The sequence below is a fragment of the Podarcis cretensis genome, assembly GCF_951804945.1.
Source record: "Podarcis cretensis genome assembly, chromosome: 10".
Classification (NCBI taxonomy): Eukaryota; Metazoa; Chordata; class Lepidosauria; order Squamata; family Lacertidae; genus Podarcis; species Podarcis cretensis.
In genome coordinates this window covers 27,713,217-27,785,305 of record NC_137179.1, presented here as the reverse complement: position 1 = coordinate 27,785,305, position 72,089 = coordinate 27,713,217, and the positions used below count along the sequence as shown (strand labels likewise).

The following is a 72,089-nucleotide window of genomic DNA, read 5'->3' as shown; positions in this document are numbered from 1 at the left end:
CCCTGTGTAGATTCTGTTCTTGTCCTCGCTTGCTGGAGCAGTGAAAAACCATTTAACTTAGTGATCCAGAAAAGTTTGATTTCAAAGTGTCAAGGAGATGCCTGTTGTCCTCCCACTACAAAACACTCTCATTCTATAGTGCAGAAACAGGAAACAACCCCCCCCCCCCAGTCTAAGGGCCTATTCCCTCATGGGCAACTTTCTACTTGGAGTGCACTGTCAAGACCACATCATCCACAAACAACATCTCGCAGATAAGAACCTGCCATACTTTTGTTTTGGTGTGAACAGACCCTCATCACTCTTTGAATGGAAGTACATACTTGTCTCCAGTCGAGCTGAATGCATAGAAGAGCACCAGGGAAAGACATTTGGAGCAAGAACACAACCCTGTTTCACACCTACTTCCATATATCCACAGTGTCAAGAATACTTTGTGTATTCTCTTATCAATAATAAGACAGTCCCTGCCCTTAAGCTTACAATCTACAAGACACGACACAAAAGGAAAATGAATTGGGAGGCAGAAGGGGGAAAAACATTGATTTCAGGCACTAGTTCTTAGATACAGAATTCTTCTAAGAACTCAGTCTGCTGTCTAGGTGTTAACTGTTGATGGGCAACTTCAAAACCCTTGTCCCCCCTTCCTATGGCTATTCTTTTTTTTTGTAATATCTTTTTATTAGATTTCAGATAAGACATCACAAAACAGAACAAAAAAGAGTAGATTCAAAAAAAAAAGTAACAATACATATAATACAAAAAGAGGGGAAAAAAAGAGGTAGAAAAAGATAAAAAAGTAAATATGAGACAAAACAAAACTAAAATACACATAGACTGACTTCCTTCCCTGCTGACTTCGGGTTTCTTAATTTATGAACTTCATTTTCCACAACTGGTGTTGGTAACTGGTTAATACATCGTAAGATATTAAATCAGACCTGCTATAGTTGGTAGGTTTTTACAATTTCCTTCAATATAGACCATAAATTTATTCCATTCAGAAATTAACTTTGTATTTTTTTGATTTCTCATTTTTGATTTCTCATTTTTTGCGTCATTTTGGCCATTTCGACGAATTCAAATAATTTTGTTTGCCAATCCCTCACCGTTGGTATTTTTGTACTTTTCCAATTTTGTGCGATTAGCATTCTGGCCGCTGCAGTTGAGTATTGAAATAAAGTTTTATCTTCTTTCCTAATTTCATCTCCGATAATACCTAGTAAGAAGGCCTCTGGTTTTTTAGGGAATGTGTATTTAAATATTTTTTTTAACTCATTATAAATCAGATTCCAGAAGTTCTTCACCTCCTCACATGCCCACCACATATGTATGAAGTTACCTTCTTTTAATTTACATTTCCAGCAGGCCTTGTTACTAGTCTTATACATCTTGTTTAGTTTTACTGGTGTTATATACCACCTGTATATCATCTTCTCTAAGTTTTCTCTAATTGCAACACATGCCGTAAATTTCATTCCTTCATTCCATAATTTTGACCATTTTTCGTATTCTATGTTATGCCCCAGGTCTATTGCCCATTTCACCATAACCTCCTTAATTTCTTCGTCTTTTGTATCCCATTCTAGTAAGATGTCATACATTTTGGATAGTAACTTAGTTTTACTTTCAATTATTTCAATCTGGAATTTGGATTTCTTTTCATTCATTCCTACTTTTTTGTCTTCTGTCCAAATAAACGCTATTCTTCTTTTTAAACTGGACTTGGACCAAGCAGTCCTTCAAATAGGACTGCATAGTAGGATAACTCGGTAGATCCAACTTTCCTTGCTCTTCAGCTGTTATGGCCCAGCTGCCTGCCTATCCTTCTCTATCATCTCTACTGTAGAAACTAGGTTTGGGCTCCATATGGTTGGGCAATGGTACAGCTCAGAAGCGCCAAGCTTAGTTCCTCTTCACCCCACCATGCGTGAAATATCAGTGTGTCAATTAGCACACAGATCTTTCAATACGGTAGGCAGCACTAGGCTTCCATTGCCATGAAGTTGGTGTGGAATGCTTCCAGCACCCACCAACAGTCTGTCGAGGGAAATTTGGCTGACAGTTGTCAGTAGTGGCTCATCTTCCTTGTGTAGCTATGACTTGGACTAAAGTCCACCGCGCATTACCCTTATCCGCATCGCCTTGTGTAGTTCTAGTTAATTTGCTCTCCTTTGCCACCATCCAAAGCCACTTCCAGCAATAATTGCAGCCTGGGTTCCTTTCCTGCATCGACTTTCTCTGCTTCCAAATTGCTTCTCAGATGAATTTCACTTCATTATTTTCTCACTGTCCCCTTTTGAGCGTTACATCTCTATCTTTACCGGTGTTTGCAATGCCTATTGCTTCCCTGCCATCTGTGGAAACAATTCATGTGAAGCTTGTTGTTTTAAGGGTTTCCCAGGTGTAGCTATGGCACAATGCTGTTTAGAAATGCTTGGCTTTGTAAAAGAGATATCATCTGCCAAGGGCTTGCAGCCTGTACATTGAAGTCTGGCATAGCTGAGACATCTGCAAAACACTGGCTTTTGCTGGGGTGGGGGACCTCAGGCCTGAGGGGCAAATGCGGCCTCTCTGTCCACTTTGAAACTCTTCCAAGGCTGCACTTCATCCAATGTCACATACCCCTTACTAGCCCTGATCCATCCCATCCTTGAACCTCATTCCTGGCTGCAGCATGTCCATCCGTAATAATACACTTGCTTGCCTGGGTGGAGAGATTCAGATGTAGAAACCCCTGAACTGTGCATGGGTTGTTGGAAGCCTACCACACAGAGGGAAGAGTCATGTCCACCTGTGCTTCTCTATCCACTGATATGTGGCCCCTGGAAGGTTTGCCATGAGGAAATGTGGCCCCCAGGCTGAAAAAGGTTCCCCACCTTGGCACTGGATACAGCAGTGTGACTGGAGTGTGACATGTCAGGGTTGTGACATGTCAAGGTGACTGGAGTGTGACATGTCAGAGTGTGACATGTCAGGGTTCATCTAGGTGAGGCATCTGCTGATCGCCATCCCAGTAAGGAGGCAAGACTTTGGTGGGTTGTGAGGAAAAAGCCTGTGTTTGACTTCATCTCACTGGTTAGGAAAACAGGTTTTGCATATGTAAGAGAGTGATGCCATCAGGGTGGGGTATGGGGGCATAATGAGCAAAATCAGCAGAATGGTTGAGGGCAGGCCTGATTTACCCCATTCTGAAGTGAAATTATTTGCATTAGCATCTAAAGAAAATGGCTCTCAGAAGACTATTAGGTCCGGTCTAAAATTACCTAACTGTACCACTAGTATATAATCCCATTTACAATCCCTGGCATCTCTTAATAAAATATCTCAGGCAGCTGTTTTGGATAAGACCCTGAGGCCCTGGCAAGCTGCAGCCACCCTAAGTATATAACCGATCAGTTCTGACTTGGTATAAGGACCCTTGCATTTCCTGAAAACAGAATCTTAACAAGGAACAGAGGAAACCTCCTCTCAACATGCCCTAGTTAGGGATGGAGGAGAATTTAATTTGCTTTATTGTTTAAAAAGTAAATGAATCCAATTTGCACCTTTTAGACCAACACACAGATTGGAACACAATTCTTTTTCAGATTTTTCACTTCTCTGAATTTTGCAATATAGTTCTCTCCTAAAACGAACAGAAACCAAAACGAGTAAAATGTATATTTTAATATAAAACACATCCCTGAAATGTGCACACAGGAAAAATACACGTTTGAATGCTATTTTGTGATAAAATATGCATGTTAGTGCATACTGCATATGGGAATGGGGATGGAATTGATTTATGAATCACCTGCAAAGATGGCATGGATCAGACAGAGAGCAAAGTAACTAATTATTTCCCGGCCTCTATCATCTTTGGGATCTTGATTTTAACACTTGGGGATCAATGAGCTCTTTCCTCTTTAAGACCCAGGCTTAACTTCTGTGGCTGGAAGCATCAAAAAAAAGTTTGTGGGCCTGTTTCCTGGCTGCCAGAAATTGTGCAGACATTTTGGCATCTCTGAACATGTGGCTTCATAATCCAAAGAGCTTTGCATATGGAGAGATCTCTTGGAAATATTTCCTATTGCTTGTGCTTGCTAATGACTTTTAAAAAAATAAAAATTAAAAAGCTCAAAGAACAGGTGGGGGAGAGAGTCAGTTTGGTTCCATTTAAATTCTTTCCTCATACAATTTTAAAGCTATTTATTCTCCAGCCCCAAAATGTGATGTTCTTTCCTACGAGGCTACCTAAGCTGCAAATCTCAGCTGCCAGCTGCACTTCTTCTAATGTAGATATAAACAACATTACAGCAACTCCTGGTCCCAAGGTCTCTTGGCAAACTGTACAAATAAAGCATTGTCTGAATATAGTTTGGCTTCAGTCTATGGTAGGTGGAGGAAGGAAAAGAAGGAAAGGGTAGCAATGCAGGGAAGGCAATTTCTACAGTCTGCGTCTCCAGGTGACAGTCATATTAAGAAAGCAAAATGCAAAACTGGAGCATGCAGGCAGAGTGCTCCTGTTCAGGATATTCCATTCCGTTCCCCTTCACACCAGGCTTTCCATTCCCTGCCCAGGCATTCCACAGCCACTGAGCATGCTCAGTAGGCTGTTTGGGAGGGGGTTGTTACCTCAAGCTTCTTTGTACTTCTGTAAACCTTTGGATTCCTTGAAGTCTGCCAATACCACCATGTTTTGCATGAATAGCGGGCTGTGATTCCCAGAGAGCTGAGGGTGAGAGAAAGGGGAAGTCTCACTGCATGAGTGGAAGTTTTAATATAGTGATGGGTGAGCCCTTCCCACCTCACTGCAGATTTGCTTGAGTAGTAGCCATGCCATGTTCACACCTACATTGTTTTGTAATGCTTCCAACATCCAGAAATGACTATTGTGTGAAATAAGATATGAGGGCTGAATGGACTCACTGATCTGCCTCAGGAGGGCTACAGTCTGCCCAGTTACAGTACAGATCCACAGCAACAGTCATTTCTGAATTTACTGCAGATAAAGCCCCCCCCCCCCAAAATGTGTGGGGGTGTTAATGTCATTCCAACAAATCCTCCCTGACGGTAAACAGATTGTGTGGAAGTTAATTCACCTGATACAGAATGAAACCTTGTTCCACAAAATCTTATTTAGGACTAGAATTTAAAAGGGGAAAGGTAGAGCAGCCTGTACTCTGGCTGGAGGCAAACATTTCAGAAGTACAACTGACTCCTACTAACGGTGCCATTGGGAAAGATGATTGCCTGCAGTTTCATTAGTTGTATGCGTAAAGCAGGGCCGTCTTTAGCATATGCAGCGCTAGGGTTTAAAAAAACTACCCAGTGCCCCCAATTTTTTTTTTTGGGGGGGGGAGGCCAAAGTTGTTCAGCATTTTTAGGGGGTCATCTCAGAGTTGTTGAGATTTTTTTGGGTGGCACACAACTCTCTCCCATGCCACTGTGGGTGGAGGGAGGAGAGCAATCCCCGCAGAGGCTTGGGAGGGAAGCTGCATGCCTTGTGTGAGCGGTATGCGTGTGCTGGGTGGGCCTCTCAATGGCCTGCCAATCCCAGGCATGCAGGAGGGCAGAGCTGGCCGGCTGCATCTGCACCCACAGCAGAAAAGCCTGCAGAGCTCAGACAGGCTCTGCTCCACGACAGCCAGCGGCTGTCGGCTGGCCTGGCTCTTCAATCCCCGGACTCCAAATCTCAGCCCCAGACTCTCGGCCCCGCACCCCTAGCACCTATGGGTAAGCCGGCCCTGGCGTAAAGCTTGCATATTGTATTGCAAAAGCCAAGAAAGACTGCTGGAGCCAGACACCCACAACTCTCACCATCCCCCATGATTGGCCATGCCAGCTGAGGCTGATGGGAGTTGGAGTCCGATGACATCTGGGGGGCCAGTTTCCCCACAGCTGTGCTAGAAGGTGTTGTGCAAGCTTTCTCTTCCCTCACAGTCAAACCCTCCAGGCTTAGATTCTTCCAGTGCAATTCAGTTCTTCCTCCTGTTCTTGGGTGCCAGTTGGCTAATACCCTTCTTGATCTTTGCCATGCGACACTCACAGCTATTAAAATCCTAGCACTCCACAAATGTAGAGAATGGTTGAGACTTATATGACGCTTCAGGACCCCGTACTTCCAAGCAATTGAAAGCCAATTCCCTACTGTAAATGTAGTCACACACAGGTATGTTTAATGGACCGATGTCAGAGACCTATTGCTTTTCCAGGTAAGTTGTGGCAAGAACTAACAAAAAAAGGTTGCATGCTATCAGCCCTAAATTTAGCTGTTTAATTTCTTTTAATCTTAATCTTCTATTTCCCTAGGTAAATACTCAATTTCCTCTTTAAATACATCCCTCATCCACATTCATCTTTGCTTACCCTATCCAATATTCACCATTGCTTTCTCAGCTTCCGTATAGTTAGCCTTTTCACCTTCATCTGTAAATCAGCTTAAACTTATCTATATTATTACACATGGTTCTCCTCTTTTGACCCTTAATATGTCAAGAAAGGAACATGCTGTTACAGGTGGGGTTGCAAAAACCACATAAAGATAAATTACAATTTCTCAGCAACATGATATACATGGCAATTCTCTGAAAACTGCTCGGTGCTGTACTGCAAATAAATGGTTTGGCATTAACTGCATTGCAATTCCCCTTATTTCACTTTCTTTCAGCCAATCATCTTCTTTTTCCCAAGCTTAAGGTCTACCAGGTGCTCTGTCTCAGTTCACTCTGCCTGCCTCCCCACCACATATATCGAAGGTTAGAACTGTATGCACAGAGAAGCCCCTTTCATGTTTCTGCTGATGGTCACAGGATCTCAACTCCACGTCCCCCTCTATGTGCTCAGTATATGTGCTGTGGGGAGAACGAGTGAAAAGGGGATCTTGTAGGCAAGATTTAAACAGTTAGGATCAAAAAAGTTTAAGTTCAGTGGGTGATACGTTTCACGTGGTGGGTTCTGCAATGCAAGGACTTCCATGGTTATATGTGCAAATCTAATGGCAGCTGGTGCCCTCTTTGTTGCGCATGCTCTTTTTTGACAATGCATTACCAGTAACCCTTAAGGGCAGGCCATGCATGACACATAGGACACTGCCCTCCCAACTCCTCATGGCTGTTTCCACACCCCCATCACTTTCTGCCATATCCTTTGACATTTTCATCCCCCAAATCAGGCCGTCAGGAGGGGCGTTCCTTCTGATCCAGTGCTCTGGTGCTCATCAGCAGGGTTGTGCCAGAGTGCTGGAATTTCAATGCAACCCTGTGATGAGCACCAGAGCATCAGACTGGAAGGTGTTCTGGTGCTCAACAGCAGGGTCATGGCAGAGCTTTGTTGAGACCCTGCTGACTCATGGCGGAGTGAGCATCTTTCGGTCCAGCACTCTGGTGTGAGTGATGGACCAAAAAATGGGACATTCCAGGATGCAAACAAAAGCTGGGATTGGCTTTTGTGATTCTGGGATGTCCCGCTCAAAATGGGACAGTTGCAGGGTATGCTTTCTGCCTAAGGTGACTGCTTCATTTGTCTAACAGTTGGGCTGGCCCTCCACAAGAATGCAAAATAAAGACCCCCCCCCGAATAATTGGCAACAGCTCTGTAAAGGAACCAGGGTAATTTTAGGTCTCACTGTTGATCCTCTCATAAGTTAACGATCCACGGTCTCCATTTTGTATTATTTCCCAGCCATTTAAGTGGCTGTTTAGGGACCTCTTTTTCTTTCTTTTTTTTTCTTAGCAAGGCAGTTGACAAATGTGCCTTGCACAACATATGTAAATGGCAACAATTTTTCTACTCTTTCTCCCCCCGCCCCCTCCCTCTGAGTGCAAAAGGGCCATAAAACAATTAGAGCTTAAAATTGGACTCCTAGCAGAGAGGGAGAAAGGGAGTTTATGCCTTGTTAAGTGTAATCAGCTCAGTGATAAGGGGGGCTATTTCAGCTGTGTCTGATATAATTACACCATAAACTCCACATTATAACCAGAGCAGGCAGAGGTGAAAAGGTAAAGAGAGAGTAAGTAATCGGTTGCCCTTCAAGAGATGTGGCAAAGATAAGTTACCAAAGAAAGTTTTGTTAACTGGGGAAAAAAGGAAAGAAACTCCACACACACACCACCTTTCCAAAAACGTAATACCATTGGAGGTTACATTTGTGTAAAGTGTGGATCAATATTGGGTTATTAAAAGGCTAGATTGACATTTTGCTCTTAAACTGAGTATGCCAGAATAAAGAACAGTACAAATGAAAACGTAATTATAAGTGGGACCTCTGAAAAATGGTTGCAGTGTATTCTCATCACCGAACAGGAGTTTGGGGCACTTGCCATCCAATATACTCCATTCTATCCCTCCCTTTTCTTTTCCAACTGACAGTCCTGTGACCACTGATCAGGCTCAATCTTCTCTGAGCTGGCTGTTGGTTTATTTCGCTTCCTTGGATTGTTCCCTTTCCCTGTCAATCTCAGGATCCTTCAGTTAAGTCGATTTCTTCAACTTGCAGTCTCATTTTGGTTTCAGTCCTGTTGGCACGCACCACTAGGGTTTGATATTAAACAGAAGGATTTGAGGGTTCCTCTGTGAAAAGTGAGAGCTTATCTGCCAGGCTTCTTTAAAACTTGCCCTTTTATTTATATCTCTTTATATGTGGCAGGTGTTTCCTTATTATATGACCGGTGCTCTATGGCCATGTTACCAGATGCATAGAAATATACATATCAATAGCCTACATAAAACAAGTATCATGATATAGGTGGAATATAAGCTTCATTAACATGAGACCCCAAAATTCCAGATCCTCCCAAAGTTTAGTGCTAGTTTGTTGCTGTGAACCCCACATTTCATGCCTGTCCCCAAAACTGAGTAATTGACACAGCAATTCACGGTCACAAGTTAATACCAAGAAAACATCCAGCCTTGTCCAACTGACTCCAAACAAGTGCCAATGTTTGGTGCTAGCTTTGTGCCATTTTGTACTGCAAACCCCCGTTTTGTGCTGCCTCACAAACTGGGTAATTGAAGCGCAAATCTAGTGGTTAGTGGCTGCTGTTCTGATTGCTGGGTGATTTAAGAAGGTGTGTAGCTGGTGTTGGTCAGCCTGTCCATCTGTCCTCTGTAGCTAGCTAGCTAGCTAGGTACCTCTGCAATGGGGTATATTGAGCTCCACTCTACAGTGAAAAAAGAAATGCATTTCAGCATCCTGACTGCCTTCTGTCTCTCTTCCCTTGGACTAGGACAGTAGCCCTCAAATTGCTTTTTCTGTTGCCCTTGAAAACTGCTTTGGGGGTCCCAGCGGACATGCTTAATAATATTAGTACATTGTTCTACAAATCAAATCACATACATGGATCACCTTTAATAACTGCACCTGTCTGTTTTAACACACACTTTTTTGTTACTTACCTGAATGTCATGGTGATAACAAGAAAAGAGAGAGAGAGAGAGAGAGAGAGAGAGAGAGTTATTGCAAAACATTCTTTCCAGGAAATAATTAAAGTATAACTTTGAAATGTATTGGCATATGGAGAAAACTAAACTAAACTAAGGGACGCAGGTGGCGCTGTGGGTTAAAGCCTCAGTGCCTGGGACTTGCCGATCGAAAGGTCGGCGGTTCGAATCCCTGCGGTGGGGTGCGCTCCCGCTGCTCGGTCCCAGCGCCTGCCAACCTAGCAGTTCGAAAGCACCTCCGGGTGCAAGTAGATAAATAGGGACCGCTTACCAGCGGGAAGGTAAACGGCGTTTCCGTGTGCGGCTCTGGCTCGCCAGAGCAGCGATGTCACGCTGGCCACGTGACCCGGAAGTGTCTCCGGACAGCGCTGGCCCCTGGGCTCTTAAGTGAGATGGGCGCACAACCCCAGAGTCTGTCAAGACTGGCCCGTACGGGCAGGGGTACCTTTACCTTTACCTTTAAACTAAACTAAACTAAACTAAACTAAACTAAACTAAACTAAACTAAACTCCCTCTCTCTGTTTCACTGCAGGACTTGCAGGAGATAGGAATTTTAACAACACTGCCTGGTAGTTACATACATTCCAGCTTTCCTCTAAAACAACCTGTAAAATGGCCGGAAGATGACCGCCAGGAGTGCACTACCTCTAAGCACCATCTGTGTATCTGTTGAAGGCTGAAATTTTTACACTGTGTTTCTGTTTGCCTGCTGGATGCCTGCTCTGGTAGGTCACGGGTGAAAAAGCAGTCTTATAGAAAAGGCCATTAGAGCTGTTGTCTTATGCAGAGGCATAAGACAACAGCTCTAATGGCCTTTTCTATAAGACTGCTCCATCTGTACTGCTATGCATTTATGGATCAAGCAGACTAGGGGAGAAGAATCTAACAGTTGTTGGGGGAGAAAAGCATCCGCAAAAAACAGAGTTTAAATCCTCCCCTAGTGTAAGAAAGGACCAACAACAGCAACGAAAGAGGCATGATGGCACACATTCAGAATCAATCTGCGTGCTCCCAAACACTTGGCAGAAGACCTGTGTCTGGGCACTTCAGATAACTTCCCAGCAAGCATGAAGCGCTATCACAATCGGAGCAATGTGGTGCAGGTGATGAGGAGAGCAAGCAGCCAAACACACATCAGAGGACAATCACCAAACACGCCTTGCAGCAGCTAAAAATTAGAAGGCAATTTGTGCAGTGGAGACATAGTTTTAAGCTCCCATCACAGACCACAAGCTGTGAGTAAATGAGCGTTTGTTGCTCCACCCACCACTGAAAGTTTTGCCTAGAAGGGAAAATGGCCCTTGGACAGGAAAAAAAAATGTTTCCTGCCCCTGATATATCTGATATGTTACTTTATATTGTGTTTCCTTCCCTTCTAGAAGCTTTCCACATGTTAACAGGGAAGCCCTCCTATGTGATTTCCTATATCTAATCTCTCTGGCCCCTAGCTGAGTCTAAATTCAAGCAGCATTTAATCGCAGGGCTTCCCATTCCATCAAGGCTTCCCATTCCATCAAGGAGAAATGGTTACACACATACGCATTGCTCCAGACTGGCGAAATGCACGGACCTCCTGCCAAGATAAGGAGTGTCTTCTACCTCTGGAAAGAATTCTGTGCAGCTTTCAATTCAGTAGGGAAGTCTCTGATGTTGTCAGCGAAGTACTGATTGACAGCTGGTGTCACAGTCTGCAGGGAGCCAGAAGTTGGTGCTTCCTTAAGTAGCAGAGCTGGGTTGACAATTTTTCACCCGAATGTCGAGACAGAAATTTCCATATGGCATGTTGTTTGTACTTTCGCCAGGTTTGGGAGGATCCAAGCACACTAAATATTTTTGGGAAATGATAGGCAGTATGATTCCTGTGTTTTGTAATGTGGTCATATCATGTATCATTTTGGCATGAATTGCTCTTTTTGAAACAGAAATTCCTTACTCACCTTAATTCTACCTGCATGAAATATCACATTTGCCTCACAGTCAGCCCTGCAAAATTTTAGTTCTGTGAAAATTAAATGGAGGAAGTAATGACGGTGCAAAATGAGGGCAGAATGGCTATTCCAATCAAATAATGGGGATTAATTAATTAACAGCGCTTTAATGACAATGACATTTCCCCCATGGCAGACTAACTGAGACATCAGCTTCCTAAAGACCTTAAGACTGGTGTATGCCAGCAGTCAAGCAGAGGAGAAATTATGTTGTTAATAGTCTGAAAAGATATTTTACTGGAATGATAATGACACTTATTTTTAAACATGACACGTATCAATTTGTATCTTTCCTGATACATTGCAGCCATCTGAACAAAGTCTATGGTAATTTTAATCATCGCATGTGTGCCATGGAAAATCATCGTTATCTAATGTTTTATAATCCAAATGTCCTGAGATTTTGGATGTGCAATGTTTTCCCCAGTGAGTGTACATAGGGATAAACATTAAACATACAGTTGGGGTGTGGGGAGAAGGAGACATGGGGTTATAAGTCCCCCTAAGCTCTAGAAATTAATAAATGGTTGGATTTTTTTTTATTTTGGTTACTGAAGGGAAGACTGCAGGCCAGTGGAAAAATACAGGCTAAGCTTCCTTTCCAAGCTAGTGGGTCACCTGGGATAGAGGCATTAACATGATAAAAGGGGGTGATGGTTCATTTGAGAGTAATATTGGGCTTGGGCAGATAGAGGATGCCAAGGTGATAATGATGATGATGATGTGTTTGTGAGGTGACAGGAAAAGAGTGCTTTTAGCAAGGTGTGCTGGGAAGAAGGGAGAAAAAAGAGAGAGATCCATCTTGGCCAGGTTGGGGAAAATGCATTAGACTCCAGTGCTCTAGAGGAGGGGTCAGCAAACTTTTTCAGCAGGGGGCTGGTCCACTGCCCCTCAGACCTTGTGGGGGGCCAGACTATATTTTAGAAAAAAACAATGAACGAATTCCCATGCCCTACAAATATTCCAGAGGTGCATTTTAAATAAAAGGACACATTCTACTCATATAAAAACACACTGATTCCTGGACCGTCAGCAGGCCAGATTGAGAAGGCTATTGGGTCGGATCCGGCCCCCGGGCCTTAGTTTGCCTACCCATGCTCTAGAGGACCAAGCCCCTCTTGAGATGACCATGCTGTAAGATCTGGACTCCCTCCATAGAAATATGACTAAGTCATATTTCTTAAAGCTACGACAGCCTCTGCCATGTCTTGATTCTCACCAGAACACAAACCCTGGGTGAGTGCCTGGGACCCTCTGGAATCTTGCTACAGCTCAGCAGAGAGTGGGGGGGGGGCGCCCAAATTTTGAAACAATATGCAAGTTGCTCAGTTGCATTGCCTTCTTCCTCCTTCTCTCCTTGCCCCCTATTTTGAGAACCTCCGGGTGGACACAGTTTTACCTGAGGGGATCAGACTGCTGTGACCAAATCTCAGGTCAGACCTCCATCAACCCAGTGCAGTTTGGGATCCAGGATTCATACAGAGCTGGTGCACAGCTCTCAAATGTACCAATCTGACACTTGGCGAAGCTGTTACTATAAACAACCAAATGGACCTGTGCGGTTGCTATGCACACCGAAGACACAAAAGGGTTGAAAAACAAAGCATCAACACAAAAAAGGACAATTGTTTAGCTTGTGCTGAGAACACTGCTGTGGTTGTTACGAGGTGTTGAAAAAATAGCGCAACTTGCCTTGCTGTTACAAGGTATGAAAGAACAAGAACCCTGAAGACGCCACTAATATTCTTTGTTTGCTTGTCTGAGATTTAATATGGACAATATCCAAGACCGGGTCTCTGAACCTCACTGTAAAAGCCCCCCGCCATGATTTTCCTCCAGCCACCAATACCTGCAATTTATTTTTATAGTTATTATTTCAATTTCTAGCTCAGCCTACAGTGATTCACAGTCCCAGGGTAGGTTAGGACATTAAAGGTAAGCAACAATCCAATCAAACCAAGCAGATACAAATATAAAAGATATGAAGCATCAAATAAACATGTAAAATAATCAGGAGTCAATAGTGTATCAGGCAGGCAATCCAAAGGTTTACAGCCTGGAGTTCATCGTATCAGTCTCCTCCTGGGAGAGCCTAAGCAAAGAGGTGTCCCTTGAACTGGTGCCGAAAAGTAGAGGAAATGGCATCCCTTGCCTTTGAAAAGTGTGACTGGCAGCACAATGACCATATAAATGCCTTTTAAGTCCATGAGCACAGCAGTGAATGCTACCAGTGACCCCCTCTATCACCCAGGGCCAAACTTCCAAGTTTCGATAATGCACTTTGTAACAATTGTACTTCAGCTGGCCATTTTTATTTGGAAGGGGGAGAATATGCTCCTGATCCTCTGCTAGTTTTCTGCTGAAGATCTCCTTCCTCCTGGCTGCTCTTTCCTCCTGAAGAGGCTGTTTGCAGTCACTGGGTCTTCAGGGATAAACCTTTTTTGGTTGGGTGGGTGGGAGAGCTGTTCTGAACAGGGTCCTCAGCCTGGATCAGGAGCTTGCTCCTGGTTTTTGAAGTAGCTTTTTCTTCAAAGTTAAAAAAGTAGCCAGTTTCTAGGAATGCTTATTTATTTTATTTTATTTTACAAAATCATGTTTATTGTGATGCATAAGGTTGGCTATCAGGACGTCAGTAAAGGAAGATTTTCAATTAAATCAGTGGAACCTTAACTTTGCAGCATTTTAACAGTACAGTGGTACCTCGGGTTACATACGCTTCAGGTTACATACGCTTCAGGTTACAGACTCCGCTAACCTAGAAATAGTTGTTCAGGTTAAGAACTTTGCTTCAGGATAAGAACAGAAATTATGCTCCGGCGGCACAGCAACAGCAGGAGGCCCCATTAGCTAAAGTGGTGCTTCAGGTTAAGAACAGTTTCAGGTTAAGAACGGACCTCCAGAAATTAAGTACTTAACTCAAGGTACCACTGTATGCATGGTGCATGAATAATAGAATCTTAGAACTGTAGAGTTGGAAGGGATTCTGGGGGTCATCTAGTCCAACCCCTACAATGCAGGAATCCTGCCCACAGCAGTTCCTGGGTAGGCTTGAACCACCCACCTTCTGGTTAACATTCAGACACACTGAACCTTAGTCATTGATAGCCCTCTCCTCCATGAATTTGACTGCTATTATTTTCATAGAATCATAGAATCATAGAATCATAGAGTTGGAAGAGACCACAAGGGCCATCGAGTCCAACCCCCTGCCAAGCAGGAAACACCACCAGAGCACTCCTGACATATGGTTGTCAAGCCTCTGCTTAAAGACCTCCAAAGAAGGAGACTCCACCACACTCCTTGGCAGCAAATTCCACTGTCGGACAGCTCTTACTGTCAGGAAGTTCTTCCTAATGTTTAGGTGGAATCTTTTTTCTTGTAGTTTGGAACCATTGCTCCGTGTCCGCTTCTCTGGAGCAGGAGAAAACAACCTTTCTCCCTCCTCTATGTGACATCCTTTTATATATTTGAACATGGCTATCATATCACCCCTTAAGCTCCTTAAAGCCATCCAAGTTGGTGCCCACAACTGCCTCCTGTGGAAATGAGTTCCACAGTTTGTGGAAAGAGCATTTAAAATTTACGGCATGTATAACACTGAGGGAGAATGTGATGAAAATGTTTTATAGATGGTATATGACACCTGTAAAATTAGCAAAGATGTATAAGGTTGACAACAAATGTTGGAAGTGTAAAGACAAGGAAGGGACATTCTTTCATCAGTGGTGGGAATGTAAGAAAGTGAAAAGTTTTTGGGAAATGATATATAATGAGCTGAAAAAAATGTTAAGGTATATTTTTGTGAAAAAACCCGAAGCTTTTCTCTTAGGTATGGTAGGAAAGGACATCAGAAGAAAAGACTGTAAGCTTTTCCAGTATGTGGTAACGGCAGCCAGAATCCTGTTGGCCCAGAAGTGGAAACAAGAAGAAATACTGACGATAGAAGAATGGAGACTAAAAATGACAGACTATGCAGAACTGGACAAATTAACTGGGAAAATCAGATATACTAAAGACCAAAAGTTCATCGAAGACTGGGGGAAATTTGTGTATTACCTGAAAAATATATGTGATGTGAATACAACGCTAGTGGGATTTAAAGAGGCACTGTAAAAAAAGAAAATAAGTATTGTTTATTAGAAATAATGGGAGTAAGGAGGAAAAATGGCAATACGAAAGAAGGGAATGTGTATTAAAGGTACAACCACGGATAATTGTCAGAGACGCTGAAGGAAGTCAAAAAATAACTATGATTTGTTGTATGCGGGATTAAATGAAAAATTGGATGGAAATTTATAAAATGTATAACAATAAAAATTATTATATATATATATAAAAGAACAGTTTCAGGTTAAGAATGGACCTCCGGAACGAATTAAGTACTTAACCCGAGGTACCACTGTATAAGATAAAAAAGAACTAAAATAAAACCTACATATGGCAAAAAAAAAAAAAAAAGGAAATGAGTTCCACAGTTTAACTCTGTGCTGCATGAAGAAGTGCTTTCTTTTATCTGTCCTAAATCTTCCAACCTCCACCTTCATTGGATGCCCATGAGTTCTGGTGTTTCAAGAGAGAGAGAGAGAGACCTTTCTCCATCCACTTTCCCCATGTCATGCTTAATTTTATAATTAGGGGCCACAGGCTGCCCATTTCAATTAGAAAATAAGCTTTTGTTTTCAGGTGGCTCTATCACTGAATGAAATCAGGATTTCATTTGGGTCGGGTGAATTTCTGGTAGTTGCAGAATTTTGATACTGATATAAGGGCACCCCCCCCCCCGTCCTGATGCTTGAGGTTTTGTATCATTAGTTACCATTATTTGTCCAAGAAGTCTGAATGCTCTGATGTTCTTGATTGACATTATAAGGCTGACTGCTTTCCATCATACATTGTAGCAGTTCCACCCACATATTCACAGTGTGTCTTGAAACCTCTAACAGTTTGCATTTCCTTTATCTAAACTACCAATCATCCTGTGTTTAAGTGCATGCGATACTTTATTTTTAAATAACAAGTGTTGGCCACACATTTTTATCATCAAGTAATAAAATGTAATGGAAGAATTTACAGTTGGGGTTATAAAGCAATAACCATTGTAAAACCATTTAGCAGGGTTCAGATGAAGGTGAAAGGAGAAGTTCACAAGTTCAGCATCAGACTTCATTTACCTAAAGTTCACCCCTTATGAGTTGAAGGTTCCATGTTGCTTTGAAATAATGCTGGCCACCCTGGTCTTCTTAAATAATTATGTCTTGTTCTTAATTTGCTAGGTTCTTCTTCTCTTGATTGCAGGTCAACATATTCAGGAAGTCTGACACTTTCAAAATGTGATACAAAACATGTGTGTAATATTCTTGCTCAATCTATAATCACCTGCTGCTTTCATGCAAAACTTGCTTTGCTAGGCCACCTTTGCTACTAGTGAGAATTAACGGCAGGGTGGAGGGTGGAGAAAGTTGTTGTCATCTTATACCTAAAATCCACTCAGTAGCTTTCTTTAGGAGGACTTTTTTTCTCCCTCTCATAATGCAGTGGTACCTCAGGTTACATACGCTTCAGGTTACATTCGCTTCAGGTTACAGACTCCACTAACCCAGAAATAGTGCTTCAGGTTAAGAACTTTGCTTCAGGATGAGAACAGAAATCGTGCTCTGGCGGCGCGGCGGCAGCAGGAGGCCCCATTAGCTAAAGTGGTGCTTCAGGTTAAGAACAGTTTCAGGTTAAGAACGGACCTCCGGAACGAATTAAGTACTTAACCCGAGGTACCACTGTACTAGAATTTGGGACAACCCAATGAAGCTTAATGTTGGAAGAACAAACAAAAGAAAGGATGAATTCCCACTCCCATCCCTGCTGGGCTGCCATGACCAAGCCAGACCTCTCCCGACCTCACACCCTTCCATTCCATCCCTATCCTGAGCTCAAGATCCTCAAGGTGCCAGGGCTTCCATACCCCACTCCCAATGTCCCACCACTGATTCCTCAAGCAACCTTAGCAGTCCTAGCAGCTATAATACTGTTCTTGTGATCCTTTACTTACTCTGTTGGGAAACTAAAAAGAAGTAATTAACAACATTTTATCCTGAGCTTTCCGTTTGTGTGTATCTGTGCATCTTGGATTGCAGTACATTTGACCTGAAAGCCAAATTGTCACAAGTGATGCTGAAAACCCATTTAAATTAAGGTACATCAACTGTAGTGAACAAGATTTGTTAGGGGTATGTGTGTGTTGAAATTGAAAGGGAGCTGATTTTAAATTGGGTGGTGGGTTGTTGTCGTTGCTGTTTTTACCTATTTAACTTTAAACTTCAGGCATATGTCAGGCAAGTGACAGCAACAAATGTGCTTTAAAACATCATTGTGAAAGCAGTCTTAGGATGTATATTAGTTATTCCTTTGTCCCAGGGAACTCTGGGAATTGTAGTGCTATGTGGGGGTGAAGCTGGGATCTCAAACAAGAGGAATCTCAGCACTCCCACAAAACTACAGGTCCCAGGCTGCTTTGAAGGAAGCCATTACAGTTACACTGGCATAAAACCAGACTCAGTCTGCAGTGTAGATTAATGCAGTCCCAGTTTATCCACCTCTCCGTTTTCCCGTGAAACCCAATCTTTAGTGCTGAATTGGAACAAACAGCAGTCGGGTTTTCTGTGGTTTGCCATTTGTTCCAATTTAGCACTAAAGAGCAGGCTTTCCGGGAGAAGTGGTGGGAAAAAGGCAAAATCACTCAGACCTATGCCTAGAAAGCACTGGTCATGCGGAAAACCACTCTGACTTTTGTTTTATAGGCACGGGACAAGCCCTCAGTCTCTAAAGTAGACTCCAGTTTGCCACCTTCTTATTTTCTAGACAGTACATTAGGCATGTACCTAAAACCTTAAGTGTAGGGTTTGTTTTACGCAAATTGGAAGTGTGGACTCCCTGATCCTGATCAGAAGCCATATATTATTATGGTTCCAATTAATGGTGAGGGAAAATCCTTCACATTCATCTCAGTGTGAACATTGTTTTCAATTTACATTGAGAAAAACAAGCCTGTGGTTATAAGTGCAGATATGTACTAATAAGTACAGTCTGGTTTGGCCAGGAGAGTCACAGTGAGTCCTGATTCTCGTTTTGCTATTCAAACTGAACTTTTGCCCCAGGGTTGTATTATTAATCATGAGATTATGCATTTATGAAGAAAGATAATAATTCAACTGAGTAAAGGGCAAAGTTCCACCCCCTCACCAGTAATGAAGAAATGATAAAGGTGTGAAGAACATCCTAGAGTGGTACGTCACCCTAATCGCCAAGCTTCCTGGGGTTCCGTTTCCTTTTGGAAATGAGGCACAGTGGAGACGGTGGTGTTTTTATGATATATGGTTTATTTGCACACCCACACCCACACCCCGAGCCTGCAATGGAGGGGCTTGCAGTATTAACACCCCAAAGGGTCGTGTTTCTCCCATAGACTTTGATTAAGCAGAAATCAGCCATGTTCTCTCTCTGCCTTTTCAGCCCACTGTTTTTTCTCTTCTAGGTCACACCACTGCACACTCAGCCCTCAGACTCAGGCTTTATCTTTCTAACCATCAGAGAGCTGGAGGAGGGGGTCCACCCATTTGTCATCTGGCCCAGAGCCCCTTTTCCTTTCTTCTCTCAATGGTCCATCACCCAGACACTTACCTCATCAGGAAGCTAGCCTGGCTTGAGTAGTTATTAGCACTTACTAGGGATATAGGGCACCCACAAACTCACAACACTATATTACCCCTAGGCCAGAGGTTTTCAACCTTTTTGAGTCCACAGCTCCCTTGACCAACTACATGTTTTCTGCAGCAATCCTGTGGGGCTCAGGGCACCCCTCACCTGCAGAGCTTGTTAACCAGGCCTGCTGCAACAAACAGTTGTGCAAGCCTTGGGGAGGCAGAGATGCAAGAGGGCATCACATGAGGGAGGGAAGGAACGAGGGACAGAGGCCTTTGTTGCCCGTGGCACCCCTGACCATCATTCAAGGCACCCCAGGGTGCCACAGCACACTGGATGAAAACCACTGTCTTAGGCAAAAGCCATTAGACAAAGTACCAAATAAGACTCAGATAAAAATTGTATTCCACAACCAATTTAGATATTGTACGTAAGTCACAGGAATTTTATAGATTTCCTAGTAAGACTTAGAAAATGCTGTTCCTAGGAATTTTGTGGTCTGGGTTTGGCCAGACATCAGGAATCTGTGTCCCCCCCCCAGATGTTCCTGGACTCCAGCTTTCATCATCCCTGATGACTGGCTGAGGCTGACGGGAGTTCACGTCCAGCAACATCTGGAGGTCAACCGCTTCCCCACTGCTGGATGAGGGGATTTTCACAAAAAGGACAATAACAATTATTCAGATTTCTAAATGACATTCAAGACTGCAGCAGAACAAAGTCTTAGCTTGTAGAATTCACAAACCTACGTGTAGCAGCTAAAAATGGTTGCCTTTTGATGGATAATCATCACAAGCGATTAATAGAAGAAGTGATTCATCCATTTTATGGTTGATGGAATGCTTTGATGTATTGGTCATGCAAAACAATAAAAAGCTTGTGTTCCCTTTTCTGTTCTATAGAATACCTGATGCTTACGCTTTGCCTCTAGCAATGCACTCCTATAAGTGGGTACTTAGAAATAAAGTAAATTCTACTATGTTCAACGGGACTGACTCCTTAATAAACCCGCATAGCTCCCTGGACAGGAGGCTGATAGGCAGCACATACAACCTTCTTGGTACAGGGTTTCAGGTCCCACCCAGGGACTGAGGGGTCCCAAAGGAAGGAGTCAGAAGATGCAACATGGCCCTCTACAGACACTTACCAAATAGTTATAGCCTTCAGGAACCTTGTGATGGTGAATGAGTTGTATGACTGGTCATAATTCTGGTCCAGATCCTTGGTCCTAATTCAACACTCAGGCCCAGGGATTTGGCCACACCCACTTTTGGCACCCCCCCCACAGCATGCAGCCCTCATAGCTTGCTCATGAGAAATGTGGCCCTCACATTGGAAAAATTTCCCCATTCCTGTTCTGAGCATTGCACTACCCTGTCTACTGATATATGAGCCATCATCTTTTGCATGAGTCTACCCTCAGACATTGAGTCTCATCTGAAAGAGACTCAGTTGTGGTGCCCTGGCACCATCTTCAACTTCTTTTTGGTGCCACATTCTAATTTTCAAAGGCTTTTTAGTCTCCCTTTATTCTATTTTATGCTGGAATTTTATTTTGCTCTGCTTGTGATGTGTGCAAGAGTCTTAATTTCATGCACCCTTGTCTTTTCTCCATCCAGACAAGCAAGAGACATTATCAGAGTTCAAGAACACATTCCAGCTGTATAGAAATGTGTGTGTGTGTGTGTAAAGCAGGGCCAGTGAGAGGCATGGCCTGTGAAGATCTCCAGGGGCCAAATAGAGAGGCCTGGGGGCACATTTGGAACTGGGACCTGAGGTTCTACATCAATGGTCCACACTAATCTCAGAATGCCCCTGAAAGACCACATTTTTAAGTGGTGACTGATTTTTATAGCCTTGTTATGCCCCTTTAGCTTTTAGGTGTAACAGGGCAGCCTACTAACACAAACACATGAATAATAAATATTCTTTTCTGAAACTACATTGGTTTGCAACTTTTAATTAAACTGCAGCAAGCAAGACAAAAAAAACAACATGCAAAAAGACAATAAATTTTTCCTTCTTCAAAGCAGAAGATGTCAGGGACAGCAGCATTTGAGGAAATGCTTTGAAATGACCGCTAGAACCGATAAGAAGAGGTTTCATTGCCAGTAATGCTGATGGCTATATCTATGCCGCATATCTATGATGCTGCAATAATCCCAGAGATTCACTCTTCTCTCCTAATGAAGCAAAAATATATAAAAAACCCTCCTATCTGGAAAACACTAAGACATCCTTATTAATGCTCTATTAGGCTTGCTTTGAAAGAATATTATATTCCATTGAGACTATAAATGCTAATGGATTTTTAAAAATAATTGCATCTTAGAAACTAATGAAAATGCATCTTTTGGAAAAGAGGTCTGGTAAATCCTATTAGTATCTGTTAGGATTATATTAAGAATACCCATAGACACCTTAAACAGGATGCAAAATGCAAGGTGGTTACAGTCTCAGTTTGTGAGTATAAGGATGGCTATTTCCATGATAGGGTGGATATTGCCTAGTAAGGAGAGTTCATTCAGACGTCTTCTTGTGTCTTCCTGAGTATTTGAACCTTCCAATTGAGAATCTTTCTACAAGGCAGTTATACTAGGCTCACTGGTAAATGAACCACTCACCTGCCATTATCATCCATGTTTGAACCATTTCTAACAAATGTTTGTGTGTGTGGAATATACAGGGAAGTTCTCCGGCATGGGCTTCATTTCTCTAGATGGAATTTAAATAAGAGCAAAAACATGCTTTTATACTTGTATGACACTTGCACTGGAGATGTTCCCTGCTGATCATGCCCATGGTTTGTGTACATCCTCAGAAGAGATGCCCAGCATGCTTTAAATTGGAATACAGAAAGCAGCCTTATACCATTCAGTCTGACATACTTGCATTTGAACACCCTCTGCATATCACCCAGCTGATATACAGTGGTACCTTGGGTTAAGAACTTAATTTGTTTTGGAGGTCCGTTCTTAACCTGAAACTGTTCTTAACCTGAGGTACCACTTTAGCTAATGGGGCCTCTCGCTGCTGCTGCACAATTTCTGTTCTCATCCTGAGGTAAAGTTCTTAACCCCAGGTACTATTTCTGGGTTAGTGGAGTCTGTAACCTGAAGCATCTGTAACCTGAAGTGTCTGTAACCCGAGGTACCACTGTATATCACCAGCAGAAGGGAAGGAGGGGCTGGAGTATGCCTGCATAACAAATAAAGCCCATGACCAATTCAAAGATAGGCAAGTCACAATGCTTTCTTTAATTAGACTCAGAAATAGCTCAGTAAAGCTACACCTAGATGACTCAAGGAAGCCAATAGTGCTATACCCTGCCACTAGTGGCCCCCGCCCTGTGGAACGCCCTCCCATCAGATGTCAAAGCGATAAACAACTACCTGACATTCAGAAGACATCTGAAGGCAGCCCTGTTCAGGGAAGTTTTTAATATGTGACATTTTAGTGTATTTTTAATCCTTGTTTGAAGCCGCCCAGAGTGGCTGGGGAAACCCAGCCAGATGGGTGGGGTACAAATAAATTATTATTATTATTATTATTATTATTATTATTATTATTACTTCACTGGAGGTAGCAAAACAAGGGATGGATGCCCATCTCAGGTTCCGGGATATTGTAGTTGCATCCTGCACTGTAGATACTACATTGAGAAAGGAGTTGGAGGCCGGGGTGGGGAGCAGGTGGGCTGGTGTACCCTGTACCTGGGTGGAGTCTAGAAGATCAGCTAGGAGGTGACTCTTTGAGAGGTGCCCATCGTCCTCCCTTCCAAATAAATAGTGGACATTTAAGGATTATGTTTGTACAAATGCTTAGCACCTAAAAGGGTCTAACCTTGGTTCAGAAGGGGTCCCGGTGCTAGATTTATGTATAAGCTAAACAAGCTATAGCTTAGGGCCCCACTCTCTTGGGGACCCCCCCCCCCCAATTAAAGGCAAAAAAACCCACTGGAAGTACATTTCCAAAATATAAGATAAAAATTAAAATAAAATAAAACCTACACACAGCAGCAGTGTTTTGTGTTGTGTAGGCTCCTATTTGTTATGTTCAAATGGCTTTAGATACCTGTTAGGTCCATAAATTACCATATAGCATATATTCAATACACAAAAACAGTGACAATTTGTTGTTGACAAAGGACAGCTGGACATATCAAGGGCTCCATTACCTTCAGTAGCTTAGGGCCTTATCAAACCGAAATCTGGTCCTGAGGGGTCCTCACTGTCACACTTAAAGGTAAAGGTAAAGGTACCCCTGCCCGTACGGGCCAGTCTTGACAGACTCTGGGGTTGTGTGCCCATCTCACTTAAGAGGCCAGGGGCCAGCGCTGTCCGGAGACACTTCCGGGTCACGTGGCCAGCGTGACATCGCTGCTCTGGCCAGAGCCAGAGCCAGAGCCAGAGCCAGAGCCGCACACGGAAACGCCGTTTACCTTCCCGCTGGTAAGCGGTCCCTATTTATCTACTTGCACCCGGAGGTGCTTTCGAACTGCTAGGTTGGCAGGCGCTGGGACCGAGCAGCGGGAGCGCACCCCACCGCAGGGATTCAAACCACCGACCTTTCGATCGGCAAGCCCTAGGCGCTGAGGCTTTAACCCACAGCGCCACCTGCGTCCCTACTGTCACACTTGCTTCTCTGCAATTACATTTCTGGAAACAACATTTGAGGAAATGTAAGCATCACCCCCCCCCCCCCAGGTGGGAACCAGTTGGAAATGATTTTTTCTGATTGGCTAAGCAGAGAAGAGAGAGGCAGAAGGATCTACAAAGCCTCTCAGTCAGTGGTAAGGTATGACTGTTGTTGATAGGAGTAAAAATTGGCTATGCCTTTGGGGTTTTTTTTGGGGGGGGATTTCAGAATCTTGGTAGGACTACAGCTCACTTTGCCCAAACGTCTAGCCTGCAGTGAAGTAGAACTAGGTGTTATCCAAAGCCCCTTCCAACCCAATATTTCTGTAACTCTGTTGGTGTTTGGAAGTACCATGAGCAACTAGATAGCTCAGTTAGTTAGAGCATAGTACTGATAACACCAAGGTCGCAGGTTTGATCCCCGTATGGGACAGCTGCATATTCTTGCAGGAGGTTAGAATAAATGATCCTCAGGGTCCCTTCCAGTTCTATGATTCTATGCTTCTATGAGCCCCTTTCAAGCCATCTCAAGGAGGAAAATAGTTTTCCAATTGCAAATATGGTGAGCAACTAGACCTGGACATGTTCTCCCTCCTGAGCCTCTCTATGTGGACTTTGCTTTTACACACAAGACCTTCACACTGCATCCCATTTCCAAATGCAGCTATGGGATCATCCAGACTTCCTTTTGTGCCAGGTTTCTGGGCACAGGTCTGTGCTTTAAAGCACCATGTCTGAGCTCACCCCATCCCTTTCTTTGCCCTGTGAAAACCCGCTCTTTCCTGCCAAATTGCAAGCTGTGGAAAAACCAAATTGTCATTTGTTCCAATTCAGTGTTAGAAAGCAGGTTTTCATGGGAAGGAACAGGGGCAGAAAAAGAAAAGTGCTTGTGCACAAAAAGCACAGGGCAAAACGTAAGTGTGGATGAGCCCCATCTTTCAATGCCCCTCAGGCAAAAATCGTAAGGGGAAAATTCCTTCAGGACTCTGTATGCCACAGCCAAAGTAAGAAGTAAAGAAAAACCCACAACACGCAAGATCCTTCCAAACCCTCTGAACAATATGCCTGGTGATAGGCAGAAGTTCAGCAGAGGATGTAAAGGCTGTATTCCACATGGATCCAGCATTGCCAAGAGCTAATTCTCTGCTTTATGCAGCGATAGCAGGGGCACATCGGGGATAAAAGGAGCTGCCAAGAGTGCTTTGATCCTTTCTAAATTTGCTTCAAAGACGTTTGCAGCTTTCAGAGCCCAGCGATGCTGCATCCTGGAAGCTTCTACAGAAGGTATATGAGGTGCAGCTGCTGAAACTGTTGTCCTTTCATGGGTGACCTTCAGAAATAGTGAAGGGGAGATTGTTCAGGAGCACTAAACTACCCAAGAGATGAAGAAAAGGCACAATTTGCTGAAGGCTAAAATCTAATTGCATGGCTGGTGACTAGCCTTCTCTTCACCAAGAGCATGTCCCGAGGCTCTCGACTGAACTAAGAAATCTCCTTAAAGAGAGATTCCAAAGAATACAAAGATAAAAAGCTGGGATAGGTTTCTTATACATAACCATTTTCTGGCCAGAGTCATACATTTGTGGTAGTAGCAACTCCTAATAGGAGGAATAACATGTCCAAGCACCAAAGTAACCATACATAGTAATAGCTATTATCTGTGCACCTATCCTTATGTGGCCATAGTGGTACCACCCACTCAGAAGAAGGAGATATCAACAGTCTTGAGGGAAACTGCCATGTTATTCCAGTTCTTGAAGAAGTGATACCTACTGATGCCGCTTTCGTTCAAATGAATTCTAAAGTGGCTTACAAACAATTAATGATAATAACATGGTAGAACGTAACAGAACATCACAAATACAGCAAAAATCATATAGAATAATCAGCAGCGAAACAATCACAATGTATAAAACACTATTAACAAAGCAACAACTAAAAATTAAGCTAAACATCACAATTAAAACAAGTCATATCATATGATTAATAAATCAATACAGCATTTATAATCTATAAAACAATATAGTTCTCGACTTAGTCATTTCTTATCCAAACCAGATTTACACAAGATCCCAATATCCTACTAGTTCCATTTATAGCTTATGACATATGTACTCCAAATGGAACTCGTGGTATTGATAAGAGTAGTAATTTAACTACCTGAGAATCATAAACTCTTCAGTTGAGTTTGAATCCAATTACTGCTAAACAACTTTATTGTCCCACTGAAATTGAAGCAAGGTCATGCAGTGGTCACAGCCCCAAGTGTTTGATAAGGTGTGTACTGAGAATTCAACACCTTGTTCCTGAACTCTTGCGCTCACATTCTGATAATGCTCTCATGGCATTGCATTGCACTGCAGTGATTAAGCATGTATGTGACAGGAGAGTATGTCTTAGATTCAAAGTAAAAGACGCCGTCCTTGCCTACATAGATGTTTGCAATTCCATAGGTCACACATTGTGTAATAGATACAAATTGTTTGGGATGAAATGTTCTCTTGTCTGCACGTATGGAGATGGTGAAGTGCAAGTTTCAATGTGCCTGCTGTCAGCGACCCCTTATAAAACATAGGCTACTCTCAAATAACGGCTGACATACAGAAAGGTTGACTGAACTCAGTCTGTCCACTCCAAAGAATGGGACAATGCCATTCCAACATAGAACAATATTGGTTGCAACATCCTATTTCATTCTGTGTGTCAGCCCAGTTGTTTTGTCTTATGCACTGAGGAAGAACTAATGGCTGAGGACAGTTGTGTGTTCGCTCCTTGATCCTGGTCACTTACACAGGACAGAGAACAGGAGATTCAGGGCCTCTATTCTCTCAAGCCTTTTATTGTCCTCTGCTTACTACCAGCAGAGCACCAGGGAAGGCTCAAGAATCTTGGTTGGCTGGAGTCATCATGTGCCAGTCCACATGCATAAAATATTAGGTTCCAGAGAGCCATATCCAGATGGCAGGAACAAAGTCAGTTCTGTAGGCTCACCCAGTGAGAGCAGCCAGATTTCATAGCAAAGCAAACCTGCTAAGTGACCAAGCCCCAGACCCTTAGCCGAAGGTAACACACACACATGAAACACTGGCTAAGGTGTGTGGGTGGGGGGGGGGAGGCATGACACTTGTGATCTGCAGATACAATGCCAGTGGAATTGGTCTCACATATATTCACAAGGAACGGAACCAGGAGTTTGAAGATGCATAGCAAGATAGATATATGTACAGTGGTACCTCTGGTTACATACTTAATTCGTTCTGGAGGTCTGTTCTTAACCTGAAACTGTTCTTAACCTGAAGCACCACTTTAGGTAACGGGGCCTCCTGCTGCCGCTGCTGCACAATTTCTGTCTCATCCTGAAGCAAAGTTCTTAACCCGAGGTACTATTTCTGGGTTAGTGGAGTCTGTAACCTGAAGCGTATGTAACCCAAGGTACCACTGTACATCTAATTGGAAAATGGTATGTGTTTGTTCGAGACAGTACATGTCTGGGGGAACACATCTCTTTTTTTGTGAACGAATATCTCATCACTGAAAGAAACACACTTCTAACCATACTGAGATTACAAATGATGTGAAGGTACAACTTTCAGCTTGTGCTGAATGACCTTTTTCTGAACTCTTAGGTAAAGGTAAAGGTACCCCTGCCCGTACGGGCCAGTCTTGACAGACTCTGGGGTTGTGCGCCCATCTCACTTAAGAGGCCAGGGGCCAGCGCTGTCCGGAGACACTTCCGGGTCACGTGGCCAGCGTGACAAAGCTGCTCTGGCCAGAGCCAGAGCCAGAGCCAGAGCCAGAGCCGCACACGGAAACGCCGTTTACCTTCCCGCTGGTAAGCGGTCCCTATTTATCTACTTGCACCCGGAGGTGCTTTCGAACTGCTAGGTTGGCAGGCGCTGGGACCGAGCAGCGGGAGCGCACCCCGCCGCAGGGATTCGAACCGCTGACCTTTCGATCGGCAAGCCCTAGGCGCTGAGGCTTTAAACCACAGCGCCACCTGCGTCCCTAACTCTTAAAAAGTTAATAAATAGTTTTTACAATAACTATTTAAAAAAGGCAGTGCTGCAACCCTGAAACTTCCTTGTAAGTACTTTAAATAAAAATATTGGGGTTTCCACATGAATTTTGAAGGATTTGCCCTTAAAAATCGACACAGAGGCACGATGGGATGGACTTAGTCTTGTGGGAAATCTGCAAGCAGGACCTAAGCTCAAGAGTACTCCCCTCTGTGATTTCTAGCCTCTGTTACTCAGAAGCATTTCAGCCCTGAGTGCCTACTGGAAGGACAGATCATGAAGCTGAGGCTCCAATACTTTGGCCACCTCATGAGAAGAGAAGACTCCCTGGAAAAGACCCTGATGTTGGGAAAGATTGTAGGCACAAGGAGAAGGGGACGACAGAGGATGAGATGGTTGGACAGTGTTCTCAAAGCTACCAGCATGAGTTTGACCAAACTGTAGGAGGCAGTGGAAGACAGGAGTGCCTGGCGTGCTCTGGTCCATGGGGTCACAAAGAGTCAGACACGACTAAATGACACAACAACAACAACAAACTCGGAAGCATTATTGCCTCCAATCATGAGGACAGAGCATAGCCACAGTGGCAGATTTTGGACTCTCAAATTTCAGTAGACCCTGTGTGATGCTAAATTTGGCACCCCCACCTCTCACACTCCATTCTACAACATTGTTTTGGTGCCCCCCCACAATGTGTGGCGCCCAGTGCAACCATATTGGTTATGTCACCCTAAAAATGCCTCTGATAGCCATCATGGCTAGTAGCTATTGCTAGCCTTATTCTCCATGAATTTGCCCTATCTTCTTTTATAGCTATCCAAGTTGGTGGCCATCACTGCCTCCTGTGGTTGCTGTGGGATAACCAGCCAACATGCTGAAGTTTGATTAGCGCATGACATGGTTAATACCATAGAGTAAGCTGTCCTGCCAGGTTTAGCTATGTCCACTTCCCCTCACATTTGGAGGAACTAGGTAATCAAGCCTTTGTTCCCCTCAGTCTACCTGAGAAGCTCAGCTGGTTCCTCCAGCTTAGCTGCATGGCTCTCACAAGCCATGCTTGAGATCTGATGCCAATAATTTAGGAACTTTCACCACTTTGGAACTAAACTAAATTTTACTGCTTGTGCAACCTTTCTGTGCCAATGTATGGAAAAGCACCTGAACCAGACATCTGAATAGTTTATATGTAAACTAGTTTTTAACTTACCAAATGTGTTTTTTTCCCTATGCTGAGGGAAGATGGAACCTTTGGAAGTCACTTGAAAAAAACCACACATATTTTAAAAGTCTCCTAGCCTGTATTTCCATGCTTTACCTTATATTGTGTGATTTAAATCTCTGTTGGTGTTCTCTCACTGAAGAGTACTTTCCCCAAACTTGGATCTTGGCATCAAGAAATTCACTTTCCCAAAACTCCTTTTTCCAGAACCAACAGTAGCAAGATCCATGCCTTAACTATGTGCTGCTTGAAGAAATACTCTGAAATTGTGGTTGAGTTCTAAACTCTCCTGCCCCACGTCACAAATATTCACCTCTTTCCTCTCCACTGTTTCCTCACATCTCCTTTTTTCCTCCCACCTTGCTTTTGGAACTAAAGGAGTGAGCCATAATTGCTAGAATTATCCAAACTCTCTTTTGTGGTGAGGGACAACTCTTTCCATCACATCTTGGAACGGCGCCCAGTCAGAGAATGTGCAATGACTGAAAGCATGAGGTGGACAAATTAGATCTTCTTCCCTCCCCTACCCACTTTGTGTACAACTTTGGAATGAAGGATGTTTTGTACAGTCAATGCGTATCTTTACATCCTGCTATTACTGAAGCTGGGGCTTTTAAAACACACTGTGCTTTTTTGAGATCTGCATTTAACCACTACTACCAAGCTTTTGCCAGCATTATTGTGGATGCTTTACATCCCTATGTGCCTTGATGTAGCTTGTTGATATTTTTTGGTATTGTGGTCCAAACTGTGGTGTCATAGTAATTTATTAGATGTGGAGCTGTGTTTTGAATGTCTCCCCCTCTTCTTGCATTTATGGCATTTGTGAAAACTGCTGTGGTTTTAGAGCATTTGTAAAATGCTGTGACTTTATGGCTTTGCAGGGAAAGGGCTGTGATTTAAAGGAAAAACAGGCTCAGCAGAATTCATTGGACAGTACTTCCTAGTTATGACATCCACAAAATCTTCTGGACATATTGGAAAAGTCTTTCTGGAGGGAATGGTGAGTCATACCAGGGGCACAGACCATCAGGACTGTCTTGGCAAACCTTATTGAGATGAACTCTGGTACTCTTTGACAGCTCCCAATCATTTCAAGTGGGGTTTTCCTGGGTTCACTTCTTGGCTGATTGTGCTCCAGACCAGTTCATAGGATGGTTGCCTCCACTAGGGAAGATGAGGGAGAAACTTGATTTTGTTGGTATTTTGATGAGAACTTACCTAATTTGTACATATCAAACAAATACATGGCCCCAAATGCACTTATGCTGAAGGTGCAGAGCTCTCAATAGTTCCTCTGAAGCCTGTCATGGGCCAGGAGTAAGCTTTGCCTGCTGAACAGCAGCCTGAAAGGGAAGAAGGTGGAGTGACTCCACTGGCAGCTGATCAGCCTGCAACAACATAGAGGAGAAGGCACTGATGAGAACCAGCTGGCTTCAGCCTTCTTAAGCAGATCTTCTAGCCTCACTCAGATGCTGGAAACAACTCTAGTAGTTCCTGGTCCTACCTTGCTGCTTCCTGCTCCTCTTGACCCATGATCATCAGATTCCCTGACCCCTGGACTGTCTGACCATGTGGATGGCTGTTCGCCCGACCCTAGGACTGATGCTGGCTCTGCCTCCAAGTATGTACTCCTCGGAGACTCTTCTAGCTGGCTAGTCTCCCACTACACTGAGCTCTGCACATTGTTGCTAAGCAATGAGACTATGACAAAGCCTTGTCCTAATCTGCTGCACAACTGACACATCAGGTGTAGGGTATGTGGGTGTGGTTTTACCAAAATGCTCTGGTGGGCCAAATGTGGAGGCCTGATGGGCTTAGTCTGGCCCATGGGCTGGAGGCTCCCCAACCCTGCTTTAGAGGGTTGGGGAACCCTCTAGATGTTTTGGATTACCATTTCCATCATACCTGACCATAGGCCACAGGTACCCATCATCTGTTTTAGCTGCTACAGGTAAAATCCATTGGGGCATTATTGTGTATTAGCCTCACCTCATTGAAATAGATAGGAATGGTTCAAGAGCATTTATAATGCTTGTGGGGCAATCTTGCGTGACTGGGCACATTTCTTCTGCTGTGCTTCCAAGGTTTCCAGTGTTTCAAAGAAGCAGTTCATGAAGGCCTACCATTGTTCTTTGATCTTTTTAATCAAATTGCAGGAACTTCCTCAGAAGATGGCTTCACATGTGCATGGCTCTTGCTTAGTGAGACCTGGACGGTGCCATCTTTGAACTAGAGCTTACATCCTTAGTATTTCTCATTTTTTTCACCCTATGTTTCTGTCACATGACTGCCTCCATTTTCCACACCCCAATGATGTCACCTCCTGTGGTGATTGGTGCCCACTGAGATAGGGAGGCCAACAATAGGGGGAGCTAGAGTCCATATAGGTGGAACCACTTATTTTAGTTTCTCCCCCATCTGCCTCCCTGTTGAGTCCTACAAAAGCAACACACTGAGGCTGAGTTGGAAGAAGCTGACAGGCAGCGCCACTGTTTGGACTGGTTGTGGCTTAGAGGACATAATGAAGTTGGTGGGACATTCCCACCCCCTACTGGAAACCATAGGAGGTGAGACTGCTCTTGTGCTTGTGTTCTGCTTGTGGTTTCCCCAGAGAAATCTGGTTGGCCACTGTGAGAACAGGATGTTGAACAAGATGGACCATTGGCCTGATCCAGTATATCTTTGTTCTTAAGTTCTCATGAGTTATTTGCCTTCCTGGACCACCCTCCACTTTGCCACCAAGACACAGTTGCATTCGCCTGCCTCCTCTCATGCATTTGCCATTTGGTTTGGAGTATGTGTGTGTTGACTGTACCTCCTCACCACACACACAGGGAATAAATGTAACAAAATAAAATCCCTAAACATTTATTCAAGGTGAATCTTGAGGCTTAACTTCAGCCAAGGAAGCTACAAAGTTCTAGTCTTTCCTCAGGCAAACACTTTGTCTTCTGTTCTGGGTCAAGCGAGCACATAGCACGTGTTGTACCTTACCTGGATTAGTCTCAGCTGGACTTGCTTCTACAGGATTAGCTCTGCAAAAGTGAAGTGCAGAAGTCTGCCTTCTGGCAAGGTGATTTTCCTTTAACTCTGCTACAGGGACTCGACAAACTTCGAATGTCTAGGACCCAATACCGATGCTGGCATATTTCTTTTCCTGATCTTGTAAAGATGTCATGTTGATGGAAACATCACTGTTAAAATTGATTTGAGTTGTATCCATTAGTGCCACTGGTACATAAAAACATAAGATGAGCCCTGATGGATCAAACCAGTGGTCTATCTAGTTCAGTATCCTGTTTTCCCAGTGGCCAACCAGATGCCAGTGGGAAGCCTGGGAGCAGGACCCGAGCGCAACAACACTCCCCTCTCCTGCGATTCCTAGCAACTAATATTCAGGGGCATACCATCTCTGGTAATAAGAGAACAGCCTGGTTCTTGGTATGTCAAGGTGCCACTAATGGTGCATGTGTGGCCTCAGGCTCACTGATCAGGGTCGCTGATGAGGAACTGTGTTGCACAATTGGTGAAGTGCATATTTCATCAAAGGATGGCTGTGTTTTGTTTTGGACGTTGTTTCAGAAAGTACAGATTAGGTGACTTTCTCCCCCATCCCGGCAGCAGGAACAACTGGGAATTGCAGTAGAATCTTCTTTCTGGTAAGAAATGGGAGGCTTTGTACAACACCCCCTTCATAATGAACTCGGTGCATCTTTCCTAGCTGGAGGGGAAGGGACTTAAGCAATGTCAGTTGAAGATATTCATTAGTCAACTGGTCCTTCTCTGGATAATGAAAGGGACCAATATGTCCTCCCTGGCAGACAATGGGGCAGCCTTCCAGTGGTCCTTTAACCTGTGTTGACCTTCAGTGTTGGTCCCTGGGATGTCTGACAATGACATCATTCTCATTTAGCTATCAAGTGATGGCTATTTTACTCTCTAGAGCAGCCTTTCTCAACTTTGGGTCCCCAGATATTATTGTACTGCAACTCCTATCATCTCTGTCCCTCAACCATTCTGGCTGGGGGTGATGTGGTATGGAGTCCAACAACCTTTGGAGGTCCAGAGCTTCCTGAATTAAACTAAACAAAGTTTGTAAACTTCCCCCTCCCTAATCTCTTGGCTTTAATACTTGCTGCTAAACCGTTAATTCACTGTTAATTGATTTTAATCTGTGCTCACTGTTGTGTGTAAACCACTTTGAAAACTATTAGTGGAAAAATTCAGAATAAAACCATTTGGGAAACAAAAATACATAATTTCACCACTTATTATCAACCCTTCTGGCTGCTACTTGGGCTCCTGATTCTTCCTTCTGGGCATTACAATGGTGTTGTGCAACCTCAAACTCCACATGGTGAATTCAGTGCATCTTCCCTAGCTAGAGAAGATAACCCTCACGGTCCCTTCTAATTCTACAATTCTATGATTCTGTTTGAGCCATGCTGCAACAGAAGACTCTTATCTAATCTGCAAAACTGTTGTTGTTTTTAAAAAATAAATAAAGCAAAATAAAAACAAGGTGCCCAAAACTAATTCAGCTAAATGTGAAATTTGATCTGGGAAATTCTCCCTCTGGAGCAATCAGCCTGAAGAAGGAGGGGGAAGAGCTAAGCCTGTGATGATGACAAAATTCAATCAGAGTTGAACTGCCATTGATTGCTTTGATCTGGTTTGTGTTTATCTTTTAATTAAGCTGCTCTAATCCGTTTTTTATTTTTTATGTGCCTTTACCATTTCTCTCCCTGCCCATTCTCCAGTGGCAGTTGTTCTGCTGGCACGACAGAAATGGGCATGTTGGAACAATGGGGACCACACTGGTTAGGTATTATGATAAAGGGAGAGCTGCAATAAAAACATTGCAATGTACCCCCAGCCTCCACAGGGAGCGTCTGTGTATGGTCATGGTCAGGTCTTGTGGGGGTTGGGGGTAAGGGGAATTTTGTGGGAAATTTGCAGTCAAAACATAATCAGCAAGCACAGTGCTTGTTAATGTATGAAGGGTCTAAGACCATAGAGCTGTATTTGCTGAGAGGCAGATTCAGACCATAGAAATGCAATTTGGTAGAGTAGGCTCAGTCAGGTTATGTCTCCTCTTCTCCAGAGAGGGAGGAAGTAAAGCTTTTTCTTCCTGTTCTCTCCCCCCCTGCCCTTTCTCTCTTCTTTGAACCATGCAGCTGATCAGATGTGTGAGACTGGCGCTCCAAGCCCAGACTCCATGTTTGAAGATACTATTCTGTGTTTTGTGCTCAGTAAGCTTTTACCTGAAAGGAACTTTGATGTAGCATTGTTTGATGTAGTGAATGAGAACTTGCATTGTGTAAGTAAAGGAATTTAAACTTACTTTATGCTGTAGTCTAGTCACAGAGAGACAATATGGTGAGGAGCAAAAAAGACTTGATTGATCCCCATGAAAGGCAACCAGACAACCCCACACTGCTGTAAGGCTGTGTTAATATGCTATGTTGCTTCTACCCCAAATCTCCACCCAGGTAGCAAACTACTCTTGTCCCATGCCTCAGAGGACTAGGCCAGCTGGGGGGGGGGACTTCCAGGGACTAGCTACTTTGTTTGCATGAAAACTTTATTCCAACAAGACTTCCACTTCAGGCCTCAGACAAGCTCTGTATGTGGCTGTCTCCACCGTTCCCTAAGACTTGTGCTTCATTAGCAAGGGGACTGTTGTCTAAACTGGATGGGGATGATTTGAGTTGTAGTCCAATAGCATCTGGGAACTCATAGTTGAAGATCATGTGACCAGCCTGTTTGCTGATCAATAGGACGTGGATACATGTATAGTTCTCCATTTGAAAGGAGATTAGGAAACACAGATTTTTATTTTATTTTTTAAATCTGGCAGATGGGCCACAGTTGTCCTGTTAATACAAACAGCAAGAGACATTTGGGTGAGAGGTCAGCAAAGCTGTTGTTGGACCAGAGTGGACAATCAACAGCCAACAAGGAAGCAATTGTTGAAAGTCCCAAACAATGTTTTCTGCATCAGACATAAATAAAGGAACACTCAAAAGATGGAAAAAATGTTTCCTGGAGTGAAAGAGACAGATAAGGGGGCAGGTGTAGGGTTGTTAAATTGCCTTTTCTTATTGTACTGGGAGCCATTAAAAATAGCCAGGCCATTTCAGCTACTGAAAGTTTTTAAGACCTTTGAAGAATGATAAAGCTTTAGGCTTAGGAGGCTGCAAGTAGCAGTGCCTACATTTAATGATTGAATAAACTTGACACTGATGACATGGCAGAGGCACTGGAAACAATGATGAGAAATGAGATGATAGAAGGCTTGGCAAAACAGAGATGAGGCGCAGTCACCAAAGATCCCAAGCAGAAGGGCCCAGTCTAATCAACAGGCTTTGATTCTTTTAATAGATCACTGGGGTAGCTGGAAAGACCGCAACACAAACCCACTTAAATTAGCATTCCCGAGGACCATGCCTAGGGCTTCTAGCCAGCATTTCATTGCCATTGTTGCTATTCCATGGGGGCAGGGAACATTTTCTCCTTGAAATTTTTATGAAAACAAGAACCAGAGCGATAAATTCTTTGCAACTTTTCAGAGGTGGGAATGTTATTAGAGCTGATAAAAAAATCTATTTGAGTTTCCCTTTAAAGTGTTTAATCTGAAATCCCCTGAAGATTCAACACTGGACTCATATTTGATCATTTAAATGAAAAGAGCCTGCAGGTTGCTCCACTATTTTCCCCTCTCAGGAAAAAACTATGTGTGTGTGCGCGCGCGTGCACACACACACACACACACACACACACACACACACACCTATTGAAGAGATGGACTGATATATGTGGAAAGTCTCTTCCTGCACTTTACACCTGGGAAGGCATCAAGAGGCCTCTCAGTCTTTGGAAACCATCCTGCATGCTGGGGGGACACAATTCTGAACCACCTCAAATTCTGCAACCAAAATCCTCACATTTTGCATTCAGAATAGATGACTGAAATCTGGACAATCTGCATAGATTTCTTTAACCACACTCATTTCATTTATCCCCGTTGCAGAATCTGAGTGCTTTTAAGAGACTGGAAGCTCTTTGTGTGTGTCAGACATTATTATGTTGCTAGACCTAGTCCCAAATCCATGTTCTCATGAATATTTTGCTACAAAAATCAGAAAGAGTATTTTGTAAAATGTGCTTCATGTAATATGAGATAAAAAAGTACAGCAATTTTAATCAAAATCTGAGAGGTAGTTAAGCTGAGTAGTTAGTTAATATTATTTTTTAAATTATGGTGATCCATTGCTGAACAACCCTATTGAAGAAGATAACAGTAGTTAACCATACCTCATTTCTGGTTGTAAAGGGGCGCCCATATCAGTTCAAATGTATTCCTATTTTTGTCAATTACATCGAGTGCTTCTCATGCTATTAGCCTGTGGTATTTGTGCCACCTGGGGAACCTCACTTTTGTGTAACTGGCCTGATTGACATGGGGCAGCTTTCTATTTTCCTGTAAAAGCACACAGGAATTCTGGGAGAATTCAAAATCGCTCTGCCTCCAACATGGCTCCTTCTGGTTTTGTTCTTTGGTGGTTCACTGATCCTCAGCACTGGAGAAACCCCAACAACACAAAAAGCCATTTCCTTGTATAAAGATTTTAATCATTTAAAGACACTCCTTAATGCAACAGGGCAAGACATCCAGTATTTCATCCAATATAAATCTGTCTCCCCCTCCATCTATTAATCTCTCTCCCCCTCCATCTATTAATCTATAAGCCATTATTTCAGGTTCAAAATACAATAAAGCAAACACCCTCATCCCTCACTTCACAGAAATAAGGTTATTCAAAAGCTACCTTGGTGTTTTTATCCCTTTTCTTGAACGTACATTTTACCCCACCAAGCACAACTAACGCAAAGTGTGCAAGGCAAGGAATCCAACAGCCTTATCCTTTAGATCAGCCTTTCTCAACCTTGGGTCCCCAGATGTTGTTGAACTACAACTCCCATCATCCCTAGCTAGCAAGGCCAGAGCTCAGGGATGATTGGAGTTATAGTTCAACAACATCCGGGGACCCAAGTTTGAGAAACACTGCTTTAGACTGTCCAGTTTGATCAACAGAATAATAGCGCTTTTCCCGAAGAGGAAAGGCAATTCCACTCCAGCACTGACCAATAAAATCTCATCATCCCAGGCCCCTTTTGCAACAGTGTTATCCATCAGTTTTAGGGCTGTGTAAAGCCTCAACTCTCCAACAGAGATTGCAATGCAATATCCATTTGGTATATTAACCCCACACCTAGAAAGTGATATTTTTTTCAAGCAGAGTCCTTCAATGGAGGAAGTGTTGGCTTTCTTCTATAATTGCTTCTCATTTAGGTCAAGCAGCATTCATTCTTCAAGGTCAATGAGAAGCATTTTACCTTTGTATTAAGCTGAATTCTCCTCCAGCAATTATCGGTATTACATTTGCATCTCTCCATTCTTCTGTGGAGCTCCAGGTGATGCATATGGTTTCTCCCTCTTTCATCCTCACCGGTATGAAGTAGGTGAGGCTGAGAGATGGGGAAGGGTTGCAACTCAGCAGTGGACCATTTTTCTTGCATGCAGAACAAGGGTGCCAACTTGAATAAAAGATTAGACGGGCCCAGGTAAGCCCCACCTAATTGATCACAAGATGTGGCACACACACACCATTTGAATGCTAGAGCCCATCAACTTTGGGGACCCTGGTCCCCTCGAATATTTTATGGGAGGGCCGAAGGGGCCTCAACCCCTAGGAGTTGGTTCCTATGATGCAGAAGGTCCCATGTTCAGTTTCTGGCATCTCCTGGCAGGTCTGAGGGGGACTTCTCTTTGAAACCCTAGAGAGCCACTGCATGTCAGTGTAATAGTAAGCTAGGTGGACCTTTGAGTCTGTAAAAAGCAACTACCTATGTTCTTCTAGCAATCAATTCAAGACCACTTAGCCACTTTTGTGGCCACTTGGGGATCTGAATCCAGCAGGTTTCCCTGGTGTAAGTCCACCGCAACAGGCTAGTTCAATGATGATGCTACAAAGCACAGTAGCTCTTCCTTCTTCATCCTCTTCTATGTGAAATTGCCACCAATATGTCTCCATGCTGGTTTCAAGGACAGAGGTGGGAGGCTGTACTGAGGGAGGTAGTCAAAGAGTAGATAAGGCTTTGAGAACATCATTGGATCTGTGCACAGCAGGGCACAGGGCATCATGTCTGGTAACCAAGAAGATGAGGAATGCTCTTGGATCGATGAGTACTGCCATGCGTGGGGGCCTATGTCACAACGGCTGCATGGCACTCGGCAGAGACCCTGTCATAAGACAGATAGAAAGAGAATCTTAGGTGCACTAATGCAGGCTTTTAGCCGGGTGCAATTTATGAGCAACACACGACTTGCCTTATCAATTCCCTTCAGTGTTTAGCAATAAAAAAGCAACAAAGTTTCAGAGAGTACCTCTAAATGGAGTCCTTAAAATATAGTGACAGGCAATCAGTAAGGGAGAAAAGAAATCATTTTGTTCCGGTGATTGCGAGGGTTTGTGTGGGTGGAGGACGGGACAGAAATATTGTTTGCCAACCAAATAACTCTTTCAGGCTGCAGCCCTGTACAGGGGCTGAGTGGGACTTACTTCTGAGTAGACAATAATAGAATTGCGCTGTCAGACAGTTCTAGCCTTTGCAGAACATGTAAATCCAGGCAAAATAAAAAAATTCCTTCCAGTAGCACCTTAAAGACCAACTGTATCTGAAGAAGTGTGCATGCACACGAAAGCTCATACCTAGAACTAACTTAGTTGGTCTTTAAGGTGCTACTGGAAGGAATTTTTTTATTTTGTCTTGACTATGGCAGACCAACACGGCTACCTATCTGTAAATGTAAATCCAGGGTTTAGAATGTGTTGGGATTAGAATAGAAAAAGCAGTTGTGTAGAGATGAAGTTTTGAAGTAATCAAAACCATGGTTTGCAAACACAGCTCAGACTATTGTTTCAGTTTCTGGTTTGTATTAGCCATGGTCTGCAGACATTAAACTCTGAGCTCCATAGAGATGGGGTTGGAGGGTGAAGAAAGGAATGTATTTTTTTTGAGGTTTGTAGGCCAAAATGGATAACAAGGTCTGAGTTTATGGTATTTTAGTGCTGCTAGCTAAAACATGTGCTAGATTCTTGGATGCCTCTCTGTGCAAGGCTATTACTGTTAAGCCTATTTGTGCTTTTACAAAAACACCCACAAAGGCTATGCAAAACTATGACAAGTAGTGCCTAACCCAAAATTGTTAATCAGAAGCATTTCAGGGTGTTTATTACCTGCTTTTTCAAGGTTCAGTATTTGTTCTTAATTAGTACAATTTATATGTACAAAAAGTCTCACTGAAACAAGGCCGGTCCTCCCTTTACAGATGGTCATTTATACTCACTACTGTCTCTGCCTTTGGAGCTGGGATAAAATCAACCTCAGTTAGATGCTGAAGACCACAAAAATTGCCAGATCTTTCATGCTTCCTCCACTTTGCCCGCTGATTCTGAAACCAGATCTATGTGTGGGGGAAGAGAAGAAATGAAATCAACCAAAAATATATTAGAAGAAATAAATGTGCCCACAACTGAGAATTGTTTATGGTAAAATATAGGAACTAAATGGATTTTAATTTGAACACCTGTAGTCACCATGGTGGCTCTCCCCATTGAAAGTGATATCTGTTAAAAAACTTAACATGAAAAGGGAATGGGCAACCTATAAAGAGCTGTTAACTGAAGTTGAAAATCAACTGAAACTGAAAAAAATTGATGATAAAAGTGCATATTAATGGACTGGTTACAATATCACTAACCAAGTAATATATTTAGGAATGACAAGGGGATGGATTTCAAGGTTCAAAAAAGATCTACTGGAAAACAATGATAAATTATTATCAAAAATGTAGAAACTACTGTTAGAATAGGATACTAAGGATGAAGAAGTCAAATTAGTAATTATAACACTGGGCAAAAGATATTGGGTATAACATACAACTTAACCCATGGGAAAAGTTGTGGAAGGAGGATTTAAAATTCACGGCTTGTTGTACGCTGAAATAAAACTATATGAAAATGATGTACCGTTGGTATTTGACTCCTATAAGACTAGCAAAATTGTATAAAAAACACTTCCAACTCTTGCTGGAAGTGTAAGGGAAAAGAAGGCACATTCTACCACATGTGGTGGACATGCAAAATAGCAAAATAATTCTGGGAAATGATATATATTGAATTGAAAAAAATTGTTTAAGACAACCTTTGTCAAAAAACCAGAAGCTTTCTTATTGGGAATAATAGGAGATGAAATACCAAAGGACTTGAAAAGACTGTTTATGTATGCGATGACAGCCACAAGAATGCTTTTCGCCAGAAATGGAAGGAAGAGAAAGTCCCAACCAAGAAGAATGGATAATCAAGATGATGGACTATGCTGAAATGACAAAAATGACTATGAAGATCAGACACCAAGATGATAAGAAATTCAGCAAAGAGTGGGAAAAATTTAGAGTACCTTAAAGATCACTGTAGATATTTAAAAACATTAGCAGGATTGTTATAACACTTACAATGTAGTTACAGATAGGTAGCCGTGTTGGTCTGCCATAGTCAAAACAAAAAAATTCCTTCCAGTAGCACCTTAAAGACCAACTAAGTCAGTTCTTGGTATGAGCTTTCGTGTGCATGCACATGTGTATCTGAAGAAGTGTGCATGCACACGAAAGCTCATACCAAGAACTGACTTAGTTGGTCTTTAAGGTGCTACTGGAAGGAATTTTTTTGTTTTGACTTACAATGTAATAAGACCAAAGTTAAAAATGGATACAAAAACGGATCTGAAAAATATGATTAGATGCAATAGACAGAACAGATAAATATTGGAAATGGGGGGTGGGGGGAAGTCCAGGGATTCAAGTAATCTCAGATGCACAAAAATTGAAAATCATTTAAATGTATAAGAACATTGTTAAAAAACAAAAAACAAAATATTTTAAAAAGAAAGAAATTAATTTGAACACCTGTGGAATTACAAATGGTGAAGACTGCTGGAAGGACTCATGAGGAACCCAAATGTAGGTGGATTTGTAGCTGGTTGATTGACTAGCTGAGATTTCTGCATTGTAGGTGGTTGGGGTAGATGATCTTCGAGGTCCCTTCCAACTCCACAATTTATTTATTCTATGATTCTGTGACATCTTATGAAAATTCAACCCTGCAGATTCACTGAGACCAAGATGCAAATGACATTTTTTGAGGTTTCATTCTTTTGATTGGCAATGAGCTGAGAATAAGTGTAGACTTCTTGACAGTGAATATATGCACATGATATTCACATCTGAAGGCTCTCTATCCCCCCCCCCCCAAAACTATGAAACCCTTGTGTAGGGGGGGGGGAAGCCTTGCCTGTGAAATGGCTCTTAGATACGATCATTTAAACAAGATGGAGAGATGTGTCTTCTCATCTAATCTAAGAATTTAAATTAAAAAACAAGTTTCGCTCTTGCTTTGCTGGGGGCTGCTTTGAAGAACTGCCTGGGGAAAATTGGGTTTGGAGTAAGCAATGAACTGTTTGCTGATTTTTACGCGCCATTCTGATAGTGAGCCAAGGTGGGTTTGTTTATCTCTACCTGAAAGTGGGACATGCTGGGGCTACTCTGGTCAGAACATTACCTTTTATCAAGCACATGACTTTGCAACTGAATACAAGCTCAAATATAATGAATTCAGCTACAAATGCAGGGCACTGGAGATTGCTTACTGGAAAATCATTTTTAAAAGTTATTTCTCAATAAAACTCACATGGTGATGAGAACAGGGCTTTGCCACTAAAAAGAAGAATCACGACACAAATGTTTATGGTGCGCAGGTTATAGTCATTAAAATATAACAATCTAGCGTTTCTCAACGTGAGCAGTCCCACGCACTGGAGGTTGCTAGGATTATCTTGGGGGGCACTAAGAGGCAAGGGGGGATGCTGCTGGAGGTGTCAATTGATTTTCAAACTTTGAAAAGCTGGTATCACTGGCTCATCCATTTTGTTGAATTACTTAAATAGTTTTGATTGGATTTTGAATAAATATGCAATGAATAGTTACTGTTGTGAATTTTATGGCATTATTACCTTCCTTAGTCGGCCATGCAAACCACTTTTCTGAATAATGCTTTTTATAGGGGGCACTGGGAGTGAATTGATAGAACCAAGGGGGTGGTAAAGGTAAAGGTAAAGGTACCCCTGCCCGTACGGGCCAGTCTTGACAGACTCTGGGGTTGTGCGCCCATCTCACTTAAGAGGCCAGGGGCCAGCGCTGTCCGGAGACACTTCCGGGTCACGTGGCCAGCGTGACATCGCTGCTCTGGCGAGCCAGAGCCGCACACGGAAACGCCGTTTACCTTCCCGCTGGTAAGCGGTCCCTATTTATCTACTTGCACCCGGAGGTGCTTTCGAACTGCTAGGTTGGCAGGCGCTGGGACCGTGCAGCGGGAGCGCACCCCGCCGCAGGGATTCGAACCGCCGACCTTTCGATCGGCAAGCCCTAGGCGCTGAGGCTTTAACCCACAGCGCCACCTGCGTCCCAGCAAGGGGGTGGTGGGAACCACTAATTTAGAAGATCTGAGAACCAACCTAATTAAAACAGATTGCCTGTTCCAATATATCCAGGCACGTGGATTGTAATGAATGGGAGGATTCCATCCTACCCATATTTACAGCCACACACTTTAGTTTGCTTCAGGCAGCAAAATGTATTGGACTGACCCTGCATCAGAGAGACAAATAATTTACCTGGATTCTGGCTTCTGGAAGATTGATCTTTGCTGCTAGCTGGTTGCGGATGTTAACATCTGGGTAGTGTGTCACGTGGAAGATCCTCTCTAGCTCTTGAAGCTGCTCTGCTGTGAATGTTGTCCTGATCCTTCGTTTCCCTTTCTTTTCGTCTGTACAAACAGAGGAATAGATATTTTAGGGGATTATCTTTATAAGACAGGGAAGTGTTTGAAGTTGATCTAGGGGGCAGCGGCGGAGGAAGCCACCCGGGTGCCTGGGGTGGCACAAGCCACCCATAGAGGCAGGGCACACCGTGGGGCCTTCAGAGTTTGCCTGCCTCCTCCCATTCAGTCGCCCTACAGCTGAGGGGGAGGCAGCTGGTGGACCATTTGGGCAGCGCAGAGCCTGTGCGCACCCAAGCCGTCGCATCTCTGCCAGGAGAGATGCATGGCTCAGGTATTTTGTCAACCTTGTCAGTGGTGACACCCAGGGTGACCCGCACCCACTGCACCCCCTTCCTCCGCTCCTGCTAGGGGGGCACCCTTCTCTGGAAAAGCAACAAACCACTAAATTCTGATTAAGGGGGGGGGAAGTGTATGGTTGGTTTCCTTTCTGAGAGGAGGGGGATTTATCCAATTATAGCCCCCCATCTTACAGTTGTCCAGCACAAAAGACCCAGGATGTATCTTCCTATAATTTGGCAAACTTTACACATCCTTGAGGGGCTACTGTGCCTAAAAATTTTAACCCCTTCTGTCAAAAGGATATTGATTTTCCAGTAGTGGAGGGGTGGGGGACAAAGAAGACTCAGATCCCCGAACTGAACTAGTCAGCCTCTGAATTGATGCAAGGGCCTGAGTCTTCTTAAGCTTAGAGATGTTTATTACACACTTGAAAAGCTGCTCCCAAGCAAAACCAGGCTGATTTACACATGATCAAATCAAGCCAAGTCTTGTGGCTATCTCACAATTCTACCAAGCACATCTCATTGCTTTTTTTTTTGAAAGATCAAACACATACGCATCTCAAGTAATTCATGTGTCACAACAAATCACAACAGGCTACTGAGGATGGCTAGGCTGAGATATAAAGCCTTGTTTGCAAGTGCTATATGTGAAGGCTTGATTGGGACCAAGTCTACAGTTCCTGTCCATATTGCCCTTTCCACCAACCCTGCCCCTAACAAGGGGGCACTGAGTATAGATGCCTGCAAAGTGGCATCTAATAATGAGCAGTTGCCCACATGTAGGTGGGCAGTCACAGTCTCAGCCACATATTAGGCACACTTTTATCACCTATTATGTTTAGCCTCAGTCACCTTATTACTAAACAACACAATCTTATAGCTGTAGCATTACAGCAAGTAGCAGGATGCACATGGTTGGTGGGGATAACGCTGAAGGGAATATATTCTGAGACGACAATCTTACAAGCTCAGATTTCAGTGTGGCTGCAAGTTAGGCAGAAATATAAGCATCCATCGTAACGAATACTGTCATCACAGGCTCATTTCAGAAGGAAGGGTTGATTGAATGAAGCTTATGTACCAGAAAGTTCCATCTCAAACCCTTGGACCTTTAAGTAGCGTATCAAAATACAGCTCATTAGATGCATCTCTTGAAGTTGCCTCAAGGAGCAAGTGCCAGTCACACTAAGTCTTGCGGACACTATGAGGGCAGTGATCAGAGATAAGCAAACATTTCCTTGGATGTGCATTAAAGACAGGAGTCCTGTAAGTTCCAATCTTGTTGAAACAAGTTGTTTCAAAAGAAAGTTCTGTCCAGTTTTTAACAAAAATCTATATGGGCTAGAAACTATAGGGGTCAAGAATGTTTTGCCACTTGAGGCAAAGCAGAAAATGGCACTCTTGCCTGCTCCTCTGCCCCCACTGCTGCTGCCTGAGGTGACTGGAGGCAGCCCAGGAAGGCCAGGGCATGCTGGAGGTGGTGGGAGACAAGTGAAGGAGGTGGTGACTGGTATGCTGCTGCCCCCCAGATCTGCCACCCCTCCCAGCTGCCCCCAACCTGAGGTATTCATTCTGATTTGCCTGTATGGTGTTTATAGGTTTCTCCATCAACCAGTCATTTATCCCACATTTTTTTTAATGTGTTAACCCACCACTTTCCTAATCAAAAAAGTATTTTTTTATAAAGTAGATCTGATTCACCAGAGTGCTTTGATCTACTTCAGTTGCAGAAACCTACATTTCCAGCATGAAGCTGAAGATTTCCCACAGAATACTGGCAGTGGCCATTGTCTGGAGAACAGATTGGCCCTTGGAGTACAGATGTTCACCACCTTGGGTGTCCTACTGCGGATGACTCTAACAGCGGTTCTCAACTTGTGGGTCCCCAGATGTTGTTGGACTACAACTGCCATCTTCCATAGTTAGCGAGGCCAGAGCTCAGGGATGGTGGGAGTTGTAGTCCAACATCATCTGGGGATCCACAGGTTGAGAACAGCTGCTCTAAAAGAACACTGTTGTTGATATTAAGGTAATCTAGGTCTTGCTGCTTCCTGCACTTGGTGTGACAAGCTGTTTACTGATGCGTTGCATATGGACAACAACACACAGAGTTTTTGAGTGCCAGTCCTGTTGAGAGCATTTTTTTCAAAGCTGGAACTCATCAAATTAAAAGAATAAAATAACCTGAGGTCAGCTGTGGACCAACAGAGTCTGAGTAGACTGGCTTTGATTTCAGCTCCAAATGAAATTGCTGCTGATATAGTTACAGTCAGCTAATCAAGAACTCGCCAGTAGGAAAGTGAGATGGTGCATTTTTGATTAAACTTAATAATTCTGTTTATGTTTCAGAGAGAGAGAGATATTTGGGTTTGGGAAGAGGAAGGGGAAGAAAGAAGTGGCACGTCTATGTTAGCATTCACCCCCACAAGGTGAAATTTTCTCTGACTGCAGCTCCGAATATTTGTAAGTGCCTTTGGGATTTCAACTTCGGAGATCCCACAGCAAACAACAGCGCTCAAAATTACAGTCTAATAAAGAATGTGGGAGGAAGATATAAGGCTAGAGAATGTTGAGCGTAACGCCAGATTTACAAATTTGGCTCCAGAATCCCTGGGGAAATAAGACACCATTTCTTTTTTGAAATGTTTCCATATGCAAAAGCTTGGGATGTTCAAATGCACTTTTTAAAAGCTGCAGGGAAGTCATTCAGAATAAAAGCTTAAGTGGTTTAGGAGTGCAGTTCCTTTTTTTGAATGTAGATCCTGAAACCTCTAGCAAAAGTCCCCATGCTTTCATGGAACAAAGAGCAACCTTAGCATGCTGTAGTATTTCAAATAGGCTCATCAGTTCCGCACAGATCTTTGGCTGTAGACAGACTGGTATGAAACAAAGTGGTCCCTAAGGTATTTCAGGCCTAGAGACCTCCAGGTCTCTTGGGACTCTCTCCAGGTCACAATCCTCACTGGTCCGGCTCCATGTCCCCCTCAATTGCTGTTGCTCATTTGCAATGTGTCCTTGAACTGTAATGATGCCTCTTGCCTGCCTAGATAGACACATGTGTGCAAACCTCTGACTTTTGCATGGCTAGAATATAGTCTACTGTATAGAGGGGAAAGTAACACCCATTTATCTGCTGTCTTTTATCACTGGCCTTCTCTACCACAGGAAGTCTACCATGGCCCTTAGCTTAGAAAAAGGTCCCCCACTTCTGCCCTGCTATGAGTTATCATATATCTATATATTGTGCTGGTAATGATGATGTTGCTGATGGTGAGGCCAGTTTTGGTGCTGCCAGCGATGGTGAAGATGACATCAGCTTTGCTTCTTCAAAAAGATGATCCTAATCACGGCCACTGGTGTCTGAATGGTGTGGCAAGGCTTTTTAAAGTGTTGGCCCTTCCGTGAAAGTACAGGTCAGCCAGTTCATTAAAAATATAAAAAAAGGATGTAACCATGCTGTGCTTCAGTGAAGCAAACCAAATTTGCTTGTATACATAAGGAGATATGTCTGCTCTGGGGCTTCTCCTCCAAGCCAAAGAGCTTGCTTTCCAATTTAAGAAAGCATGTGGAGAGACGACGAGGCGGGAGTATGGTGCTGTGGCTAATTTTTTTTATTAAAGGAGCTTCTCACCCCTTATTAAAAGGGACTAGTGTAGTCAGGGAGAATGGTTCTAATTGGGTACATACAAATTGCTCAGGGTACAGCCTTCTGCTACTGAAGCATAGCATTTAGCATCCTGCTGCTATCTGTTGAGGCATTGCAGAAATAGAGCAGCAGGATGCTGGTACATTTAAAGGCTCCATTTCATTTCTTTCAGCCCAAAACTTTCAGACAAAAAGCTGCCTTTACCCAGACACCAATCATAGATTGCTTAATTATTGGAGAGGAGGGCTGGAACAGAGAGTAAGCAGAAGGCCCCAGGCACTAAGAGCAGAGAATCATTCAACAAAAACAAATGAAAACAAAAAACAACAACATGAGAAGTGGGAATGGATATTGAGAAGGATTGGGAGCTCTCTGTCTCTTTCTCCCTCCCTTCCCCAACTCCTCCCTTCCTCATGCAAAGCTATGAAATGCTCACCATGTTTTGTGAAGGTCCCTGTTCACTGTGCTGAACCCAAATGCAGTGTGGAAGAAGATACCTTTGGAGGCCAAACACACCTTGAATTCATTGCCAGCAAGGATGTGCTGGCAACTGGTATGGTTGGAATGGATTTGCTTCTGGCAGATTTACAGCCACTCTCATCCTGGAAAGGATGGGGGCATTTGTAGAGAGGCTTCGGAGATTCCCAGTATTTAATAGTTTTGCGTCCTGCCTCCTGCTCCAGACATGACACCAGAGGCCATTACTTGAGAGGAAGAGAAGGACTTTTATTAAAGCAAAGTACGATATAGTTGCAACAGCAGCAAGAAAAGCTAATTCTGTCCCAGAGCACCTACAAACAGGACAGAGGAGTTAACCAAGCTAGGAACATGACCATAATTCCAAAGTCCAAGGTTAGGCTAAGAAGTTCAAAACTATATGAGAGCAGTGCAGTTGTCCCAACCAGTTCTCACGCCAACCCAGCAAGCTTTATGGCGACAGGAGGGAAAGGAATAGCAAGTTCCTCCCAACTTCCCCTCTCCTTTGGAGCAGTGTTGTGCACTGGGCCAAGTGGGAGAGGCCAATTGAATGGCCAGGGATGAAAGTGACAAAGACTAATCCTACTTGGGAATCTCCGCCCTGAACAAGGGAATCTTGCCCAAGGACTGCACCAAACTTGGGAGCTGTCCCTGGCTCTCCTGAGGATGCAAATATAGTCTTAGAATTCAGGGTTCAGGTCCATTTCACACATCAGATTGCAAAAAATGCATTTCTTTAAAAAATGCAGATTGTTGTGGAAATGGGACAAGCATCAGTGAATACATGTGGCATGAGATGGAAATAGACTAATTCAACCTTCCCTAGTTGTTAGGGAGCAAGATTGGGGAAACGATATTGCTCTCATGCCCTGTTGGGGGCTTTTGGCTATTGTAAGAAACAGAGGGTTGGACTAGGTGAGTCTTTAGTCTGATCCAGCAAGCCCCTTCTTGCATTTAACTAACAGCCTTGTACCTTGTGCTTGGGAATTCCAAGAAACCAAACAATCAGTGCAGTGCTGAAATTTGTGGTTATTATCAGTACAGTTATGAGAAGTTCATTCCACCATATTGATTCAAGATGGCACCCAACTATATCCAAACAGAAGAAAACCTGTTCCTTGATCTCAGCAAATGATATGCAAAATTTGGTTAAAATCAGTGCAGTTTTGAAAAGTCGAGTTTGCTGTCTTGATCAAAATGGCACCCAACATAAACCTGCTCTTTGATCTCAGATGAAAGCCTGCTCCTTGATCTCAGAAACCATCACACAAAATTTGGTTATCCATAGCAAACAGAAATAGCCCATACAGAGCTTGCCCAGGGCAGAAGTCTTGTGAAACTAAAGTTATAAACTAAAAGAAAAAGCAGCTGGTCCCTGACAGGGGGGCCCTGGTCAGCTTAGCCCAATGAGGCCTGGGGCTCAGTGTGCCCAGCTGCCCCACACCCTCTGCACAGACCTGGAACAGTCAACTTTCCAAAATATACAGCAGATGACACTTGTGTTTTTGAAATAGAACTATAGAATGAAGTTGGATTTATTATAGGTTTCTCTGTCAGACCATTTACAAGCTACCTGTTGCTATCTGTTGTTACTTGTACCTACAAAGCTCTACACATCAATCAGAGGCTCTTGCCTCTTTCAGATCTCTGTCTCAATCAGGTTTCCTGCTCCCTTTCCATTCCTGCAGTGTAATTTTGTCATTACTTCAGTATACCTGGCCTCTGCTCCTTACTGATATAAGATAAAACTCTTGTTAAAACAACAGATAAAAGGCATGCCCTCAATTCTTAGCCAAGGAATAATAAAAAACACACACCAAGAAATCAAATCCTTGGGCTGCAATGACGAGCTCTTAGATCAGTTTGAGAAAAGACCAATAAAACCACAAAAGATGTTAGAGAGGAAATGGTCAACAATGTTATTAATTTATAAAATAGTCCCATAACCAAGTGTCTATTAGCAGAAGCCCTACAGCTGTGATCATAAGTTTACCGAACAGCCTTATAAAATGTGACCTGCATATGTGAAATCCCAGGAAATGCACATTGCTTGGGTTATAGAGGCTGATCTGAGGGGAACTGGAAAGTCAGAGAAAATGTAAGAAGAGTCCTGCTGCATCAGGCCAAGGCTGCATCTAGACAATTGTCCTGTTTTCACAGTGGACAACCAGAGCCTTATGGAAAGCCTACAAACAGGACTTGAGTACAGTCTAACTCAGTGGTAAGGTATTGGATAGGAGTCCGAGAGCCAAGCTAATCATTACAGTAAGTTACTTTTTTTATTTATTTAATGTGCACTTAAAAAAATGCAGCCACAGGTTCAGATTGCAGTTAGGTCTAGGGTGGCAAGGGCTGGGGAGGAATGTTGAATAGCAGCCATGTTGGGCAGTTAGGTTTGGGAAGGCAGGAGTTCAGGAGATAAAGCTGAACTCTTTCCCTCCTTACTGTGGTCCCAATGAAAATCACCCACCTCCTGCAAATCTCTCATTTTATCCAAATATAATACATCACACCATAGTGGGGAAAACACCAGGTGACCAATGTGTGCCTGCTCAGTCTGCTGACCAGGTGTTGTTAACTGCGGATGGGTAACTTCAAAGTTCCTTTTTATCAAATAATGGAGACATTTAAACAAGACAGGAAAATTGGCTTTCAGGTGGAGAAATCGAAACTAGAAACAGAATTGTTAGAACCCAATACTAAGAATTTATCAAGAATGTACAATTTGTTGCTGAAGTGGAATACAATAGATGAGACTGTTAAATCAGCTATGATTAAATGGGCACAGGACATAGGTCAAAATATTATGTTCGCTGTCTGGGAACAGTTATGGACCACCGGTATTAAATTTACGGCATGCAATGCCTTAAGAGAAAATGTTATGAAAATGATTTACAGGTGGTACATGACCCCAGTCAAGCTTGCGAAGATTTACCATTTGCCCAATAACAAATGTTGGAAGTGTAATAAGACTGAAGGGACCTTCTTCCACCTTTGGTGGACCTGCCCAAAGATTAAGGTCTTCTGGGAAATGATCTATAATGAAATTAAGAAGGTACTTAAATGTACTTTTCACAAGAAACCAGAGGCATTTCTCTTGGGCATGGTCGACCAATTGGTGTCAAGGAGGGACAAGACCTTTTTTATGTACGCCACCACAGCAGCAAGAATTCTTCTAGCAAAGTATTGGAAGACACAAGAACTACCCACACTGGAAGAATGGCAGACGAAAGTGATTGACTTTATGGGATTGGCAGAAATGACTGGCAGAATCCGTGACCAAGAGAAAGAGACGGTGGAAGAAGATTGGAAGAAGTTTAAATTATATCTTAAGAACTGTTACAAAATTGAGGAGTGCTAAAATGTCAAGGGGAGGGAAGAGGCAGAATTACAGCTGAAATTGTTTGATGATTTAAGGTGAAATTGAGAAAGATAATAAGATTAAATTTAATTGGTAAAAAGGGTTGCTGAAAAACTGTAAAACAAGGATGCAAAAAGGGTGAGGTATGGGGAAGTCCGAGAAAGGAGGTTTATGAAAATGAGGTTAAGAAATTATATTTGTGTGTTTGTTTGTATTTGTTGATGTTTGTGTGTTGTTGTTGTTTTGTTTTAATTGGAAAATTAATAAAAATTATTTTAAAAAAAATCAAAGTTCCTTTTTATGATTTCTTTAAATCAGACTTGAACTGGACAACCCCTCAACAGAGGACACCTTTGAAAATAGAGGACTGTCCTCTGAAAAATAGGTTGCATGACCACTCTGCAGCTCAGTGGTACAGCATATGTTTTACATGGAAAAAGCTCCAGGTTCGATCCCTGGTATCTCCAGGCAGGACAGACTCATGTCTCTGTTTCCTGATGACAATACTGAGCTAGACAGAGCAAGGGTCTAACTTGGTACAAGACAGCTCCATATGCCAGTTTCCAGCTTCTGATCAGATTGGAACCAGTGCTAACAATTTGTGTCTTGCTAGTGATAGATGTTTTGAGCACTGCCCTGCCTTGAGATAGTTTTCCTCAGGATGGAAATTCTGTAGATTCTGAACTACCCAGTAACGCTGCCACATTCACAAACTGAGGAAATAAGCCTAGAACCCCTACTTCCATGTGATGATAGGCCTGGTGGACTTGAACAGGAGGCCTGCTAGACAAAAGGAAGAAGCGGTGACCCTAACCTGGTGACTTCCAGATGTTTTCAGCTACAACTCCCATCATCCCCAGTCAGCACTGTCCTAAGAAATCAGGGGTAAAAATGTACTCCGAAAAGCTCTTGCAATGAGTCCTAGTTTTTCATCTGACCCTTCTGACTGACAATACTAAGATCCCAGTCTCTTCAGCTCCTTTCTAGTCTCATATTTGCATAAGCTTTTAAAACATGAGTAGGAAAATGTTAACTTTCTCTGCACCCTTTAGAATATTCTCTTTGAGGAAAAGGGAAAGTGGAGCAGGTGAAACACAGAATGTTGGGCGGGGGGAGGTCTTTGGAGCCAGGATGACATTTTACTTTGGTAAATGTAGCATTTGACTTCCAGAAATTGTGACATTTTAGCCTGGCGCAGGCTGAGAGAAATGTTACTAATCGGGAGAGAAATGGCTTTGAGGTTTGTTTCAAATTGCCTTGGCTTCAGCCTTTGCAGCAAGATGTAAGATAGGATGCTTGAATTCACTTCTGGAAGCCTTAGTTCAAAGTAATGACTGAAAAGTCAGACTGAAAGCCAGATGCAAATTTGGGAGCCTAGGAAAAAAATGATACAATAGATCTTTTGTTACTGGAGTACTATTTGAAGAAGATTTCTGCTTCATGCAACTCTGCTGAAACTGCTCTCAGGCCATTAGCTGCAAAGGTGATGGTGGAAAGGAAATACACCAGTTAGCCCTGCTATGGAAGCGATGACTCCACATGTGGGAGAAGGCCCAGGCTTGACTGAATGAGATTTCCCCCGAATGCATTTTTGGACAGTTATTATTATATTTATTATATTTATTAAATTTGTATACTGCCCTAAACCCGCAGGTCTCAGGGCGGTTCACAGGGGGAATTCAATTCAGTCTGCATTTGAAGCCAAATCTATCAATTTCATACTTTCTGAAACAATTTGGGAAGCGAAATATAGCCATCATTTGAAATTCATGCTTATCCGAATTCTGCAATGTAGTTTTCCAACCTATTGGTCAACCAATGTTTACAAAAATGCTTATATTAGGAAAAAGTGCATAAAAAGGAACACAGCACTGAAAAGAATGTACAAAGTGAATTACATGAGAAAAAGTCACACTAAAATTCCGATAATGTTCATGAGGATTTTATAATAAAAAAAAAACCAGAAATCGCTGCAGAAATGTGGAAAGCTGAAGTTAATATTAGACAAATGAGAAATTTAGAGAATGGAACTTGACAGCTCATTCCATCCCTACTTGGAAGTGTAGGAAATCCCTGATCTGCCTTAAGGCACCTTGTTAACTGCGTGATCTGACTAGGAAGCACACTAACTTTCCCTGAATCAATCTGATTCACTTCATAATTTGGGCTGCATGGAGTCAGCGAACAGCCTTAATAAATGGTGGGAAATCACAATTGTTGGTGGGTCTACACCACAGTGGTGGACCTTGGGGTCTCAAATTTCAATGGCGCCCTATGCAAAGCCTGAGGCATCTCCGAGGCTCTGCACTCCATGGATCCGAACTGGTTGCATGCCCCTAAATCTGTTTCTGTCTGCTACATGCATAAACTGCGTAAAACAGATATTTCCTTTTGCTATAGGATATCACGTACGTGTTTTGTGCATGCCCTTTTTCTCAACAGGGAAGTAAGTTTTTTTGCAGCAAAATCATCTCGTTTGGAAAAAACAGCTCTAGATTAATCTTGTCATAGATCATAGAAGGATTTGATGTTTAATGTTTTATTATGTTTTTATATATGTTGGAAGCCACCCAGAAGTAAACATTCACAACACTAGAAATCACCTCAGGTCTTCCAGTCTTAGTTGCTAATTACAGTGTTTTCACACTGCACAGCCCTTCCTAAAGAATTAGCAGTTGTTTGTCTTTGTGTATGTTAGCACAGGGCCTTTTCACTTCCAAGCATCTCATCTTTTTGAAATCTCAGGCTGACAGTTTTGCAATTTTCATATGGAACAAAGTGGCTTGAAATTTCAAATTTCAATTCATTTCATAGTGTCGGGATGTGATGTCAGGACACCCCTCCCCCGCTCCATTCTTTTCCGTTTCACCTGCACTTGTACATATATTGTAGGGTTGCCAGATCAAATATTTAACCAAAAGACCAAAATTTTGGCTTCATTGTATGAAGTTTGTCAAAGTTCTCAAGTAGAAGGGATGCCACCAATGCATTTTCATGTTGGGAAAAGCTGCATCTGTTGAACCTCTGCCAAGCGCACTTCTGTTAAAGGTGCAACATCGCAGCAGCCCTAGCCAGGCCAACTTATTGCAGTGTTTTGCCGACTGGAGAACACATTTGAATTCCACCCCTCCATCATCTTGCCCAAAGGGTTATACGTTAGTATCATAAATAAAGTAATTTTGAATGCGAAGATATTAAGCATGATGATATTAAGTCATGAAATAAATTGTGGCTGGTGGCTGTCTTAAGCAATCAAACTTTGGAGTCATGCAAGGGCATAAGAGGATCAAGGGCATAAGAGGATCAAGGCTCATATAAGTTTCATAAACTAGAAGCAGCGGTACTTACTTACCCTTAGCCGTTTCTGAAATTGGCTCTGTTCTGAGGATTTGAGCATCCTCAGCGTGGTTATTGGAGATCGTCGTCGTGCGTAAGCAGACCTCCCTGGATTTTCTTTTTAAGATCTCTTCAATAGAAAAATGTAGGATGGGCCTCTCCCCGTTATCACGTTCCTTTGAGTCACTCATCTTTTTTTCCATTATGAAGGTGGAAACGCAGAGTCAAATTTATATATGATGATATGGAGAATATACTGTGTATACCACAGTCTTGCTGTTGTTCATTTTATGCAAGGAAAAGGCAAATAAATGTTGATTTCTCTCTCCTTGCTGACACCTACTCAGACTAATTCAAAAAATGGGAAGAGGAATGAAGCCCACTTTCTCTTTTGGATCCCTGAAATCTGCTACAATATTTAGAAAAAAAAATTGAGTCAGAAGTAACAGCATGACAACCAAATAGAAGCAGCGTGTGCAGCCCCACCCCTATCAAAACAACACCCCCACATTTAAATTTCTAAGCCTCTTCATACATCCACTCTCATTGTAATCCCAAGAGGAGGAGTGTTCTTCTTAACAGTTCGAAGATCTTGCTAGAAAGACCCACTAAAGAGAAGCTTAATGTAAGAAAGAATTTAGAAATGATTACTTTCCTTTTTATTCTTTCCAAAGAGATCAACAAACAAGAACCAGCACGTTCTTCTTCGACCAATAGGCGGTATGGCACTTGAAAAAGCAATTGGAGTAAATATAATTTTCTTCAAGGTTATTTGGGAAGTCTTTGAAAGTCTTGAGCATAAATAAACAAGCTTCTCGGGACCTTCATACTACTTATCCTTTCTGAAATGATTTGGGAATTTTATCTTCTGTCAAGTTTTACAACTGGCAAAAAGTCCCAAAACTGCTGCTTTGCAAAAAGCTTTTGCCAAAATGGCAATAACGAAAAATAAATATATAAAAAGATTCCTAGAATGCCTGAGCAAATGGAAGAGTCATTTCCCCTGCTGTTAATACTTCGACAGATCTTGCTTGAAAAACATCCCAAAGGTTAGAGAATCCTCTCCGTGTAAGCTCCATGAGGAAGAACTTCAGAGGCTCATCTTCCTCTCCCACTCCTTTGGATTTCTCTTGTTGTTTTTAACACATTTAAATGAAGTTTTGTACATTCCGCTAAGATTCCCCTCCCCACCTATGAAAGTCAACTCCCTTTTTGGTTGGCTCTTCCCTTTGGTTCCTTTCATTATCTTTATCCCACAATTGTACTGACAGACCATTCTTACTTGTCCAATTACCTGATATCCCATCATATGATTCTTTGTATAGCTTAGGCTGAAATTACTGTGTAACCAAGGTGGCAATAAAACTCACCTGACAAGATGAAAGACTTCTGGCGTTTCCCAAGGGCTGGTAAAGTTAGCTGCCCAGGGACAGTAATTATGGTGGAACACCAGCATGTCAGGCAGAATAAAATGTGTATTTTCAATTAATCTAACATCACCATCCCATGCTTTGGGTGGATTTTATTCATAGAGAAGTATGCACAGGTTTTTACCCTGACAATGCAGTCCTGTGCATGTCTATTTATAAGTAAACTGCATTCATTCCAACGAGGCTTATTCCTGACCTGAATAAGTGGGCATAAGATTTCAGCCTGAATGTACTAATCAAAGTTCTATTCTACAAAGCAAGATAGGCTATTGACTATCTTTCAGACTGATAACTAAAGTAGCACCAATTCTTTATCAGTTCTTTGCAGATAACTTCATTTGGAATTTTATGTTTTAACTAATCTTATAAGCCTCCTCACATAATAGCATAATCTTATGCATGTTTACCCAGAAATAAGTACCTCTGAATTCAATGAGGGCTCCTTACGAGTAAGCGTCTATAGTATTGCAGCCTGGGAGCACAATGAATCACCATCATCATCCAAGAAGAAGCAATTTAGGTCAAAAGGCAGGATTTAAATAGTGATAATAAAGCCAGGCAGACCCAAGAATTTGCAGAAGTCCCATTTTGTTGAGGTCCTGTTTTATTGTGTATTGCAGTTAATCTGATTCTGTTTATATGGAACAACTCTGCTGTCAAGGTATTTTACAGACCCCTTTGAATAAATGCAGCCATTGTCCCTCGCACTGGGTTAACCTACAGGTGAGGGTCACCTGGCACCTTCATTACATATCTGTAGGTGCCAGGCGAAAACATTTTTCTATAACCAGGCCTTTGATTGATTAAACATTCTATGGCTTTCTAAATGTGTTTGGGGAGGGGTTATTGGCTTGGTTTCTTCACAGGATTACTTCACAGAAGCCGGTAATCCTGCCAGCAATCATCTCTCTGTTTAATTAATAAGGCACTGCAAATTCTCCCCTTCCCTTCACAGCAGCTCTATTCTCATTAAGAAGAGGCTGCCATGTAGGTGGATGAGGAACAGCTATACCTGCTCCCTGCCATCCAAGAACATATAATCTACCCTTACTTTCCTTTGCAGAAGCTTTTTGCCCTCTCCATTTTTATGATCCATGACCTGTTGTAAAGGCCAAGAATAAGGACCCTTGCAGCCTAAGCCCCGTTGCTGATGCTCTATCAGTGTCTTGTTTGATGTTTATCTTGCTGCCTTTATCTCATTCCCTTGGGAGACAAGGTATCTCATCGCTCTTTAAAAAAAATAAATGGCATTTTTAAAATTGTAAATCAGAATGCAAGCAGAACAAAAAGATAAAGAGGAAAAACTAAGAGGAAAAAACTAGATCCCCCCCTCCTTCACAAGAAAAAAAGAAGCCATCACAATTTTACATATTTAGGTACATATTGTTATAAGAATTTTAAGGTCACACTCTCTCTCTCTCTCTCTCTCTCTCTCTCACACACACACACAAATGTTCATAAATGTACCAATGTCTGGAGCAGCACAGACCTTCCTGAAAGCATTTTGACTCCCAAACTGACCAAATGTTTTCTCTGCAAGGAGGGAGGGGTGAGGGAACTTTCCCATTGTCTCAGGGAGTGGGTAATAGTAATCACCATTTCAAAGGAGTGGGCAGACTACCAGGAAAGGCAATCAGATAAGGCATTATCAGAAAACCTGCCAGACAGGAAAAACAACACCACTCAAATTTCTGTATGATTTTTGTGGGGGGTGGTCTTGGGTTACACCCCTTCTGTGATGTATGTATGATGTATGGAGGGGTGGTCTTGCGCTCCAGGGCAGGGAATTTAAAATGTCTATATAAGGGCAGGCAGACCTTTGTTTGGGGTCTTCCTTCTTTCCTGCGTGTGAGGGAAGCACCCTGTTGCAACAGATCAATAAAGATCAGGCTTACTAGCTGCTTTGCTTCTCAATATTCTCTGGTTGGCCTCTGTTATTTTCTCCTACCAATAGGGAACCCACGTAAGGCCTCTATATGGGCTCTTGAATACCCCATAAGGGAAAAAGGGCAGATTTTGTTTACAACAGAAAACATACAGACAATTCAGCAAGTCCCTAGGGAAGTGAAAATAAATAGTCTTAGAGTTCAACACAGCAGTACTGCTTAAAACATAGCCCATTCGTCATTTCCTTCCGTTTAGGTGCAGATAGATATTAAAGAAGAGTAAAATAAGTTAGTATGGCTAAAGGTGAGTATATGCTGACAGTGGTGAGCAACTATGCTCTACTGTGTTAACTACAGAAAGCTGAAAACAGCTAGCATTGCAGTCTTAATATCAACACATGACTCCATTTGTCTGAAACAAGTAGAGCCGGAAGCAACAAGGGCCTTGGTTATCACTGAAATGTTCATCTAAAGACAAATGTAAAACATCTAAGGAAGGAGACATCTAAGGAGAAACATCTAAGGAAATAAATATTTTATTTTTTGTAGGGGTGACAAACCTGCGGCCCTTCTGATGTTGGAATCCAACAGTCATGATCCTTGACCATTGATGATGGTTCCTAGTATGGGGCTGTCCTCTACAGAGTAACACACAAAGCCACTCTGTTTGTTACCCTGTAAAACAGCAAATGTTTGTGCAACCTTTCCTCGGGAAACATAAAGGAAGCACATAAAGAGAGATCTAGGCTTATTAGTCAGCCAGTATGTGAACAATCCATGATTATTTAAGGACAAAGAATTAGCATCTTCCTCAGCAAACACTTCCCCAATATGCGTGCTCCTCTCCTCTGGCATTGAAAAGGAGACTGTGCTTAAGAATACTTCATAGCTTGATAAAACAGCTGGGAATCTGGCTTCAGGAAAACAAGTCTGCCAACTCTGGCAGTCAGTCTACAGATGCCCATGTTCTTTATTGCGATGCATGCTTGCTGTATGTTTAGACAAACTGAGTGGAGACCCTTTTTTTTAGCATTTCATTGCAGACCCACTTGAAGCGACCCCTCCGGGTAGCAATGGCTAGTCTATGAAGGTGTACAAACTGGACAAGACAATGTTCTGGCCACAACTATATTGCTGTATGGGAAAATCTGAACCGGAAGACCAATTGTATATCGAGGAGGTAGTGATTCTGACATGGTTACCCTTCCTCCCTCTGTTCCTTCCCCCTCCCTGGCAGCTATTAAGTTTTTGAAGGTGTGAGAACCTTCTCTGATGTCCTAATCAGTTGGGAGGAGGTGAAGCCCCCCCCCCCCAGTTGTCTTAATCAGTCTGGGAGGTTAGTGCTGGGAACCTTCTTTAGTGTTGCAAATAGTTGTTGGAGGGTGGAGCATTAAAAAGAGGTGGCTATCTATAAAATCAAATGGTTTGAGCAGAGTGATTTAGAAGCTCATGCATGAACTGATTGGCTGCAGGGCCATGCAAATTAAGGCTACCTGGGGGAGTCACTTCGCCACTTCTTGAGGGTTTCCAAGTGGCAGATAGTTCATATCTGGTATGTATATATTGCTTGATGTTTAGGAATAAAAACTTCTTCACACTCACTTGTGGTTTGTATTGGTTCTGAATTCCAAACAGAAGACCCACCTTTGGCAAGACAATTGCTTCCAGATGTAGGTCGGTTTTGGCTTAGGCACTGGATGTATCTCCCTTTTCAGCCTTCAGGTGGTGGCTGACACATGACAAGGTCGAGCCTTGGAATATGGGTCCTCCACAAGATGTGGATCTACTGGGGTGGCCCTCCCAAGTCTCTGGGGGAAGCTCTATGGCCCATCTGCTGCACATGATAGAATCTCCCAATGCCCTTTTGGTTAAAAATAAAATAAAGTCACCTTGCCTGCCTTCTTTATGTTCAATAAGATGTTATGAGTTCCAGTTCTCCAACTTCCACGTCATGTGTAGTTTGACCCTGAGACACATCATATTTTCACAATGATAGTTTTGTGTCCTGTTGGACTTTAGGCTGTACCTGGGCCAGGTTTTTTTTTAAAAACTTTCTCAAGTTTAATGGCTGCCGACAATCTACTCGACAGCTCATTCAGCCTTCCCTTGGGATTTATTACCCCCATTGTCTCTGTAAAATGTCCCAACGAGCCTGTAAATTAGAAATATTAATAGAATGGCACTGTGGGTTTAAACCAATAACATTTATTGTGCTTTTTATGGCATAATTATTATCAATTGACATTTAAGGCAGTCTTGTAATCCATCAAGGTGAAATGGCCTCAAAAAGCTATTACTTCATGATAAAATAATAACAATAATAATTATTGTGTGGTAGGGAGAGAGAGGAAAATGTTAAATGGTTTGAATCTAGATAATTGATTATACACTTTTGGTGATGGCTTCCAACCACTGCAGTTGTTGATCGGTAAGAAACTAATTTACGCTGGGATGGTGAGAATTTCCCTTTCCACGCTCATTGTTCAGCAGAAGTATAATTCAATTAAATTGGGGCTCTTTCTCAATCCTTGTCATTTCATGTACATTCTGTTTTCAAAGGTCTTCTTTTTGGCATCCCTGACCCCATGGCCAGCTTTGCAGGGCCACCTGGACAGTTTTGTGGTTCTTGGTGCAGGTGTGATGCTGTTGGATCTGCTGCTTTCCCATGCATGTGTGTATAAAGCTAGGGGCACTATGCAAGAATTATTACATGCATAGACTACATGTGAAGATTCTCACCTGCAGCTCCACTTTGTCCTGGAATCAAGCAGAATGACGGGTGTGCTTCATTTTTCTTACAGAGGGATAAGGGAATAGAGATCAGCTTGGGCTTTTCCTGAGTACCTCTTTGTCAGGGACTGGACAGTGGAGGAGGAAAGGTGGAGATCACCTCTCCCTCCTCCTGAACTTTCCAGAGAAGAGGAAGACAGTAGAGATTTGCAACAGTGGTTTGTGGGAGGGCGTAGCTCAGAGGTAGAGGAGGAGAGAAGCTGGGAAATAATGGGAGAGGAGCAGGAAGAAGAAGCAGCACCAGGGGAGAGACAGCTGACAGACTCAGTGTCTTTAGAAACATGCCAGACCCCCCTCTCGTAGAACCCAGTGGGCATTGAAAGTAGGAGAGCAGAGAGCTCAGAGGCAGATCAGCCACTGTAGGAATGACGTATAATGGGAGAGACAGAGGGTGTGGGGTTTCACTCGGAGCAATGCCATTACTACAAGAGGCACCTTTTCCAAGCCTCTCTCTGTGAATGCATTGAATAAAAGACTTGGTAAGAACTCTCCTTGTTTATCTAATACTTGGCTGCCTACCATGGGAGGGATCAGATTCTCTGAAGTCTGACACTCCTCCTAATTCCAAGCTCCCTCTGGCAGAGCTTATTTCTGCTTCCTGGGGCTCAGTCTCACAGGTCTTCTGGTTATGGCTTGCTGCTGGACTTCTCAACGTCTCACTCCGGAAGGATTCCTTCCTTAAGACCTGGCCTCACACCACTCCTAGCTAACGGAGGAATATCATTTTTGTAGTCAGTGCCCAAGGGAACCTGTGGAAGATTGGCGGGGAAAGTTGCAGACACTTTTTGCTGTCCCAAGCACACTGCAGACAGTATATTGACACAACCACAACCACTGAATTTAGACTGGCATCCCCTTCAGCTCAGCTTAGAGTCCTGGGCCAATGCCCAGCTCACCCCAAGGCTGGCCCTGTTCAGGTGCATCAAACTCCCAGGACAAATAAGAATGAACTTTAGCAATTTGTCCTGCTCATGAATGTCTCTCTGTGTGTCTTTCTGTGCATTTCACTTCCAAATGCAGACAATGCGCCATCATTTCAGTCTGCGCAGTTCAGTGTTATGTCAGCCTGGCAAGCTGCCAGTGAAAGAAAGCAATACATTGACGTCCAGCAAAACAGGTGCAGGAATTTCATTTCTCAAAGCCTGAATCAAATAAAAGCAGCATGTTGCAAAGAAAGAGCCATGGAGAGGGCAGAAGAAACTCCTTTCACATGCAGGCTTCTTCCTCATATGCCTCCCTATTGTGAGGAACGTGCTACATTCATTTGTTTTTGATTCAAGCTGCCCTTCCTCCCTGCTGAGCTTCACTCTCCCCGGACTCTTCTTGTAGGTGCTCACGGAGGAACATGGTGAATAATGCAAGATTTCTGGACGCTCAGTGCTTGGAGTGGTTTCTTTCTAATGGTTCCAGTTGGATTGCCCGCTTAATCCATTCCAGAGGGAGGATGGCTTTAATGTGCCCTCCTGCTTGAGGCAAGTCATGAATTCTGTTCTTGTTGTATTGCTTTGCTCATGTTTATCCCAAGGGGACCTATTAAGTGGCTTCCTTGCCTTTGCTCCCCAGAGACAACCAGAATGCTGAATCAGGAAAGGGCACAGATAGCCAAAGATCATTGCTACTCAGGAAATCTTAGGGATGCCTAATGGAAACACGGAGACCCTATTCTAGATACCTCTGGAGATGTGTACTGTAAAGGAAAGAGAATGAAGGCTCTGCAGTGCACCCTGTTGTCTGCTTCCCAGTTGCTATATATGAAACAGTAAGAGTTGCTTCTTATTGAATAAGACCAGGGTCATCAAATCTAATACTTAGGTTTAGGTTCATTCCATTTATCCATTGCTTCCTACTAAAAAAGTCCCCAAATGCCTTAGAATCATAGTAAAAATAAATAAATACCATAATCAAATTATGAAAACATGTTAAGAACATGTTTAACAAAATAATAATGATAAATCAGAAATGTTGTTGATGCTGCCCAAATACCTAGGAGAACAAAAGATGCCTTTGCTTGGTGCCAAAAGAGTGACAAGGTTGGGACCAGATGGGCCTCCTTGGAGAGTGCATTCAACAACAGAGAAGGCACTAACAGGCTACAGTTTTCCAGACTCCAGGGCAGAGGCTTTTCTTATACTGGTTGCCTTCATAGACTTTGGTTGGTGGAGAGGGAAGCTGAAGTGGTGGCTTTAGAGAAGCCTAGAAATCGTCTTAGTTCATGGAAAGGACAAAACACGAAGCTAACAATCAGGGCTGTTTGGTCCTTCCTTCTAGCCTACAGTAGAGTTGTGTGGCAATGGATCTATTGCCCTTGGTCTAATATTATGCAGATGATAAGGGCAGAAAAACTGTGTGTGTGAAAAATAGAGAAAGAAAAGGGAAAGATAGAGAGAAAAGGCTCTTTTATCACCCACCTTTGCTCTGGCCCCACCAACTCCAGGTTTCCCAGAAATAATAGAACTATGTGCAAATGATCATTTTGAACCTGAATATGGGAAGAAAAACTAAAGGAGGGTAGGAGGGATTATTCCACCAAATTCTCCTGTTTTTCAGATGTAGGGCTCTCCATTTGCAGCGGCAGTAGCCTAGCTGCTTTCTTTGGACCTAAACCATTTTTCTTCTTGTTGTTATGTCAGCATCTATGTTGGCAGCCTGTCCACCATTTTGTACCCACACTTCAGAACTCCCTAGTTTCTTTTAGCTTATTGTTGATTTTTTTTTAAGGTTCAAAATAGAGAAAATTCTTCAAAGTGCTCTTTTTTTAGGTGGAGATTGTTAGTGAAGAAGAAGAAGAAGAAGAAGAAGAGGAGGAAGAGGAAAATCTCAGAAATTTTCTCAGAAAAACATGCCTTCTGATGAAATTTCTTCCCAGTTCTTAAGAAAGAATATGCTTCTTAACAAAGAACATGCCCATGTCAAATCACCCAGCGATATGTTAGGAATAATGGCTCCCAGACAGTGAGAACACTATATTGAAATATGGCAGGAGTCTTGCTTGAATGCCCCCCCCTCCATTCCAGGCTACCTAGATTAGCTGGATCCTCACTGAATAGGACTGCAGCTTAAGACAACTTGATTAGGTTTACAGCAGCTGTATGCAAGTCCTTTTCGCAACTGCGCACACGGCTTAGAATTTTGGTAATTGCCTTTCTCGACAGCTAAGTAAATTCCAAGCAGGGGTGCCCCTCTCTCTGCCCAGTTTGTTTAAGAGATGTAGTGATTGAAATTAGTTCTCACTGTACACAGCAGCCACCTCGGTTGGATGAGTCTCCCATCGCAGCTCTGGAGCTACTTAAGCTAAAACAATAATTTCTCCCGCAGCCTGACATAGCAAAACAAAATGGGGCTAAAAGCAACAAGGCTTTGTTTATGTCCCCAGCTGTGCTTCTCTCAAGGATGCCTTGTGCATTTTTGCACAGACTATTACTGACAAAGCCTTCTCCAGCTACCCGTAAGAAAGGGATGTGGCGGCGCTTTGTCATGCCACGAGTGCAACATGCTGGAATTGACAATCCTCTGCACACTGCAAGAGTCTCCAGTTGCAAAAACTCAACTTTTCCAGTGCTGTGGCTGGCCTGAACTGGAGGTGAGGTGGGAGGGAGGCAAGCTGGCCACACAGATATCAGACCCTTTCCAGGGACATCCCTGATTTAGAGAAGTCATCCTGGTTTCTGATTTGATCCCGGAATGTCCCACTTTTCCTTAGGATGTCCCTATTTTCATTGGATAAATGTTGGAGGGTATGGAGTTATCTGACCCCCAAGCTGTCTGAAGGCAATCCTGTATAGGGAAGTTTTTGTTTTTTAAAAATGTTTAATGTTTTATTATGTTATTACATATGTTGGAAGCTGCCCAGAGTGGCTGAGGCAATCCAGTAAAATGTGTGAGGTATAAATAGTAAAATTATCATTATGGAATGGGACGTCCCTATTTTCATTGGAAAAATGTTGGAGGGTATGAGATATACTATTTAAGAAAAGAAAGGGTTCTTTTTGTTTGTTTGTTTGTTAGTTAACCGCCATAAAGGAGCACTATAAAAAATACTGGCTTCTGACTGCTTCACTGGGAGAGCTGGGAAGCAAAGCTCACTCCATTAGCTCTGCTGCGACAGGCCAGATTCTTCAGGTTTTCTTTCCCCTCAGCAGTCATCTATTCTCCCAGAATGTTTCAGTGGGAGAGACAGGAAGCAGGGCTCATTGCATTGTATGTGAGAGTTTTAAAAAATATTCCCAAAATGAATATATAACTGGTAGCCAATAAAACGTACAATAATGGCTACATGATCTTATGTGGCATACAACATTTTAGTACAAACACAGTGTGAAATCTCATATAAAACTGTTCTGAGCTTTAGCTGTGCTGGCTAAATATGTCTTACAGCTCCTGGTTATGCCACAAATACTGTATATTATTGCTCGAAGCCTTGAAATCTAAAAGACAAACAATGACTACAAAGGCTGTGCTCTGAGTGGCTTGCCAAGAGATGTGTGGGAGAAACCAGGCAGCAGCAACAAGGCATTCCCCATAATGTCTAGTTAGACCTTGGACTATTTTTTTTAAAGACTTTTTGTTATTAGGACCACTAAGCTGCAAACATGTAGCTCTTGTCAAGTGTCATCTGCTCTTCCTGCTTATTCGGTAATAATAATAATAATAAAAACACTCTCTCTTCCTCTTCTCTTTCCCTTGTTACACTCATATGCTTTGGGAGAAAAAACATGAACAACAAACCTCTTGCACAGCAGATGGCAAATTGGGGTGCTGGCTGGCAGAAGTGGGGAGCAGGGAGTGGCCCCACTTCAGAGGAAAGCATGTCTCTCAGGGCCACACTACCCATGACATTATATGTGTATTTGCTTCTTTGTTTTAAAATATAATTTGGACCACCATGGTCAGAGAAATAATGGGATCAGACCAGGGGCAGAGTGGGAGTTTAACCCTTTCCCCTTCCGTTGCAGCCCTGAGGAAAATCCTCCAGTGTAGATTGCCGTTGGGAAGAAATTCCTTTTTGGTATCAGTGTGGGATTTCCTCCTCCCACCCCACTGTGAATACCAGTTTCGGAAGTGGGAGTTTCCACAGGATCCCAGCAGGGGAGAAAGGGATTAAATCCCACTCTCCATGCACACTGTGGTCCCATGAATTATTACTCCCCTCCTACTTTAAACAAAAGGACAGATCCTGCATGTTAGATACAAAGACGCACGTGTGATATCATGTGCAGTTTGGCCATAGGAAGTGTACGATTAGAAGCATAACTGCCCTTTTCGTTTATGAGGTTCATTATCTGTGAGCCATCACTCACTTCAGCACCCCTCCCCACTCTGCCCACTTTCCACTTAGCGGCTCATTTACCACTCAATCTGTGATTAATTAAAACAGAATTTAAATAAATATGCTGATGCTAATTCATTTAATCCACCCCCCTCTGATTTGGCCTGGATGAGAGAGGATGGCCAGGCTGATCTGCTGTTCCTAAAGTCATAGGAGCCACCAGATGGAGCTGCGCTCACAGTCTCCAGGCACCAAGCAAAAGTGCTGCCAATTAAGCACCAGGAACACACAAAATGAAATCAAGGCAAATCCAGTATCTATCTATCATCTATCTATCATCTATCTATCTATCTATCTATCTATCTATCTATCTATCATTTATCTATCTATCTATCATCTATCTATCTATTTATATCTATCATCTATCTATCATCTATCATCTATCATCGGTCATCTATCTATCTATCTATCTATCTATCTATCTATCTATCTATCTATCATCTATCTATCTATCTATCTATCATCTATCTATCTATCTATCTATCTATCTATCTATCTCCTCCTGGACAACCTTCTAGGAGATCTATGTTCTAGTGGTGGGCAAGGCTAAACGTTGTAACCAGTAGGTTATATTCCAGCCATGCAAATGTCAGATGTTTCTATGCAAACACAAACACACAAAGTCCTACACTTCCTCTCCATCTAGGCAATGAATGAATGAATTGATTTATTATGGTCACTGACCAAAGATCCATCTAGGCAAGAAAGAGGCATTAGCAGTTACATAAGAAGAGCCCTGCAAGATCAGGCCAGGGGCCCACCTAGTCCAACATCTTCTTCTCATAGTGAGCAACCAGATGCCTATGGGAATCCCACAAACAGGACCTGTGCATAATGCAACTCTCTCATCCTATGGTTTCCAGCAACTGGCATACAGCCTCCAACAGTGAAGGAAGAACATATGCATCATGGTTGCTCGCCATTAGCCAACTAATTCCTCCCCCACAAAAAAAGAGAGTCTGGGCTGAATAGTTTGGCTCAGCACTATCCTCACCTTGGTCTGAATGTTCATTACACCTCTATCTTCGAAAGCAGACTAGGATAGGTTCCAGTCTTACGTTGCAACGTTCCCAGTTCAAGTTCCAGTTCCAGCCCCAGAGTGTCTCCTACTTGCATGGAAGGAACTCCCATTGATCTAGGTGGAATTTACTTTTAAGTACACATGTAAAACACAGCAGTGTAAGTGACTGATCTGATCGTCACCAACAAGTCCCCAAAGGCATATTGCCTCTGACAGTGGAGGTAGGACATAGGCATTGTGGATAGAAGGCATTGGTACCTTAAGGTAAAGGTAAAGGGACCCCTGACCATTAGGTCCAGTCGTGGCCGACTCTGGGGTTGCGGTGCTCATCTCGCTTTATTGGCCGAGGGAGCCAGTGTACAGCTTCCGGGTCATGTGGCCAGCATGACTAAGCCACTTCTGGTGAACCAGAGCAGCACACGGAAACGCCATTTACATTCCCGCCGGTGCTGCACCTATTTATCTACTTGCATTTTGACGTGCTTTCGAACTGCTAGGTTGGCAGGAGCAGGGACCGAGCAACGGGAGCTCACCCCGTCGTGGGATTCAAACCGCCCACCTTCTGATCGGCAAGTCCTAGGCTCTGTGATTTAACCCACAGCGCCACCCATGTATCCTCCAGGAATTTGTCTAATCTTTTAAAGCCACCCAAGTTGGAGGCCACCACTTTCTCTTGTGGGAACAAATGCCATTGTTTAACTGTGAGATTCTGAGCATCAGGGCAGAGCATCAGGGGCAGGCACAGTCTGAGACCAGTTTCTGGTTGCACAGATTTGCATGCCATTGGAATTTCACTTTGCAGATGTGTCATGTTTGGGATCAAGATTCAAGAAGGTATTTTCATGTTGGTGTTCTCTGCCCAAATAACTGGTAATATTGAGCCTATTGATGCTTCTCTGATCATTTGATCAGGGCTATATTTGCAGCTCTTGATCTAGAGATGAGACCCAAACATGCAACTCAGAAGTTGATGCTGCCCAGAATTGTATGCATAGTACCAACTGATGTGCATGGCTTCTGAATATTCATTGCCCTAGTTGGATCACAGCAGATTTCTTTTAGACCCCCTCCACTCCATGGACATTGCTGCACTACAAATGTGCCTCAGTCTTATATTGCTTTAGCAGTGATGGCTTCATCAAAGAATACAGCGGTACCTCGGGTTACAGATGCTTCAGGTTACAGACGCTTCAGGTTACAGACTCCGCTAACCCAGAAATAGTACCTTGGGTTAAGAACTTTGCTTCAGGATGAGAGCAGAAGTCGCACGGCGGTGGTGTGGCAGCAGTGGGAGGCCCCATTAGCTAAAGTGGTACCTCAGGTTAAGAACAGTTTCAGGTTAAGAACGGCCCTCCAGAATGAATTAAGTTCTTAACCTGAGGTACCACTGTACTGGAAAGTCTCTCTTAAAGATTCCCTACTCCATCTCACAAAGTCACGGATGCTAGGGGTTCTGGAAGAGGCCGATTATTAAATGCGCTCCAGACTGTTGTGTAAATATGCCCCACAAGTCTGTGATTTCCATGAGTGCAATGTGCATTAAACAGACATTATTTTGCAGCAAGTCACTGGTGCAGAAAAACCCATAATTTGACAGGGCTGTCAAGTGTGTTGAGGACTACTGTACCTTAATGTTGTATTAACTAACATTATTCAGTCACTTCGGCCAAAGTGACTCTTGAAATACATGGTTAGAGTAAGTGTTTAGCATTCAGTACAAGTTCTGGCAGGGTGTAAATGGCCAGGAATATATAGATTTGCTTGCTTCACGAAACTCTTTTCCTCTGCTATGAGTTGGCTGCCTGCATGTAATTAAGGAAGATGGCAAGATGTGACACAGTTATTTGCTCCACAGTCACTCACCATCTCTTTGCCCCTCTCTCTTTCTTTTTGGCAAGCTGAATTAATGTAAAAATGTTATAATTTTGAAGGTAATCATACCATTACTTATCTCACCATAATGCAGATGAATTCTGTGCTTGTGTCATTTCTAATCTGGAAATCTTTCATTCTTTCTTTACCAATTTAATGAATAAATAAATAAGAATAACTTTCTTTCTTTCTTTCTTTCTTTCTTTCTTTCTTTCTTTCTTTCTTTCTTTCTCCCTCACCCATTCATAGGACTTCAATAACATCTGCTTAGCCAATTGCGGGCTCTGCACCTTCATGCATATATGTTGAGGCAGAAACTGTCGCCGCCACCAGACATTGCTTCTTTATTGCACTCACTTGAAAAATCTACATAGGGTTTGGAGCCCCCCATTGACTTGACTGAAAGACCTCAACTTCAGGCTCCCCCACTCCTCAAACTCTTCCCATTCTATCTGGTTGTTACAAGAGCTGTGGAGCTAATAACTAGTGTATGTGTTTGTTTCCTCCCCTCCTTTTCCAACCCCTTTCCTCTTGTGTGGTGCATTTTAGATTGTGAGTCTGAGGGTAGGTACTGTCTAATTACTGATATGTGTATGCCAGAGTCTTTTTTCAGCTGGTGAATGGGTGAAAATGCTGTAAGATTTTTTTAAAAAATTAAAAATGGCCCTTAGAGGAAGCTACAATGAAAACATAAAATCCAATAACATCAACAGAACAAGGCAATTGTGAGGAGTGAAATCCAGAGCAAAACAGAACAATGACCAAAAGCTTAAAAAGTTATTTTTTTAAAAAAAGGTAAAACCTTAGATTTTATAAATATATGTTTTTAGCTTGCACCAAAAAACAAACAAACAAAGGAATAAAGATAGCCTTGGTTGAACCACTCTGAAAAGAAAATACCACAATAAGTTATTTCTGGTGACTTCGGCTAGTGAGGGCAGTTAATTCAGCTGGGAACAGGGTTTCAGAGTTAGATCTCAGTAGCCAGGCAGGCTCATATAGCCTGTCCCGACCTTCTTCATTAACAAACATGATTCCAACAACAGTTTTCCCCTTTGAACAATGGAATATCATGTATCCCGTGCTCAGATGTGAACACTGCCTGGTGCTGATTTCCAGTAGATGTTGTAGGTCTTTAAGTCTGCATCTGCTTTAACCATAATATCAGGTTAGGAAACTTGCTGCCAGCGGTATACATCTTTCATAGCTGGCTGATTTAATCTTTGATGTATTGTCATCAGTTTACCATATCTCTGGTTGTTGTGAATAAGAAGCATTGGTGACTCAGACGCCTAAGACCATCACATGTTTTTGAATAGGCAGTATGACGTGACTTCAGTTAAAAAGCTGAAAAGAAAGGTGTTGGATTAATAGAGCTGTGTAACCTGATGATCTTGGTGGAATAATACTGAGAAGACAAAAGTGTATTTCCACCCATACCCCAGTTTGCTAATGTTTTGTCCACCTGTTCAAAGGAAATTAATACAATTACCTGCTGGTATCAGTACATCTCAACCAAAGAATATAATTTTTATCTCAGCATCTTAAGGAACCACCTGCTATTTCAGTCAAAAGGGAGGTAAGCCCTTGACTTGGCCCTAGTCATGCTTATTTTGACAATTATGCAGATGCCAGTTTTCTTTACATTTAATCCGCACTCTGGGGAGTCCTTCCTGTTGCAGTTGCTACAGTTTTCAGCGCTAGAAACAAAAGGAAGGGCCTAATCCCATAATCATTCTGGCTCTGAGTAGTACTTAAGGCATGCTAAAAATATATATCCTGGAGATGCAGTAGTCATAAACATTTTTTATATGCATGCAGCAGCTTCCAAGATGGGAGAGCTCAGTTGGTACAGCATGAGACTCTTAATCTCAAGGCCATGGGTTCAAGCCCCATGTTGGGAAAAGATGCCTGCATTGAAGGTGTTTGGACTGGATGACCCTTGTGGTCCCTTCCAATTCTATGAGTATCCTCTATAGATTATATTTGACAGCACTGATGAGTGTACAGATTTCCCACTAGAACTGAGAATCCTAACCCTTTTGGCCCTGGGGGCACATTGGAAAGAAATTATTGTGGTCACAACAAAATACCCATTTCGCAGAAGAGAAAAACTGGCAGTGTTGACCCAAACAAATAACACAGAGGGAAAACAAGCAACCAACATTGCATGCAAACAGGCAACCCCTTCCAGCCAATAACCAAAAGAAATTGACAGGTTTGTTGTTGGTTTTTTAAAAGAGAGAACCAGGGGGCTTTGGTGGGTACCAAGGGTGTGTGTGTCCAAGGTTACTATGGTGTCCTCCAATGCCATGTTGGGCATTTAGCACTAGAAAAAGGCAAGAGAGGTGAGAAGGGGAATTCTATACAGTGGTACCTCGGGTTAAGTACTTAATTTGTTCCGGAGGTCCGGTCTTAACCTGAAACTGTTCTTAACCTGAAGCACCATTTTAGCTAATGGGGCCTCCCACTGCCTCTGCACTGCCATAGCACGATTTCTGTTCTCATCCTGAAGCAAACTTCTTAACCCAAGGTACTATTTCTGGGTTAGCTGAGTCTGTAACCTGAAACGTCTGTAACCTGAAGCATATGTAACCCAAGGTACCACTGTATCTCAATCACTCAGTGTAAGAAAGGTCTGTAAAGGAGCTCAGTAATATGTGATGGGTGTGAGTCACCTCTTCATTCAAGAGAATTTTTTCAAAATTAAACAGCACTGGTTGTTCTGTTTTTTGAATCACCAGAATGACTATCACAGGTATTATGGGCAGAAAGACTAGCAATGTGTAGACTACCAAGGTTGGGTTCAGAGGGGACATGAAAAGCAGCCACCTCTGGGGACATTTCAGCATGAAGCATTTTTCAGGGCTGCATGCTCTAGGTGCATCTTAATCTTCCACAAGTTAGATGGTGATCTTGGTTAGACCACATTGGTTCATTGTCACTACAGAATTTATAGTGGTACAGCATTCTCCCATAGTAACTCTTTTCTCAGTGGCTAAAGTGAGAGCATAGCAGTTCCATAGTGAGAACTCTGCAGTTCCAATCTCAAAGCGTGTTCCTTCCATCTTTCTACCATAGTGTTTGCTGTCCAAGGTACTGAAATATATAGGGCTATTTTACTTGTGACAAGGTGATGAAATATGTAGGGCTATTTTACTTTTGACATGTCATCGCAATACTCTCTTGAAATGAGCTATCTTCATAGCACCCCCTTCACACAACCGATGAGGGAGCATGAAGTGCTTTGTTTGGTGTTGATGGGGAATCAGTAACAGCAACTCCATATTGCATCGCAGAACTTATTGGTGGGTCGCTAACAAATGATCGCACTCTCAGAAGAGATGAAGCCTTACTCACAACACTGTTCCTCCTCTTGGCCTAGCACAGGTCCAAGCAGGGATGGGATTGCAGGCAGGGCCAGGAGAGAGACAGGAAACCCCTGACATGATGTGCGGACACATATCATGTTGACAGAGAAAGGTTAAGCCAAGTGCGGGTATATAAACCCACTCTGCCCAATCCCCACCTTCTTTGGTGTTTGCCAGCACTCACCCCACCTTCTACTGCAAGATTAACAGGTAGCCTTGCATGATGCCTTGTAGGAATTTTGACTCATACTGAGATTGACTTGGTAGTGCAGTGTTTCTTTTTGTCTAAGGGAAAGGGCCATAGCCCAGTGACAGACCACATGATCCATATGTAAAAGATCCCAGGTTTAGT

At 42.9% G+C, this 72,089-nt stretch overlaps 1 protein-coding gene across 2 annotated transcripts; it reads right to left on the bottom strand.

The window, feature by feature from the left end:
• Nucleotides 1-36,530: 36,530 nt before the first annotated feature.
• ISX (intestine specific homeobox) lies at nt 36,531-55,417 on the bottom strand. Of its 2 annotated transcripts, none has more exons than XM_079994481.1 (4): nt 54,058-55,417; nt 42,774-42,925; nt 39,394-39,510; nt 36,531-38,286 (listed from the first exon to the last, which is right to left on the bottom strand). In XM_079994481.1, exons 1-4 carry the CDS (start codon nt 54,242-54,244, stop codon nt 38,047-38,049), a joined length of 696 nt encoding a protein of 231 aa, XP_079850607.1. In that variant the 5' UTR covers nt 54,245-55,417; the 3' UTR covers nt 36,531-38,046. The 2 variants fall into 2 exon arrangements, with proteins under 2 accessions (XP_079850607.1, XP_079850608.1); XM_079994482.1 differs by having other exon boundaries at nt 54,054-54,212.
• Between the last annotated feature and the right edge of the window lie 16,672 nt (nt 55,418-72,089).

Coding starts and splice junctions, on each gene's coding strand:
- ISX (XM_079994481.1), bottom strand. CDS start 54,244: ATGGAAAAAAAGATGAGTGACTCAAAGGAACGTGATAACGGGGAGAGG. Junction 42,926..54,057: donor AATTTCAGAAACGGCTAAGG/GTAAGTAAGTAC, acceptor CTGTTTGTACAG/ACGAAAAGAAAGGGAAACGA. Junction 38,287..39,393: donor CTCCAAAGGCAGAGACAGTA/GTGAGTATAAAT, acceptor GTCTTATGACAG/GGTCTCTGCCGAGTGCCATG.